The sequence below is a fragment of the Ursus arctos genome, unplaced genomic scaffold (genome assembly GCF_023065955.2).
Source record: "Ursus arctos isolate Adak ecotype North America unplaced genomic scaffold, UrsArc2.0 scaffold_8, whole genome shotgun sequence".
Taxonomy (NCBI): Eukaryota; Metazoa; Chordata; class Mammalia; order Carnivora; family Ursidae; genus Ursus; species Ursus arctos.
In genome coordinates, this window is record NW_026623100.1 from 49,516,080 (window position 1) to 49,588,168 (window position 72,089).

General features: G+C 40.8%; 2 protein-coding genes across 2 annotated transcripts; both read left to right on the plus strand.

The window, feature by feature from the left end:
• The first annotated feature begins 9,811 nt into the window (after nt 1-9,811).
• Nucleotides 9,812-17,026, plus strand: IL1B (interleukin 1 beta). Its single transcript, XM_026480573.4, has 7 exons — nt 9,812-9,872; nt 10,318-10,379; nt 10,935-10,986; nt 12,630-12,834; nt 13,369-13,533; nt 14,753-14,883; nt 15,640-17,026. The coding sequence occupies exons 2-7, from the start codon at nt 10,333-10,335 to the stop codon at nt 15,847-15,849; spliced, it is 810 nt and encodes a 269-aa protein (XP_026336358.2). The 5' UTR covers nt 9,812-9,872; nt 10,318-10,332; the 3' UTR covers nt 15,850-17,026.
• Nucleotides 17,027-57,318: 40,292 nt separating this feature from the next.
• On the plus strand, nt 57,319-66,709 carry IL1A (interleukin 1 alpha). Its single transcript, XM_026516518.3, has 7 exons — nt 57,319-57,405; nt 58,042-58,096; nt 59,072-59,120; nt 59,810-60,020; nt 61,573-61,746; nt 63,067-63,185; nt 65,622-66,709. Exons 2-7 carry the CDS (start codon nt 58,050-58,052, stop codon nt 65,817-65,819), a joined length of 798 nt encoding a protein of 265 aa, XP_026372303.2. The 5' UTR covers nt 57,319-57,405; nt 58,042-58,049; the 3' UTR covers nt 65,820-66,709.
• The last annotated feature ends 5,380 nt before the right edge of the window (nt 66,710-72,089 follow it).

The following is a 72,089-nucleotide window of genomic DNA, read 5'->3' on the forward strand; positions in this document are numbered from 1 at the left end:
GCAGGCATTTGAAAAATTCCTTGAGGACAAGTACCATGTCTTGTACAGTTTTGTTCTCCTTCCTCTGTGTACACAAACACACACACACACACACACACACACGCACACACACACACACACACACACCTTACATGGTGCCTGGTGTGATGTATAGTTTTATTCTCCTTCCTCTGTATACACACGCACAAATGCACACACAAACACACCTTACATTTTGGAATGATGGAAGTCATTCCAAAAGCTACTTATCCTGCCATGTCATCACCTCTGATTTCATCTTTCTGGAACTCCCAAATTCTCAGAGGAATTTGGAAAAGTCCTCAAGAAACACTTCAAAACCGCCTTTTGGGAAAAATGGGAGTGTCTCTCCAGAAATTTACCTCCCAGGCATCTGGTGAAACACAGAGCAGGAGAACACTATCACTTCCTGATAATAGTGATAGCTCCTGTCACCTCCCTGTCCCAGAAGACTTCATAAAGAGCTCAGGATTCCCCAGAAGAGCAGCTGGACACCACTTGACTCAAGCCAGAGCAGCAAGGTGTTCACTGTGCCTTTGTAGCAGGAACTGCACTTCTCCAAGAGGACAACACCCCAAGTCAGGCCCAGAAGTCTCTAGGAGTCTTTGGGGCCTACCTGCTGCCTTCGTTATCAACAAGGCTGCTTACTGAGGAGTTCATTGTGAGCTGGACATTGTGCTTAGGGTGAGTCTCTATTTTTAATCCAAGATACTCTTTTCTAAGGAAACAGAGGAAGGTTGCTCAAGATGGAAGCCATGAGAGTGGCAGCATGATCACGTGTGGCTTTCATTCTTTTGGTCAGCCAGCATTCATGGACCACCATCATGTGCCAGGCATGGAGATAAGAGCTCTAGCCCCAGCCCTGCAACAGGTGTGTTAATAGTAAGGGAGATGAGCAAATGAAGTACAGTGAGGGAGGTTTGCAGAGGGTGTTAGAGGCACATGGCACAGAGGGAGGGCACCCACCATCTAGCTTGGGAAGCGGCATGTCATGGAGGAGGTGAAGTATCAACTGAGTCTTAAAGGATTAAGCAATGGACAAACTACAGGGAGGAGAAGGAGATTCCAGGCAAAAAGAACAGGTTGTACAAAAGCATGGAAGCTAGAAAGAATATGATTGCATTCTAGGGACTGCAAATAGTTTGGGAGGGCTAAAGTGTGCAGTAGGAGAGGAGAGCAGAGGATTCCATGGTGGACCTTGCTTGCCATGCTCGGGAGCTTGGACTCATCCACAGAAGAGATAGGGAGCCAATGATGAGATGTGAGCAAGAGCTTGATGTCACCAGATTTGCTTTGTGGAAACATCCTTGTGGCTAATGTGCTAGGAATGGATGGATGGAGTTTCCATGTCAGCAAGTAAACCAATTAGGAAATTATTTAAATGACTGAGGCAAGAAGGGAGAGGGTTTAAATTACAATGAAGTATGAGGATGGAGAGAAATCTACGGATCCCAGGCAGTCAGGAAGTGCTCAGAGGAAGACCTATTCAAAGAACTGATGGTGGTTAATGAACGAATGGTTGAGTGAGTCCTTGGGTGGCAGTGACTGGGACAATTTCTGGTGAAATGCCTTATCCAGTGAGAGAGGCAGTAGGGTAGAGGGAGTGAAGGACTTTTCCTTTTTACTTTAAATATTTTTGTATTATTTGAAACTCTCAAAATGAGCATGTATATTAACAAAAAGCCTAAGAAGGATATTTTTAAAATCGCTACCAGTTCTAACATATAATGTTCTGCTTGCACATGTCATCAGTTAACTTTGATAGATCACTTCTGCAACTATCATATCAAACATCCTCCCTTGTGAAAACCTACTTCAAAAAATGGGTCATTTGTGGCAGCCTCATAGATTCATTAGTACATATTGGAAGAGTTCCCAACCTCTAATGCCAGGGAGAGAAAGGAATCCCAAGTCAGAGGTTGCTGAACTCTGGAATATCTATCCATTTACCGAAGTGTGGGCAGAATTTGTATAACACCTTTACACAATCAAACTTCCTCATTCCACATTGCTCAGTAATTAGGGGAGATTAACCACCTAGAGTCTGGGTTCTAGACTTGACCATTGCACCCAACAAATCCTGAGTTGCTTTGCTAAGAACTTTGTATTCCCAGAACATAGAAAACTCAGTTCCAGCCAACAAGGAGGAAGTAATTGGAGAAGTGAAATTAACTAAGTCCTGGAAGGAAATGGCCAAATCACCTTCAATTATGTAATAACCAGCAAGTAGAATACATACACCACTGACCGTTTAGGAGAGAAGTATTTCATCATAGATTTTAGGAGCAAAGTATTTTTAAGCATTACTTTTTTTTTAAAGTGTATGATTCCAGGGGCAGTAATCCTAAAGGGCTTTTTTTGACAGTGCTATAACAGTCTTAAAGAATAAGGAAAGGACATAGGAAATAAACAAGAGAGCTACAAGTAGCAGGTGAGAAAATAAAAAGGAATAAGGAAGAAACTCGGAAAAGGGAAGAGAGAGCACTGAATACCCAGTTTGGAAAGTCCCAGTGCTACTCTGAGAGAAGAAGAAAGAAGAGAATTCACACAACATGTCACAGCCAGGTGGGAAAAGGAGGAAGGGCAAGGGAACAAAGTTTACCCTAACCCTAAGAGGTCAGTGTGGAAACATTTATGGGCGGAGTTGCCAAGATAATGAATCTGCCAAACTAATGTCATTTAGAATATGATTGAATCATTGAGAAAGAGGTCTGCAGATGGGCAACTGTGGACAGCACAAGATCGGAGCAAAAAAATGTTTGTAACAATTAAAAGTGACTTTTAAAAAAAGGACCTGGTTTAGGTTCAACTAAACCATGTTTGAGTCATGGTTCCAGCCTTTACTAGTTGTTTGATCTTCGATAAGTTCTGTCAGTCTCAGTTTTCACATGGGTGAAGTGGGTCAATACTATCTACCTTAAAGTTAATTGCAAAGACTAAATAAAACAATGAAAAAAGTGTCTCGTACTCAATAAAGGACAGGTTTTTTTAAGTATTGTTTCTAAATTTATATCCAAGAAATATGGTTTAATACAATGGTGTAAGACAGGGGCCTACATCCTATGACCTGCAGGACAAATCCAGTTAAGCCCATTCCTTTACGTATTATCTATGGGTGCTTTCTCACAACAATGACAGGGTTGAATAGTTGTAACAGAGACCCTATGACCCACAAAGCCTAAAATATTTACTATTTGGTCCTTTATAATGTTTCCAGACTCCTAGTATAAGCAGTACCAGAGCTCTGTGTTTGTGACTGACTATCTTATATCCACTATGTGCAAGAAAAGATATAGAGTAGAAATGCCTGGCATCCCCCTCACCTACCAAAGGGCTTTTGCTGTTGAACCTAAAGGAAGGACAAGCTTTCATCGGCCTCTCAGAGGTGGAATAACGACTCAGCGGTAGGGAGAAGCCTCTGCAGACCATATACCTCACCAAACCCGGAAGCTTGCTCATGTATTTGAGTCCTCCTTGTTTTAGACCAGGGAGGAGAATGGAGCATCCCTGGAATCCGCCTGTCTTCTCTGAGCACCTAGATCCAGGAGGGGGCAGACTCAAAGGAGATGATGCTAGAAGAGGAAGAGCAGAGGTCTCAAAACTAAATATCAGACTCTCCAATCTGAAATAATCCCTGAAACAGAAAGAAAAGGAGAGAGGTATCCATGGAGACAGGCATGGCTACACAGGACATTTTAAATACTTCCAGATACCAGAAAGACCCATAGGAATGATGGAAAGAAATGATAGACTCTTAAGAAGAATATTAGGAAGTCAATGCCAAGGATGAGATGGGACTTGGAACATGGTGGGGACAGTCACGGCTTAATGCTTTTCTGTGCAAGAGAATCAACAAGAACAAAATGGCCCATGGCAGAGAGTAGATATTACTATAACTACACATGATAATATAAGAACTAACCCATGATTATTTGTCTTCTTGCTCAAAATGATTGAAGACCATTTGGGTGAGGCCGATCTTGCTAAGAGAGGCTAAAATCTTAAGATCAGACATAAGATAGTACCAAGGCATTTGCTGCTCTGAATAAATGTCAGTCTCCTGTCTTGGAGAAATGACCTGCTAGTGTAGAGGACAACTTGCAGGTGAAAAGGGCTTGAGTGACTCAAGAAGGAAGAATCCCCCTAAAACTGGAGCTTCCCACTACACCCTGGCATTGCCAACTCCCTACTTCTGCTTCTTTCATTTTCTTGGGTCTGCGTTGCTATTTACATCATCATCATTCTTCCAGGCCCTCCCCCAGTGCAACTATTTCTGTAGTGAGAAGTTTTCTGTTGATTAGGCACTGGAAGGAAGTGCTATGGCCTGAGTAGTCTCCTTGAAGAGACAGGGTTTGATACATGCATTGTGCAATATGCTCGCCTGACACAAGAAGAAGTTTCACTTCCTGAGATGGACAGGATGCTGCCAGGTTTGGGGTCCAGGCTGTGAGGCTGGGATGAGACATGGCAGAACTGTAGAAACTACTACGTCAAGGGGCATTGCCCCATGGTTCCAAAATTTCCCTTGAGCAAAAAGAATGGGAACTTATGCACCCTGGATACTAAAAGATGGAGAAGTAGATTCAAGATTCCTGACCTCAATCTCAAGTCCTTAGAAACAGAATGGATTAACTCAGAAATGACACTTGGGTCTTTTGCATACCTCCCTTTCTGTCACTGGCTTTCACCCTCCTTCACTCAGCTTCTAATCACATCAACAGGCTGAGGGCATCTCTGTGTTCTCTGTCAGGAGAGCCCACAGAGCTATCAGACCTCCAGGTCTTGCTGACCCCAGCATAAAGACTCTAAGGAAGACGGTAGTTCCTTCAATGAAGTTTGGGGACCACTACTTAATTTACAGAGTGAAGCCTGTGGAGGCAAAACAGAAAAGTCGATCAGGCTCCTTAGACAGGGCCTCTAAAGCATCTGCAGAACCAGACACCCGATTTTATGAGGGTTCAGAGCTGGGAACTGACTGTCGCTTACCAAATTCACAAGAAATTGACACATTGAACAGGATGCCCCTTTTATTTTATTTTTAAGATTTTATTTATTTATTTATTTATTTATTTATTTATTTATTTGAGAGAGAGAGAGTGGGTGCGCACAAGCGAGGGGCAGGGGCAGAGGGAGAGGGAGACGCAGGCTCCCTGTTGAGCAGGGAGCCAGACGTGGGGCTCAGTCCCAGGACCCTGGGATCATGACCTGTGCTGAAGCCAGATGCCTAACCGACTGAGCCACCCAGGTGCCCCCAGGATGCAGCTTTTAGATTGCCTGTGGAACATATAACTTACCAAAGATGGCATTCTTGTGTCTGCCTTCCTGATATCAAGTCACTAGGAGCCAAATTAAGAATCAGAAGGCTGTTTGGTGAGCCAGCTTGCTGGGTAATCCCTGCCCCACAGTAGAGTCTATTTCCCTCCTACCTGGAAAAGTCAGGGACTTACAACCATGGACAACACCAAGCAAGCACAGTACCTGGCACATAGTAGGCACATGCTCATTTGAGGGAAAACACTGTCAAATTCCTGCTCGCCCATGCAGGCAAGAAACTTTTACTGCCTCAGTTTGCATGCCAGGCACTATGCCAAACCCAGCTCTAAGAATTCATAGCTTCCTAAGGGAACAAAATAAGCCAGCAAGGTTTCAATTCAGTGCTATAAGTGCTGTAATACAGATGTGCCAGAAGGGATGGGGAAGGCCCCATTCCTAGGCTTCATGCACAATTTATGACCTGGTCATTCAATCATTCTACAAATGTGAAGGCTACCCTGGGGTAGTACTCTGGGCAGGTACTCTGCTGGTCTCTGATTTCAACAAACTCTGGGGTATTCTGATACACTAACAACAAAATATCTATAAGAAAAATAAAAGAATCCCATTTATAATAGTATCAAAAACAATAAAATAAATAGGAATAATTTAACCAAGAAGATGAAAGATCTGTACACTGAAAACTATGAGACATTAATGAAAGAAATTAAAGAAAACACAAATAAATAGAAAGATAGCCCAAATTCGTGGACTGGAATAATTAACACTATTATAATGTCCACTATAGATTCAATGAACAATTACTAAAATTCCAGTGGCATATTTTACAGAAATAGAAAAAAAAAATCCTGGCGCACCTGGGTGGCTCAGTCACTTGAGCATCCGACTCGTGATTTGGTTCATATCATAATCTCAGGGGCCATGAGACTGAGCCCCGAGTCAAGCTCTGCCCTGGGCAGGAAGCCTGCTTGGGCTTCTCTCTCTCCCTCTCCCTCTGCCCCTCCCCCACCCTCTTATGCTCTCTTTCTCTCGAAAGAAAGAAAGAAAGAAAGAAAGAAAGAAAGAAAGAAAGAAAGAGAAAGAAGAGTCCTAAAATTTGTATGGAACCAAAGACCCCGAATAGCCAAAACAATCTTGAGAAAGAAAAACAAAGCTGGAGGCATCACGTTTCCTAATTTCTTTTTTTTTAAAAGATTTTATTTTATTTATTTATTTGACACAGAGAGAGACAGCCAGTGAGAGAGGGAACACAAGCAGGGGGAGTGGGAGAGGAAGAAGCAGGCTCCCAGAAGAGCATGGAGCCCCACGTGGGGCTCGATCCCGAACCCTGGGATCATGTCCTGAGCTGAAGGCAGACGCTTAACGACTGAGCCACCCAGGCACCCCTCACATTTCCTAATTTCAAACTAAACTACAAAGCCATAATAATCAGAACAGTATAGTAATGGCATAAAAACAGACACATAGACCAAAGGAACAGAATTAAGAGCCCAGAAATAAGCCCATGCATATATGGTCAGCTAATATTTAATAAGGAAATCAAGAGTACTCAATGGAGAAAAGATAAGTCTTCCTAATATATGGTGTTGGAAGAACTGGATATTCACATTCAAAAGAATGAAATTGGAGACCCCTACCTTGCACCACTTACAAAAATTAACTCAAAATGTATTAAAGACTTAAAGTAAGACCTGAAACTGTAAAGCTCCTGCAAGAAAATATAGGGCAAAGCTCCCCGACACTAATCTTGGTGATGGTTTTTTGAATATGACACCAAAAGCACAAGCAACAAAAGCAAAAATTAACAAGGAGGACTATGTCACGCTGAGCAGCTTTTGCACAGCAAAAGAAACAATAAAAAAAAAAAGAGCAATATCAGAATAGAAGGTATTTGCAAATCATATTACAGGTAAGGGGTTAATATCCAAAATATATAAGGAACTCTTATAACTCAATAGCAAAAAATAAATAATCCAATTTAAAAATGGGCATGGGCACCTGGGTGGCTCAGTTGGTAAAGTGTCCGCCTTCGGCTCCAGTCATGATCCCGGGGTCCTGGGATCAAGCCCCACATCGAGCTCCCTGCTCAGCGGGGAGTCTGCTTCTCCTTCTCCCTCTCCCCACCTCCCGCTCGTGCTCTCTCTCTCTCTCTCTCTCAAATAAATAAAATCTTTTAAAAAATAAAATAAAAAGGGGCAGAAGACCTCAATAGGCATTTTTTTCAAAAAAGACATTCAAATGGCCAACAGCTACATGAAAAATGCCTAACATCACTAATCACCAGGGAAATTTAAATAGAAAGCACAAGAGATAATTGCTTCACATCTCTTAGAACGGCTATCATCAAAAAGATAGGCGATCACAAGTTTTGGTGAGAATGTAGAGAAAAGGGAAACCTAGAGCATTGTTGGCAGGAATGTAAATTGGTAGAACCTCTATGGAAAACAAACAATATGGAGGTTACTCAGAAAATTAAAGCTAGAAAGACCATATGATCCAGGATTTCTCCTTCTAGGTATATATCCAAAGGAATTGAAATCACTGTCTCAGGCATCTGCACTCTCACATTCATTGCAGCCAAGACAGGGAAACAACCTCAATGTCCATCAACAGATGAATGGGTTAAAAATGTGATATATAAAAGAATATCATTCAGTCATAAAAAAGAAGAAAATCCTGCCAATTGTGACCATATGATGGACCTTGAGGGCATTACGCTAAGTGAAAAAAGTGAGACAGAAAAGAAAAAATGTTTTATTATTTCACCTATATGTGGAATCATTAAAAAAAATAAAAAGGGCAAACTCATAGAAACAGAGAAAGGAATGGGAAGAGTTTGGTCAAACTTCAAGTTATAAGATGAATAAGTTCTGGGAATCTAATATACAACATGGTGACTATTATTAACCACAGCATATCATATACTTGAAAGTGGCTAAGGGGTAGATCTTAAATGTTCTCACCATAAAAAGATAAATATGTATAATTATGTGAGGTGATGGATATGCTGATTAACCTTATTGCGGTAATCTTATTGTAATGTGTATGTATAGCAAACCATTGTGCTGTACACCTTACGCTTACACAACGTTTTTTTTAATTATATCTCAATAGAGCTGGGGAAAAAAACAGTCTAATAACACTTGGAGATATTAAGAGATATAGTCACAGTTGGATATTCTTATAAAAACAATATTCCACTTTTCAAAGTTAAGAGAAAAATTATTTTAGGCAGAAAACATCTTATCTGCATTTTAAAAAAGGGATTGTGATCCTGAAAGCTTGACTTATTTGATGTGGGGAACAAAGGCAGAAGAAAAAATAATAAATTTCCTTACTACCTACAGTCCATTGACAAGTGCTTGAAACAGACAGAGTGACATTCACCTAGGGACTCAACTGCCTTGATGTCAATACTTTGCTAAAGGCAAAAGACAATCCTAGCCTGACACCTCCCCCCCTCCAGGATCCTGTAAGTCTACTTTAACATATAAAAATTCCTTTAAAAATTTCCTTTATCTCTAAACCCCCCAAGATACTTGTTAGCAATCACCCCCCCCCCCCCGCATATGGCCCACTGATATACATGTGAAAGGTTTCATGAGCAAGATTTTGTTAGATGGTAATAAATGACCTTTTTCCCAACAATAGCTAGCCCCCTCAAGGTCCTGGAAAACTTGCTTCCAAATTCCTTAGAGACTTACGCTATCCCTAACCCCAGCCCAACTTGAAAGTATATAAGCCTCGTGACCCCGGTGCAGCTCTTCCTGCCCACTGGTCCCATCCCTGTGCTTTAATAAAACCACCTTTTTGCACCAAAGACATCTCAAGAATTCTTTCTTGGCCGTCAGCTTTGAACCCTAACATTCTTTCCAACATCATTTTTCACAGCCTGGTCTGAAAGGGTTGAATGAGCTTATCTGCAAGGTTCTCCCAGCCCCATCAGGAGCCTGAACACCTGCACAACTATATATTTTCTGCCCCATCCTAGGAGGTCACCTGTCTCCCCAGAGGCTTCTGTAACTAACCCTGAGCTAAAGTAGAGAACAGCACCCTCAGTTCAGACTGAAAAGTTTACTGTCACTTCTTTATACCCCTTAATCTATCTCCAAGTGGGAAGGCTCCCAAATGTAAGTGCAATGCATGAGTGAGGGAGCCTGTTCATGTAGGTATCTGTGTGTCCTCCATTTTGTTCGAGACCCTAAATTAAAATAGTATTCTAACCTAGGAAAATCCTATATTTTAATATTGACATCATTTGTGTAACAGTTATCAGAAAAACTATATGTATTTGCATAATGACACATTTGCAAAAATGTGTCATCATTTGCTACCACTTGCCCTTCCATGCGCTAGACAATTATTTCAGTTTACCCTCCCCCAGAAGTTCCCACTGATCGTCTTTTTTTTTTTTAAACTTGGTTGTGAAATCAGTTAACCAAAGGGGAAATTCTTCAGCTCTCCACTTCTGCTTTTGAAGAATATAAAAGTGGGGTAGCAATTGGCAGATGGCACAGCTTTTCAAGGCACAGTGGTCTACTCCAGGATTCTATTCTCTCCAGCTGGTCTTCACTACTCAGGTACAACTTGAACTAACTCTTCTTTATGACTGGGTTCCAGTCCAGTCTCTCTGTCTCTCTGTCTCTGTCTCTCCCTCCCTCCCTCCCTCTCTCCCTTCCTTTCTGCCTGAGGGCTGGGCTTTTTACAAAAATGCCACATGTATTATGGCTATGATTTGTGAAATATTCTGGGAATGAGTATTGCTTATGTAGCAGCTGACATCTGAGAGATCAGTGTCAAAGCCTCTGCTCCAGATCTAATGAATATACTCCTGGTTTGGGTTTGGTTTAGCAAATGTTTCTTCTGGACCCAAAGGAAGGCTCTCTCATACATTCACTCATTCATTTAAAGATTGTTCCTTTACATGCCTGCCATGTGCCAGGTGCTAAGGGAAACTCACATGTGAAGGCAGCCCTCATGGATACTGGCGTGGCAGGAGTCACTTATTTTCTCCTCTTTACACAGGTTTCTGAAGCAGCCATGGCAAGAGTACCTGAACCCACCAGTGAAATGTCTTACTACTGCAGGTCAGTGGGGAGACTGAGACCAGCAATGGGAGCAGATCCAGAGCTCCTCTTTCAAGAGTGGAGTGTTATCTGTGCTTGGAGACCAGATTTGTCCCCCAAACTGCCTCTTTCAGTGGCAAGCACGGCTCCAAGTTAATCTGGTTTAAAGAATGATTTCCCACCACGAGTCCAGCCTTTGGACCCATAGGCCATCCAGATGTTGCTGCAGCGGCTTCCTGCAGATGGCAAATAGGAAGAAAAGATTCCAAGTGCACAATACAGGAGATCTCTTGGCAAAGTCTGGCTTGACAGAGAGGAAAAGCTCAGATGCGAAGTGGGTGGAAGTTCGGTCTCAGGATCCAACAGGGCATACCCAGGATATCTGTCCTGCCTCCTATGCCATTCCATGCATATTACCACAAAACTTGCCAGCAGCTTTCGGCAACTTTAAGGGACATACTATTTGCAGTTTCCTATTAATAATGAAGACTGTTTGCAGGGAATTTAAAAAAAAAGAAAAGAAAAGAAAACTTGTCTGGGAGATGTACTTGAGCAATCTCTCTGTTTTTATTGCAGTGACAATGAGAATGACCTATTCTTTGAGGCTGATGGCCCCAGAAAGATGAAGGTAAGACCATGGGCTTAGCTCACAAACTCCTGGATAGACTCTGACATGGGAGAGGCTCCAGGAAAAGGGTTCTGGGCCACCTTGTTTCCATGGTATTTTGTGATGGAAGGACTTTTACAACTCTTCTAGTGAGACAGACACAGATGGCACTGCATGCTGATTGGTCACTATACCACTCCCACAGTCACTCACTAAGGCCTGGTGACAATGGCCAGGCTTGTGGAGAGCAAGGAGGAATGGCAGTGGTGATAAAGTTCACTGTGTCTTGTTCGGAAGGCAGCCAAGGCTCCAATGCAAATTTGATTTTCCTTTTAGGAGAGGGTTCTGCCTACATAAAATCACTTAAGTCCTTGGGAATTAACATATGCCTGCCCCCCTTAAAAGGAAGAATAGTTTTTCCTCCCTGGGGTGGAGCTTATGACAATAAGATGTGGATGATGTAAACAAAAAGATGAATTAAGAGTTGAAAGAGATTCATTCACTTGCTGTTTGACCTTAAAGAAGCCATTTCACCCCTTGGGGCTCTGAAAAATAAGGGGAATGAACTAGATGATCTTTGAGCTCCTGGCATCCTATAACGTTCAATTCTGAAATATTGTCAATGATGGCTAAGTTTATCCCTGGAAATCGGTGTTTCTCTGACTCTCAACCTTACTGGGAGCCATTTTAACATTCGAGCTACCCCTTCTCTTCTGTACAAGGCCTGATGGCTTTCCGAGGTGGTATAGCCATCAACCCAGCTAGGTCAGCGGGACACATTAGCAAGCAGCTACTTTTCTCCTTTTTTTTTTCCAATTCTTGGCAGCCTCCCCTAGCCTAATAATCCAGTCCCTACTCGTAAAAAGCACATTTCTTTAAATGTTTTAAAACCAGTCACTGGTTTATTCCAGCCCCGGGTGCGGTGTGGCTTCTCAGTCCAGCCCTAACCCCCACTGCTCCTTCCAGCATCCTGGCTCACTGTCATCCGGAGCCTCAGCTCTGGGCAGGAACTTCTGTCACACCCAGCTTTCCTCTGTGTCGTTAGAGGCCTCTTTAACTGTCCTTTGAGAGTTCAAACCATTATCATGCTGCCAGGGCAACCTCACTTAAGCCTTCATACAGTTATACTGTTTCTCTGAATAACGGGAAGGTGGGAACATATTTCACAAACAGTAACCACTTTTAAAGTATTTGTAGAATGCTTATGAGACAGTGTTTAGAAAAAAAGAAAGAACTTGTATAGAATAATTAAAAAACATGTTGAATGAACATAGATGAATGGAAAATGTTATGATCATCATTGCCATGAAAAATTAAATACATTGTGTTAAAGCATTAGGGATACAAAAAGACACAGAAGGTAAGAAGGTATAAATTTACGGTTAGGTGGAGCAGTGTATAAAAAAGATAAATGAGGCAGACATGGGTTTTATTCTAAAAGAATACCATATAGGGCACCAGAAAGCCCACAGTTCTGGTTTTGGGTCTGCCAATAACTTGCCACGTGCCCTTAGATAAACCACTGAACCTCTCTGGGCTTCGGAGAGAAGAGAGTTGAACATTAGAAGCTCAGTTATCTCCAAGGTGCCTTGGCCTCTCTGATGTAAAAACAGGAGTTCTCTGGTCCAAACGCCTTAACACGCTCTTCCTTGGTCTCTCCACAGTGCTGCTTCCAAGACCTGAACAACAGCTTTCTGGAAGATGAGGGCATCCAGCTGCACATTTCCCACCAGCTCCAGAACAAGAGTCTGAGGCATTTCGTGTCAGTCGTTGTGGCTTTAGAGAAGCTGAAGAAGATCTCTTTACCCTGCTCACAGCTCTTCCAGGATGATGACCTGAAGAATGTCTTTTCCTGCATCTTTGAAGAAGGTATTTACTGAGAACCAAGCATAGACAGGAGATCTCTGGTCATCTGCTTCTCAGAGTCCATAATGCGTCAACTAAACTACCCCGAAGCTGAAGCCTTTTAAAAGTAGAAGGCCTAGTATTGAGAGAAAAACAGAGAAGCCTAGAAACCAAATGAATTATCTCTTTAGTTGAAACTATTCTTAAAGTAAGACCTTGATAACTACTCACATTTGCCAGTCACTCTACCCATCTCAGAGGCTTTCACTTGCATTACCTCCTGCAAGTCTCACGATGTCCTTGTTGGGCTAGTGCTACTGCCATTGCCATTTTATGTGAGTAGCTCTATTGCTAGTCCACAGCAAGCCTGAATCCACATCTTATGGTGCCAGGTCCAGTGTTCTCACACACCCCACCTTCTCCCCACCAAGGTTATAATCAAACTCCAGCTGTGCATGCTCAGATATCCTCCAAAAAAAACCAAATTCTGCTGCCTTCTATCCTCTGGCCTGCCCTTCCAATTTTCTTCCTAAACAGCATATATGCTCCACATTTCAGAACCCATCATCTCTGAAGCGTGTGATGATGATGCCCTTGTGTGTGACGCACCCCTGCAATCGGTGGACTGCAAGTTCCGGGACGTGAACCAAAAATCCCTGGTGCTGTATAACTCGTATGAGTTGCGGGCTCTCCACCTCAATGGGAGTAGTGTGAACCAACAAGGTAAATGGGGACATCTTGATTCCTTTCTTGGCCTCCTGGCTGCTTGCCAATTCTTTTTTTTTAACAAAGTAGAATAATAAGGCAAATTATGAACATAAATGAAAAAACATGTAATAATGAACATCTAAACTTTCTGTTTGGGTCCTAGCAATGACATCAGATTGATTCCCTTAGAGTGTTCATTTTTCAACAAGAGATGAGACTCTGAGAAATTAGAATGCTCAAGAACACCCAGGACCATTGTCCAGCCAAGTCTTTGAATGATAGTGCAATGTCGATGCTTCCATTAGAAAGGGGTCATTTGATGGACATGACCTAACTGCCTGTGGGCTCCTTTTTCCTGTTGTTGAGGTTGAAACTAGAGTGGCAAACAGATAATGGGTCCATCCTCATTCCCAACTCTGCCCCGTTAACCCTAACATCCTTCCCGCCCCATACCAGATGGTTCCTTGTAGGGAAATTTTACTGACAAGCAGGAACTTATCTCTCCCTATTGTAACTAGCAAATGTTTCGAGTCTGTAGAGCCCGTTACTTGTGGAAATCTGCCTGGCGCCTTGCCACTGTGGCTGAACCCCGTATGCAGGAGCACAGCCAAGGGCGCAGCTGAAAGGAGCAGCCTGTTCTCTTCCAAGGCGGCTGACCTTGGAGAGAGGCATCTCAGCCAGGCCAGGACAAACCTGTTTCTTTAGAACTGGGTTGTGAGCATGACCTAACGGCCCCCAAATGAGATGGCTGTGACTAAGGAAGATTAAAATGAGTGTCCCTTTGGAGCCACTTTTCCCAGCTAAGCCTCCCCTCTCCCAAGTTCTTCCCATTTGCTCCATGTTCCTGAGACAGATTTGGGCCTGTTTCCCTTCAGGAGCCCTGATCTACCTCTTTTCTTGCCTTTCCCATGGATCAAATTACCCCGCTCACTTGGATGGCCACACCACCGGCCGGTCACCAAATGGCTTCCTTCCTTCAGTTGTCAAAACTTAGACCCCCTAAGTCTTCATTGCCACTGTAATGAGGCTTTAAGAAACCCCCAGACCTTCTTTGGAGAAAAGAATCAACCAACTGACCCTGCTATTGTCTGTGGGAAGCCAAGTTATCCTACCCGTTAGGCCACAGGAACCTCAGTGTGGGTTCCCACGGAAGATGTTAATTGTGAGTCCCGTGGTTGGGCCAGCTCTGCACTGCTGTGTGTTCCTAACCACAAGGCCCCTTTCTTTTCTCTAGCGGTGTTCCGCATGAGCTTTGTGCAAGGGGATGAAAGTAGTAACAAGATACCTGTGGCCTTGTGCATCAAGGAAAAGAATCTGTACCTGTCCTGTGTGATGAAAGATGGGAAGCCCACCCTGCAGCTGGAGGTGAGTGAGTACCAGGGGCTGAAGGCTTCCCAGGCTTCTCTCAAACACTCTCAGGCCTCACTTACTTCCAAGATATCCACCTTCCCCACCGCCCCCCAGGAAATCTGGGAGCAGAGCTACTTGATAATTTTGCATAAATGTAAATAAATTTAATGTAATTGTTAGATGCATGCAACTTTCACTCCCAACACAGAAAACTAAGTCATTTGCTGATATATTATATCCTGCCATTGTTACCACCCAACAGATGACACAATGTTAGGGTTAGAAGCTTTATAACCTTGTTAGGGTTGCTCCATTTGATAAATGACACTTTGGGAAATTAATCAATTCAAGGGAGCTGCCACTTATCATCTCCTCCACTCCCAAAATCACCCTCTACCCTACCTCACCCCCAACAAGCTTTCCCAGCAAAAGTTTCATTTCTAAGTTGAAGTCATTCTAGCCAAGGCCATAAGGAAAAATACAGCAAAAGTCCCTGGAAACTAGCTACTCCTAGAAGTTTTAATCCAATTTTCACTTTTTAATAAAATCCCCACTTATATTATGCTCCCTACCATTTGATACTAAGTTTCAGAAAAGAGTAGGAGTTTTTCAGGCACTACACAGAAAGTTGGGGTCACAAGGGTAAATCAGGAGTCTGAATCCTGGTCCTATGACTCATCAGTTTCCTCTCTAGCTGAACCAGAGAATAACTTCAGCAGAGTGTCTTTTGTCCCTTCCCTCATAAAAATTCTCATTTCTGTTTTGTTGCAGATGTTAGACCCCAGAGTTTACCCAAAGAAGAAGATGGAAAAGCGATTTGTCTTCAACAAGACACAAATCAAGCACAGGTTGGAATTTGAGTCTTCCCAGTTCCCCAACTGGTACATCAGCACCTCTCAAGCAGAAGAAATGCCTGTCTTCCTGGGAAATACCAAAGGTGGTCAGGATATAACTGACTTCACCATGGAACCCACTTCCTAGAGACCTGGACCCAGAAAGTCCACAAGTGCTGAGTAACACTTAGTGCTAGTGGAAGGGGAATAGAATGCTTTAAACATGGCCTCAAGCCGAACTTCACTATCTCATCGGTGCACACATCACTTCATTATCTAATCAGTGCACAGCTGCCTTCCCTAAATCACTGCTAAGAAAATCTCCTGCCTACCAGCCAGGTGGAATAGCCCCCTTTTGCCAAGGCCAATCCTCAGACCCCCTCTGCTGAGTCAGGTCCCTCTCATCTCTTCTACTTACTCGAAGCCAGCATGGCAGAAGCCATTACACCTTAGGTTCAAAGGAACCCTCTGTCCTTTGTGCCCAGCTTCTGATGAACAACCACAAAACTATTTATTTATTTATTTATTTATTGGTGGGTTATTCTATTTAATTTAAGTCAAGCGGGTCAAGAAGCATCAGTGTCTGTGAAAGAGCCCACTCTTCAATAGCTATGAAATGAATTTAATTTGCACTAATGTGCCATCTTTTCATCAAGTCCTTTCACCAAGACTGAAAAATGTATAAGCTCAGATTGTTTAAATAGGAATATTTATGAATGATTAAGTATGATCACACTGCTTCAATGATTCTGAAATAAATTTCACTGAAAAAAATTTTTTTTCCATGTGGTAATTGCCTTTTCTTGGATCTGACACAGAAGAGTAAAGATAAATGGGGCCATAAGAGTTCTCCTTGGGAAGCTGGAAGCCCACTCCTCATCACTGAGCATGGCAAAATACCTAGGAACATCACTGACCAACAAAGACAAGCCCACCTTCCTCCCCTTCATTTCTGTTTCTCCACAAAAGGATATTTGGTACACAAGTTTCGTCTGAAAAAATAGGATCAGCTGAAGTAAGGGAGGAAGTGTTGGTGGTAACCACTGTCAACAATTTCTCTACTCATTTATTCAACAAACATTTATTAAGTAAATCCTATGTGCCAGGAGCTGGGAGTACAGAAACAAGACAGGTAAGACATTCCTAGTTAGATAGGAGAGGCAGATAGATACAAGCAAAAATAAGGCAATGTGGCAAATAGAGGTAAGATAAAGTATGAAAGGAGCAGCCAGGAGGACAACATCTACTGTGGAGGACAGAGGGTCAAGGAAGATGACATATGAGTCAGACCTAAAAGAATGAGCAGGAGTTCCTCACATAGAAAAGAAGGGAAAGGGTACTCTTAGTAGTGGGACCAGTATGATCAAGAGCATGGAGCAAAAAATGAATAATAAATGATGTAAGGAGTAAACTGTCAGAATTGCAGAAGTCACCAGAAGCAAAGTCAAAACACAAAAACAACCCACGGAAAAAATATTTGTAACTGTACCTCAGGCAAAGGGGTAATTTGTTTACTATATACAGGGTTTCTTCAAAACATTAGAAAAAACCTGAACAGGGAAAAATCCAACAAACAATATATTAACAGGCAGTCCACAGAAAAGGAACTACTATTAGATCTTGGACAGAGTAAAACATGCTCAATACTACTTACGATAAGAAAACTGAAATAACTGTACTTTGATATACCAATGTTCTCCTATCAGATTATCAAAAGTCAAAAGTTTAACAACACACTCTGTTGGGAAGACTGGGGAAACTCCCGCTCTTAACCACTACAGTTGGGAGTATAAATTGGCAGAACTCCTGTAGAGGAACATTTGATAAAACTATGAAAATTACAAATGAACATCCCCTTTGGCCCAGCAATTTCACTTATGAGGATTTATCCTATGTATATCCACCCATGTGAAATGACACATGATCAAAATTATTCATTACACATAACTTGTAAAAGCAAAAGATTGAGAAAAAGAACCCCAAATGTCTATCAATGGGAGCCTGTCTAAATGAATTATGGGACAACCATACAATGGAATGTCATGCAGCTGTAAAAAAGAATCAGAGGGGCACCTGGGTAGTTCAGTCTGTTAAGTGTCTGACTAGATTTCAGCTCAGGTCATGATCTCAGGGTTGTGAGACTGAGCCCATGTTGGGCATGGAGCCTGTTTAAGATATTTCCTCTCTCTCTCTCATTCTCTCTCTCTCCCTCTCTTCTCCCCTCCCTCCCTTTCGCAAAAAATCAGAAAGCATTCGATACCAACACGGAAGCCTGTTCAAGATAAGCTGGTAACTAAAAAAGAGCGAGAGGCAGACAGTGTTTATAGTGCACTGACTTTTAGGTAACAAAGATCGGGGGAAAGATTAGACAATACTTTCCAATGTGTTTGTATTTGATTTCAAAAATTCTGAAAGATATGTATGAAATTTAAAAAGTAGCTGTGAGGGGCTGGGGAATAAAATATAGGGAACAATGGTGGGAGGAAGACATTTCTCTAGATATTTTTTATACAGTTTGATTTTTTAATCGTGTGACTATATTACTACTTAGAAATAAAATGGTAAAATTTTTAAAAGGTATTTGTCAGATATATATATATATATAATATATAATACATATATATTATATATACAATATATATATATATATATAAATTGCTGGGCCAAAGGGGATGTTCATTTATAATTTTCATAGTTATTATCAAGTCATATATATATGACTTAATTGAAATGTCCCAGTTGTCAGCAGCTCGCTCCTAGTACCCTTTCCCCCTCCTCCTTCACAGCTTTCCAAGCTAGGGCACAGGAGCTGGATGGAGGCCCTACAACCTGGCAGAGCCCCCTCTCCCAGCTCTGTCTGCTTCATAACTGCACTGCAAAGGATGGGAAGGTACCCAAGTGGTGCTCATTCCCCAGTACATGATAGAGCTGCTGGGAGGTAGGCAGCTGGCCCAGGGAAGAGAGCAGAAGTACCCCTGGGAGTCCCAGCAAGGATACTGTCCCCTTTCCTTGGTTGATTGATACAATTCCACCCACCTCTCACAGGTCCAAAAGAGAGAACATGAGAAAGAATGACAAACCGTGAAGCCATCTAACCTTATGGGGAAGCCAGATTCCAAATCATCTATGTGAGTGTAAACTGCTACAGCCATTTTAGAGAGAAAATTGGCAGTGTCTCATTTATTTTTAACATGACTTATGACTCAGCAATTCCACTATTTGGTGTCTTCCCTAAAGAAACAATTTCAAGGATGTTTATTTTAGAATTGTTTATAAAAAGTTAAACAAAATAAACTGGAAACAACCTAAATGTCTACGGGTAAGGAAAAGGTTAAATAAACCATGGCGAGTTAAAAATAAAAATAAAAATAAGTAGTGCTGAAATGGAAAAAGATTCAGACAAATCATTGAAAGAAAAGGTCAAACTGCAAAACCTTAAGTACAGGATGATACTGTTCACATAAAAGAAAAAAGTACCACACATCCAAAATGCATGGCCATATGCTTCTAAGAGTAAGTAAGTAAGACAGAGAGCTCTGGAAAGGTATTGACTAGACTGAAAAGAGTGGTTTTGTGGGGTGGGTTGGGGCAGGGGAGGGGATCATCAAGAGGAACTTTAGCTTTATTTATGCTTGAATTTTTTACAAGAAGATGTATTTGTGAATTACTTATATAATTTTTTTAAAAAATCCTCTGCATTAAAATGTTCAAAAGGCCTGAGTTTCAATTCCTGGAACTGAGCCAAAGATTAAAACTGATCCCCCAAAGACTATCATATTCCTGGTTTGGAGTCAAGTTCTTTCCCTGTTAACAGCTCTCCCTTTCTCTGCACTAGGTGTTCTTATCCTGGAAAAGAGAAATAGGCTATTTCTAAATGGAAAAGATCAAATGATTTGAGTGCAGAGAACCAGAACCCTCCCCCAACTCTATCAACCACACGAAATATGACCAGAAGTAGGAAGTCTTTATAATGGGCTGAGAAGTTAATTTTTCTCCACCTCCAGCAGGTAACACACCATATCACCACAGCTCTTACCAGCTTTCAAAGAGATCCCATGTACCTGGAGAGTAGGAGGCAAGTGCTTCTAAATTTGAGTCCATAGGGTTAGGGTGTGTCTTATCCTATATGCTTGGGCTGGAGTAAGCCAGTATCTGTTGGGGGGGGAAGATAAATGATGCAATGGTATGAGCACATCTAGTCTGAAAGGCAGGTTGAGGGTGGGTGGCTGCTACAATGTCATGGTCAATGACGGAAGCATTATTCAGCGTGTCTTCTGTACAGATCTCCTCCCTGTCCCATCCCTCATCCCCCTGTACAGCCTTGCTGAATTATCCACAAACATCTGATTCAACTGGAAGCCAGGGTGAGAATGACCTAGAGAACTGGTGTGATGCCCACCCAGGTGTGTAAGACCATAGTCAGAGCCTCCTCCCAGTTCTATGACATCTTACCCACATCTTGGCTCCTAAATTGGCACTTTGGACACAAGCCGAGTGATTAGATTTTCCCCCCTGGGAAGTTCAGAAGCAATGTTTTTCTTATTTGTATGATTGTCTGTTTACACAAATAATCATGAAAATTAAATTCCCTCTTGGAAAGCAAGTCATAAAACCATGAAATGAAGTATGTGGACCAGGAAAGGTAAGTCTGGGAGGAGCAAGGAGGGTGCCAGGGGCCTAGGCAGCTCTCTCAAATCAGGGACCTCCCTGTGTCTGAGAACATCTCACCTTCTGGCAAATAGGGCAGCTGGAGATAGAGGGGTCCAGGTAAAACCTATCCTAGGGCAAGTGGGGCCCTCTGGGGACTAAGGAGTAAGTTGTTAATGGTATTCAGCCACTCCCTTTCTTGACCTGAGCTTCTACATAGGCTGTTTGAAAGAATCAATGCTTCGCTTTCTCTCCAGCCCCTCCTTGCACCCAAACCCATCAGCTCTCAGAGCCAAAAAAAGGTATGATGTCCTTCATCTGCCAGGGATCAGAAGTGTGAGTCAAGGGAGTCCTCCCAGACACCACCTGAGCATCCTGATACTGCAAGTCAACCTGAAGAAGTACCTAGCCAGAAGGGTCCACATGGTTTGCTTGTGAAGGCTGGGTTTGGATGAGTCCTTGGAGCAGAGGGATATGTGGAATCCAGATACATACAGGAGTATCTACACACACATGATTTGGCTTTAAAATATAACATACCAGGAACACCTAGAAAAGATGTCAAATGTGGGAGCTGAGCCTCAGTTCCCTCCTAGCCATAGGGATAAGAACTTTGTCCCAAGTATGTAATGTCCTCTTGATGCACCATCCATCATGGACCTCGCTTCTAGAGCATCAAGTCCAATTCTCTCCCTGAAAGGCCCTTCCAGGGCCCTAATCTTTGTAGAATGTTGGTCTTCCAATATCTTAGCTTATAAACCACCTATGAGAGTTTTGAAAAACTATGACCTCACCCCTTTGCCAACATACATGTTTTAGGTTAAAACCTAAAATTTTTTATAATTTTTTAAATTTTTTATTTTTTTTATTTTAATGTTTTTTTATTATATTATGTTAGTCACCATACAGTACATCCCTGGTTTCCGATGTAAAGCTCGATGCTTCATTAGTTGCGTATAACACCCAGTGCACCATGCAACACGTGCCCTCCTCACTACCCATCACCAGTCTATCCCATTCCCCCACCCCCCTCCCCTCTGAAGCCCTCAGTTTGTTTCTCAGAGTCCATAGTCTCTCATGTTTCATTCCCCCTTCTGATTACCCCCCCTTTCTTTATCCCTTTCTTCCCCTACCGATCTTCCTAGTTCTTATGTTCCATAGATGAGAGAAATCATATGATATTTGTCTTTCTCTGCTTGACTTACTTCACTTAGCATTATCTCCTCCAGTGCCATCCATGTTGCAGCAAATGTTGAGGACTCGTTCTTTCTGACAGCTGAGTAATATTCCATTGTATATATGGACCACAACTTCTTAATCCAGTCATCTGTTGAAGGGCATCTCAGTTCCTTCCACGATTTGGCTATTGTGGACAATGCTGCTATGAACATTGGGGTGCATATGGCCCTTCTCTTCACTACGTCTGTATCTTTGGGGTAAATACCCAGTAGTGCAATGGCTGGGTCATAGGGTAGCTCAATTTTTAACTTTTTAAGGGACCTCCACACTGTTTTCCAGAGTGGCTGTGCCAACTTGCATTCCCACCAACAATGTAGGAGGGATCCCCTTTCTCCACATCCTCTCCAGCAATTGTTGTTTCTTGCCTTGTCAATTTTTGCCATTCTAACTGGCGAAAGGTGGTATCTCAGTGTGATTTGGATTTGAATTTCTCGGATGGCTAATGATTTTGAACATTTTTTCATGTGTCTGTTAGCCATTTGTATATCATCATTGGAAGAGTGTCTGTTCATATCTTCTGCCCATTTTATGATTTGTTTATTTGTTTCTCGCGTATTGAGTTAGAGAAGTTCTTTGTAGATCTTGGATGCCAGTTTTTTATCTGTAGCATCATTTGCAAATATCTTCTCCCATTTGGTGGGCTGCCTCTTAGTTTTTTTGACTGTTTCCTTGGCTGTGCAGAAGCTTTTTATCTTGATGAAGTCCCACAAGTTCATTTTATCTTTTGTTTCTCTTATAATTTTAAAAAGTTAAAAATAGAGCTACCCTATGATCCAGCCACTGCACTACTGGGTATTTACCCCAAAGATACAGATGTAGTGAAGAGAAGGGCCGTATGCACCCCAATGTTCATAGCAGTATTGTCCACAATAGCTAAATTGTGGAAGGAGCCGAGATGCCCTTCAACAGATGACTGGATTAAGAAGTTGTGGTCCAGGGGCGCCTGGGTGGCACAGCGGTTAAGTGTCTGCCTTCGGCTCAGGGCGTGATCCTGGCGTTCTGGGATCGAGCCCCACATCAGGCTCTTCCGCTATGAGCCTGCTTCTTCCTCTCCCACTCCCCCTGCTTGTGTTTCCCCTCTCACTGGTTGTCTCTCACTGTCAAATAAATAAATAAAATCTTTAAAAAAAAAAAAAAAAGAAGTTGTGGTCCATATATACAATGGAATATTACTCAGCTATCAAAAAGAACGATTTCTCAACATTTGCTGCAACATGGACGGCACTGAAGGAGATAATGCTAAGTGAAATAAGTCAAGCAGACAAAGACAATTATCATATGGTTTCTCTCATCTATGGAACATAAGAACTAGGAAGATCGGTAGGAGAAGAAATGGATAAAGAAAGGGGGGGTAATCAGAAAGGGGAATGAAGCATGAGAGACTATGGACTCTGAGAAACAAACTGAGGGCTTCAGAGGGGAGGGGGGTGGGGGAATGGGATGGACTGGTGATGGGTAGTAAGGAGGGCACGTATTGCATGGTGCACTGGGTGTTATACGCAACTAGTGAATCATCGAACTTTACATAAAAAACCAGGGGTGTACTGTATGGTGAATAACATAATACAATAAAAATATTATTATGAAGAAAAAAATAGTTAATTGCAAATGTATCATTCTGGAATATTGTAAATTTGACATTTAAAAAAAGCCTGTTATGTCACTTGTTAACATATCCAGCAAAATCCTAATACCATAGTAACTATTTCTTATTGTCATCCATCTAAAAATTATAGAACAAATTCCTCTTCAACAGGTGAAAATTAACAACATTCCTTTTTTTCTTGAACTGATATTTCCATTCATTTCCCCCATGAAATTTTATCACAATGTAATACATGTTATGCTTAAAAGCATTTTACTGATCATTCTATGATGCTTTTTTACAACAATAAAAATGTGTTCAATCATAACTTAATTTTTTTAAAAGCTTATTTTTTATGTAATTACAGGATGTTAAATTTTTTTAAAATTCTTCTAGATTGAGTCATCATTATAGTCATTGTTAGTACACAATTGATCAAAATAACATAAATATATAAACATAATATATTATGAATGTTGATTATTAGCAATATATCTTGATGAGACCAAGCTTTTTGGAGGGGTAGGTGGAGAGGGAGAGGGAGAGAAAGAAACTTAACCAGTCTCCACACCCAGTGCTACACCTGATGCAGGGCTCCATCTCATAACCCTGAGATTATGATTGAGCCAAAATCAAGAGTCAGACATTTGACTGACTAAGCCACCCAGGCACCCCAATGAGACTAAGCTTTTAAAAAAGTTATTTCATATATTTATATATTACTCATAATTAGAATGATACTGTTCGACATTGATCCTATTCTTATTTTGTTTTTTTTTAATGTAAGTAGTGGGAAAACATGTACATATAAGTAATACACAGATAGGAATGAAAGGAATTTTATTGTATCAATGTCACACAATTCTTTGAAATCCTTCTAAGTTACTTGCTAAAATCACATAGTCATCTATCATCAAAAATTAGGTTTAATGACTTATTAATCAACAACTTATTTAGGTTCTTTTTCAGTTTTGTTGGAAGATAGAAATGGAAATCACAGGGCGCCTGGGTGGCTCAGGTGGTTGGGTGTCTGCCTTTGGCTCAGATCATGGTCCCAGAGTCCTGGGATCGAGTCCCACATTGGGCTCCTTGCTCAGCGGGGAGTCTGCTTTTCCCTCTGCCTGCTGCTCCCCCTGCTTGTTCTCTCTCTCTTTCTGATAAATAAATAAATAAAATCTTAAAAAAAAAGTAATAAAAAAAAATGGAAATCACCCGAGCTGCAAAAGTCTTTAGAGTCCTTCACTGGACACTGAGATATCCCTTTGTTTGTGCCCCAGGAGCTCTGATACCGTAGGGCAAGGTAACTTCCTAAGGTTAGGAATGTGTGGGAAGACTGATGTTCTCATCTTTCTTGAAGAGTAGGTGAAGGGCAAATGTACGATGGGAAGTGAAGGTCAGTCTGGCCTCCTTTCTGCTACTCATGTGGCTGTCTGCCCTGGTGCTGTTTACTGGACTGGATGAATGCCAAGCATGACCACAGCTGATGTCAGGATGTCAGGTGACTACAGTGACAGCACCTAATGGAGCTCCGCTGCACTGTGAGGGGGAGAAGATTGGAGTGGGAGGCCTGGGCCCACTCTTACCTCTGAACCTTTTTTCTTCCTCTGTAATAATGCAGGGTAGGGGCAAGGTCAGATAATCAGCTCCAGCATATGTGGTTCAGCTCACCATCAGTGATAGGAAAATAACTAAACACAGCAATAAGATAGAGAACAACTGGGTGGGTGCAATGAAAGGTGCTATTTTAGGTAAGGTGGTCAGGGAAGATCCCTCTGAGAAAGTGCATTAAGGAGACACCTGAATATAGATAAGGAACCAAACTTGCAAAGATCTGGGGGAACAGTGTGCCAAGAAGAGGGAACTTCTAGATGTAAAGGCCCCAAGATCAGAAGTGGACTTGACATGAATAAGGCACAGTAAGAAGGCCAACGTGGCTGAAGCAGAGTTAGCACAAGAGAGAGGGGCTACAGAGGAGGATAGGGAGGCAGGCAAGGGCCACGTCTCTATGAGTTGGGACTTAGTGTGTCATACAAAACCACTGGAGGTTCTTAAACGCGAAAGGGATGATTTCCTGATACTTTTTATCGCTCTTGCTGTTGTGTGAAGAATGGACCCTGGAGACAAGAAAAGAGGATGACAAAAGTGGACGTAGACAGACAGGTTAGGAGGCTGTGGCAATGGACTACACAGGAAATAGTAGTATCTTGGACAAGGGTAATAAGTGGTGGTGGATATATTCTGGGCATAGAGACAACAGAACTGGCTGATAGAGTAAATGTAGGAGATGAGGGAAAGACAGAATTCAAGGGGGACTTACAGGTTTGAGAGCTGATTAAGTGGGTAAACAGGGGTATATAAAGAAATAGGGAAGCCCTGGGAAGCAGCAGGTATCCTGTTTGTGGGGGAAGGGGTGAACCAAAAGTTCTGTTTTAGCCAAGTTATATTTGAGATACCTATTAGCCATGAGAATATAAAATCCAAATCTCCCTGGAGATTCAGATTCAGGAGTAACTGGCATGTAGAAGGCATACGATACCATGGGTCACCTGACACTACCTAACAAGAGTTTGTTGCTAAAAAAGAGAATGGCCAAAGACTGAGCCCTTGGTACAACAATATAGAGAGGTGGAAAGGAAGAAACAGAGCCATTGAAGGAGACTGAGGAGTAACCAGCGAGGTGAGAGAAAAACCAGGAGAGGGGAGAAGATGACGGGAGGAAGAGGGTAAAGGAGAAGGAGATCCACCAGGTCCAACAATACCGAGAGGTCAAGTACATGAGGGCGTGGCCTTTGGATTCGGTGATAAAGGTTGTGGGTGGCCATAACAAAAGTGAGGATAGAGCTTGAGGGCTAAACCGTTCTCAGAACTGATTCAGGAGAGAATGAAAGGCAAGCAAGTGGAACCAATGAGTAGGCAAGTCTCCTTTGACTAGTTTTGCTGTAAAAGAAAAGGGGTAGCAAGAGGGACAGAGAAATGCAGTGATAGATGGAGGGGGCCGTGGGATCAAAAGAGGATTTTTATGTTTAAGATGGGAGTTGTTGTAGTACATTGGTAGGTTCATATAATCAATCAGTAGGAAGGACAGAGAAATATGCAGGAGAGAAAAAGACGGATTTACAGGAGCCAAAGCCTGGAGTAGCCTATAAGGGAGGTGACATACATGAATATAGACGCAAATCGGTCAATAATGTCTGGGGTAGAAATACGAGGCAACTCTTTCCTAACCGCACTTGTCTTCTGAATAAGACAGCACAGAGTGTGCTCAGTCATGCTAGCTACTCAGGGCCTTGTGGCTGTTATTCCTGAACAGATTGGGTTCTCTTCTTCTGGCTCCCTAAGCAGGACCATTTTCACTGCCCAGCTCTTACTCTCAGACCAAACAGGATGAGCTGCCCTGGCCACTGGCACATTCTCTTGGAGTCATCCTCTAACAAACTCCAAATGTTGTGCTTTACCTTTAACCCTGTTAAGGTCCTACTGGATTCTAGAAGAGTCTGAAAGACATCTCTCTCCTACTCATTATCACATTGCAGCTGTGAGCAGTGGCTATCACAGGTATTAAATGCATAAGAATTTATGCCATCACAGGCAATAAGTGCATAAGAATGCTGAGATTTTAAAACACTCGTTAATCATTATAATGAGTACAGAATTGTAGTCATCAGCAAACATTGGGGGAAAAATCAGGTACTAAAGAAATTAGAAATTAGCCAATAAAGCAAGAAAATGTATTAACTAGGATCCAGATCAGGGTGAAGATTTCATCTATCTATATCAGGTGGGGCAAGTTGAAAGCAGTTAAGATAAAAATTGGGCAGGGGGCATTTGAAAGATGTCCACGGAGATTAGCTCTGAAACCAATTCCCACTGACTTATCAGTCTGGCCCCAACGTTAAGAATTGACTCTAAGAATTGACTATGGTTTGCATCAAGTTACCCAAGAAGAGACAAATGACAGTGTCTCACGTTCTCAAGGCAATAGCTCACACAAGTTCCTGAATCTTTGACCCGGGAACCTCAGGGTTAGAATCTTTGGCATAGGAACCATCTCAGATGATTAATCTGTGATCTGTGTCCCTGTATTAAGTGGCTTTACAACTCCAGGAAAATATTTAAGGGGAAAAAAAAAAGCATAGAGCTGATGATGTAAATGAACCCACAGCTTTAACACTTTTGTGTTTAGAAATAAGTTTTAAGACTGTCCTGGTAATCTGTCTTCATTATTTAATGAGTTTGAAACGATTAAAGAAACTGAAACATTAAAGAATCTGAAATATTATCTTTGTAATTTCAATTTGAAATGTATAATTGATATTAGACTTCTGATTTTAATTTGAAGGGTAGAAAACAATTTGCTTATGTTTGTTAAAATTGTTTCAATTTTTATAGCCTGATTTACTACATTTTTTTTTTCATCTGCTCTTTTTGGAGTTACAGGAAATTACTTAGGTGCTTGGAAAGATTTTGCTTATTAGATTTTTAAATCTGCCTTGGCAGACATTTGAAATGTTTGAAAGAATTATATGTTAAATTTGCAGATACATTAAATTTGTAATTTAAAATATTTACGGGAACTCGATTAACTGTGGTAGAAAAGAGAGTTAAATACTTAGGGAGACTTAATATGTTAAGTGATAAAATAATTGAGCATGAACTTAAAAATTAAAAGTGGTTTTTCTCATTGTTAAACCCAAAACTGGCCTTATAAATACAACAGCAAGATTTGTAAGTTGAACTTAAAATGTTAAGAAAGTTTTGGTTTTTTGAAATTTATAATTGTAGTAAAATTAATCATGTAAATGTAGGGCTCCAATAACTATAAATGTCTTTCCCATGCACACAAGCAACTCTTAAACAACCCCTCCCAAAAAAATTAATTAACTTAATTAAGGAAGTCAGCCTGCCATGGAGGCTGACTCAGAAGACTATGAAGCGAGGTCCCTCCCCAAGTAGTCTTTATGAAGCTGTGCCTTCCTTACTGCTTTCCAATATATTAACAGTCCCTTTGAATCCCTGATGATGGGCAACTGTGCTGCTGAGTCTCAGGACCTGAGTCTCAGTCTGAGGAGTGGACCATCCACAGCCCATCCTCATGCGTACACACACACACACACACACACACACACACACACTTTGGCGACAGAAACGCAATTTAAAAATGATTCAGATTCTCTGCTTATCCCCATGAACCCCATGAAAAGTACACACAGCCCACGTACCACATTTCTTGGTTTTTTTTTCTCTCATCCAGTGCCCGCACCCGCATAGCTGTCTCCACTGTCTCCACCACATTGTTAAAATCCCTACCCCATGTCCTAGACTCTCTGATCTTTACAGATTTGGCATCACTAAAGTCTAAACAACGAGATTGGCTGAGATAGAATTGCCCCCTTGGAGGTTAGAAATAAGAGGAAAAAGGCTAAAACACTGTATGAAGAAAAGTTATCTAAAATGTGGGGGAAAAGGCAAAAAGCCTATTCATGACTTTTCACTAACTAGCATCCATTGCTCTAGGGTAGGAGTTCACAAAACATTTTCTATAAGAGGCCAAATAGTAAATCTTTTAGGCCTGAGGGCCGTAAGGTCTCTGGCACAACTATTCAACACTGCTGTTCTATCTCAAAAGCAGCCATTGACAATCTGTAACAAATGGGTATGCCTGTGTTCCAACACATTTTTATTATAAAAACAGACAGAAGGCCAGATTGAGCCCACAAGCCAGTTTGCTGACCCCTTCTCTAGAGGAAAGTATCTTTTTGTTTGACTTACTATTTACTGTTGATCAAGGCCCAGGCACAATAGAGCTAGATGTTAACTTGCAGAAGATGGATGAGTTGTGAGTCATTTTTGTCCAGTAAAACAGTAAAATTGCAAATTATTTCTGTCCAGGAAAACGTTAACCCAGCTGTTATGATATTATTGCCCTGGTTTATATCTAACTACTATTTTATTCCAACATTCTTTATCCCACTGATTATAGATAGATAGATAGATAGATAGATCTAGTATCTATCTACCTACTATAGATAGATAGACAGATATATATATATCTAGATGACATATATATATGTAGATATATATATCTAGATGACAGATATATATAGATATCTATATCTAGTATCTATCTACCTACTATAAATAGATAGATAGATAGATAGATAGATAGATAGATAGATAGATAGATAAACTCCAGGTGTATATCTATCCCTATCTCCTCCTTTAACCAGCTTTGCCATATTTGGTTGCCCTAATATGGAGTTAAATAAATTTTTGACACATTTACTATATACTTGTAAGACAGTTATATTTTTAATAATTTAAAACTTATACTTTGACAACGTCTATGTCAATAATTTTTTTTCCTGTCCCCTTAGAACCAGTATCACTTGGGTTAACCCAAACCAGACAGCCTCACCATTCCCCAGGTATTAGAGGCTTTGCAGTCCCTCCTCCAGCCCTGACCCACCCTCAGTGCTTGAGCTCCTGGAGTTAAAAGAGACTTGGACATTAAGACTGGGCTGGGTAGATTTAAAGGAAGTGCAGGAAGCAGGATCTACCAGGGCAAGCTCCACCTGTCCTGACTCTCTGACCTCACCCAAGGAGGTCTGTGGGGACAGGGAGGGGACCACTGTCTCCACCTCCTCCTCTGCTCCCCAAACCATGAGTCACACTGAATGCAATAAACCTTTTATAGAATACTGCAAAGGCAATAAGTATCTGAAATCTTCAAAATGTCTCCCCTTTGGCCCAGAAATTCCACTTATAAGAAAAAAGGAGGGATGTACAACAAATTTTATGTATTTTTATAGATGTTTACTAGCATTATCCTAAATAGCTTTTAAAAAGTTGGAAATAACTTGATCACCCAACAATTGGAAACCAGTTAAATAATTTTTGGGATGTCCACATAATGGAATGTTGTGCAGCCGTTGAAGATCACATTTAACTAGACTATCTTATGGCAGGGATAAATGTTCATTATATAGTGTTAGATGGAAATAAAAGTAAATTACAAAATAAACAATTTTATTCCAAATTTAACCAGCATATATATCTACACAGAACTGTAACATGTTGTACATATATGTTATATACACATACTTATATAATATATAGTACATGTGTTACATGTAATTTATATTATATATAGTACAACATAATATACATTATATGCATATACTATATATTAATATCTGTTCTAGAGAGCATAAAGACTGGACAAAGATGATGTGAGGATGGGCTATATCTATCCTCCTGCTTAGCCTAGGGTTTTGAGCCCTCAGGAGAGGGAGAGGTTAGGACCAGAGAGCAAGGTGACTGTTGAGGGTCTGTGTCTCCTGCTCTTTTTTGGGAGACAAATGACAGCATCACTGCTGAAGACCCCTCTTCACTCATTCTATAGACCATGGAGCAGCCTTGGGACCCCCAGAACTTAAGGAAGTCATCTGTAGAAGAGAGGAAGTGAAAATGTGTGGACTTTCCCCCGAGCTGTACCATGACTGTGGAAAATTCCTGAAACAGTGGGGAGACTTGGGGAGAAGGAAGAGGCCCTGCATCAGCAAGTCCAGGAGGGAGCCCACACACCATAGTTGTTTATCTCTCTGGCTGATGAGGTCTCAGAACATTTGGTTGCAACATTTGGTACCCTAGAGATATACAGATCCAGTCCTTTGACCACAAAAGGAAATAAGCATAGACTCTGGCTGGGAGTGGGGAGTTGGGGGTGGGGGCAGGGAGGAGAACAGGGATGAGGTTCAAGAAAGTTTTCCTAAAAGAGGTGGAATTTAAGCTAGACCCCGAAAAATAAGAATTTCTATTAATGGACATGGGGCAGGTGAAGCAGAAGCAAAGAAGATAGAGGGGGAACAGTGCAGGGGACAGAGTCAGATGTGACCAGAGGGAGGGTGGGCCATGGCTAATGTAGAAGGAGGTAAGACTGGTGTTTGGAAGAAACATAATGCCACAGTACAGTTTGGATTTAATTCTGTGGGCAGGAAAGCCAACTGGTCATCTCCCAACCCTGTGACCTGGCTCCAAGATAACAGGAGTTTGTGGAATGTCTGCCACCATTCTCTCCCTCTTAAGAAAAAGAAGACTGAGGCACAGAGAAGGGCAGTGATTTGTTCCAATAGCACCATGATTTGGCACGAAACAAGGACCACACCTCATACCCAAGTATGCTGACTTACTCCCTTCATTGCTAACACATCTACTTTAGCCACTGTGGACTGTTCTTGAGGATAATATTGTTCACCATTATCAGAGCTTCAGCTTCCAAAAAAAAAAAAAAAAAAGGCCAGTGTTAACCATTAGGCACAGAGGTAAGAGTGCTAGGCTGGGATTCCCAGCTTTTAATCAAACTTGTAATCGCCCACTTAACTTCTCCACTCTATCTTCCCACTTATAAAATGGACTCCTTTGAACCTAATGGTATCTGAGGTCCTTTCCAGTTATAAAAACAAATGGTACTGGGATACCTGGGTGGTTCAGTCGGTTAAGTGTCTGCCTTCAGCTTGGTTCATGATCCTGGGGTCCTGGGATAGAGTCCTGCATCCGGCCCTGCTCAGCGGGGAGCCTGCTTCTCCCTCTGCCTGCTGCCTCCCCTGCTTGTGCTTTCTCTCTATATCTCTCTGTGACAAATAAATAAATAAAATCTTTTAAAAAATAAAATAAAAACAAATGGTACTAATGCCCTATTTTTGTGACTAATTTTGCTATTTTATTAAAAGTAAATTCATCTTTGCCAATTCCCTTCTTATCTCTGCTTCCTCCAGGCCCTTTTCCTAGAAGGAACCAGTACTAATCTTTATTCCTCTCTTAAGTGCTTTATCTCCTTAGTTATTGAGATGATATTTGTCCAGATGGCGGTCCTGGAATGGCCTGGAGGCAACGAAAAAACAAGTGAAATAGGCCAGTTATAATGAGAATAAAAATACCAACCAACAGTGTAAATTCCTTTTTTACACCAAAAAAGATATTTTCAGTGACGAGAAAGTAAAGAGTAAATCCCCTATAATGCCCACACAGTCACTGAATAACCATATTTGTATAGCATTTTACTATTATTTTTACAAACTTCACATTTTATTCTGCAGAACAATCATGGGGGTGAGTCCAATATCTGGCACAGTGCCCAGGACAAGAGCTTAATAAATGTTCAATTAAAAAAAAGGTCCCAATTTTTGTGTCTGTGCCCCTTTTTTCTGGCTTTACTAAGACAGAATTGACATATAATATTGTGTAAGTTTAAGGTGTACAATGTGATGACTTGATAACTGCATATATTGTGAAATGTTGACTATAATAAGGTTAGTCAACACATCCTTCATCTCACATAACTGCCATTTTGTTGTTGTTGTTATGGTAAGAACATTAAAGCTCTATTCTCATAGCAACTTTCAAGCATACAATACAGTATTTTTAACTATGGTCACCATGCTGTGACTTAGATCCCTGAAACTTACTCATCTTAGAAATGAGTGTTTGTACCCTCTGACCAACATCTCCCCCTTCCCCCCATCCCCAGCCCCGGTAGTCACCATTCTACTCTCTTTCTATGAGTTCAATGTTTTTTATTTTTTATTTTTTTTTAATTTATTTTTTTAGAGAGAAAGAGTGAGAGAGAGCACAAGTGGGGTGAGGGGCAGAGAGGGAGAGAGAATCTCAAGCAGCTCCATGTCCAGCATGGAGCCTAAGGTAGGGCTCGATCTCATGACCCTGAGATCATGACCTGAGTCAGATGCTTAACCGACTGAGCAACCCAGGTGACCCTTTTTTTTTCTTTTGTTGTTTTGTTGTTTTGTTTTTAGATTCCACATGTAAGTGAGATCATATGGCATTTGTCTTTCTCTGACTTATTCACTTAGCATAATGCCCTCAAGGTCCATCTGTGTTATCGTAAATGACAGGATTTTCTTCTTATTTATGGTTGAATAATATTCCACTATATATGTATGTGTACATATATATGCATTATATATAATATATAACATATATATAACATATAATATATATCACATACATAACATATAATACATCATATATAATATATAACATATATATCACATATATAACATATAATATATCATATATATAACATATATATGTTTTCTTTATCCATTCATCCATAGGTGCACCCACATTGTTTCCATGTCTTGGCTATTGTGAATAAAGTTGCAATGTATATGGGAGTACATATATCTCTTTGAGATCGTGATTTAATTTCCTTTGGATATATAACTAGAAGTGGAATTGCTGGATCATATGGTAGTTCTATTTTCAATTTTTTTTAAGGAACCTCCGTACTGTTTTCCATAATGGCTGCACCAATTTACATTCTTAAAATAGTGCACCAGGGTTCCCTTTCCTCCAAATCCTTGTCGGCATTTTATTATCTCTTGTCTTTTTGATACTAGCCATTCTAACAGGTATGAAACGATAACTCTGATGGTTTTCATCTGTATTTTCCCTGATGTTGAGCACCTTTTCATGTATTTGTTGACCACTTGTATGTCTTCTTTGGAGAAATCTCTATTCAAGTCCTTTGCCCATTTTTAAATTGAATCTTTTTTTTTTCTTTTTGCTATTGAGATATATGAGTTCTCTCTATATTTTGGATATTAACCCCTTACCATATAAATGACTTACAAATATTTTCTCCATTCCATAGATGGCCTTTTCATTTAAGTGCAGGGACATACAGATGCCTGTGTAGCGGCAGGCGCCAATTGCAGACATTCATGTAGTAGTAGCAGCCAGAACCAGCAGCAATGGCCTGGGCCAACTGCAAGTGTACTGGCAGCTGCAGGGCCCTGGCTCTAGACATGCACTCCTGTGGCTGCAGGGTCTCTCCACAGGGTGCATGGCAGTGGATACCAGTGCAGGGAGCTGGGCCAGGGCGTGCAAGTGCAGAGCTGGAGGAGCCAGCTGCAGGTGAGCCCAGTAGTGCAGGTCCAAGCCTACAAGCAGCTATTAGGACCTTGGCTGTCGGCATGCACTTCCATAGCTATAGGATCTCACCATGGGTGCACACACAGCAGTAGAGGCTAGTGGTGAGAATCAGGCCAGTGGTGTGCAAGTACACAGCTAGAGGGGCTAGCCACAAGCAGGCACAAATGGCAGTGGAGGTCAGCTTCTAAGGTCTATGCTGGTATCTCGCACTCACACAGCCACGGAGGCCTGGGTTGGCTGCTGGTTGCCGGTCCCAGGTTCTGGTGGAAGAATGGGGGATGAAGCAGGGAGCGTTTCAGGCAGCTGGAGGCTGGGAATGGGAATGCCTGTGGGGCAAAAAAAAAAAAAAAAGTGCAATCTGCAGAAGGTTCATGGCAGCTATGCTGGCTGTCGGTTTCTTTAGTGGTGAAAGCTGCCGGGGTCCTCTGCAGAGCAGGTCACTGGGAACCATGGGCACTCCAGTGCCCAAGACTGATACTTGGTAGCTCCTGCTCTTCTTCCTTATTCCTAGCCATCTCTATACATCTAGCTTTGCTGGCCTCTGGGTGGGGTAAAACTGAAGAGGATCCTTCATGCGATGCCCCAGAAGGCTGGGAAGCTGGTTGCTGACCCCGCTCTCCCCTTCACAGGGAGCAGAACTCTATCTAGTCAGTGAGTTCCCTCTTGGTGCTGAGCCACGTTGGTTCAGGGGGATGGGATAATGCAAGGGAAATGAGGCTGTTCTCTTCCTTCCCTTTTTGTGCAGTTATTCTCAGTACTTTTGTTCCACTACATTGCTGAAGTTTCTAGTGTACTCCAGAGATCTCCCAGAGCTGTTTTTCTTCATGGATAGCTGTCAATTGTTGATCTCTATAGGGAGACAGAGGCTGGAGTTTCATATTTTACCATCTTGGTGACATCACTTCAATGATCCCATTTTTAGATGAGGAAATTGAGACCCAGAAATTATAAACAATATTAACAAAGTTCATTTGTTCATTCAATAACATTTAGAGAGCACCAATCATGTAGTAGCCCCTCTATCCCTAGGTGCTAGAAACACAGGAGGGAATGTTTTAATATGTGGAGACAGACAATAAACAAGTACAAAAATAATTTACTTCAGTTAGAGGTAAATGCCATGATGGCAATAACACAGAGTGATGTGATAGAATTGAAAATGGGGTTCTTGAATAAGTTCATCAAGGAAATGACTCTGAACTAAGATCCAAATAGTAAGAGGGCCCCAATAAGGGAAAGGAAGAACAATCCAGACAGAGAGGACTATAAGTATGAAGGTCCTGAGACAGTAACCAGCTGGATGAGTTCAGGAAAAAACTCAAAGGCCAGTGAGGCTGGAGCATAATAAGAAAGGGGAAAATCAATGCTAGGAAGTGGCCTTCTGAGAAATAAAACAGTCTTGGTTTGTAGCATTTACCAGCTGCAAGGTGTAAATACTTCCACCTACCAAGCTACCAAGGTGATGTCACTAAATACAAAATTGGAAAGAGATGCACACAGCCAGCTCTCATGAGCAGCCACCACTGAGAGTGAGACGAAATTGAGAGACAAATAAAGGCCATCACCACTCGAGTTTTTGTAAGCCATACTGAGGAATCTGGATCAAGATCACTGGAAAAACATGGAAGATTTTAAGCAAAATGTAACATTACCAGATTCATGTTTTCAAAACATTATTCTAGGGGCGCCTGGGAGGCTCAGCTGGTTAAGCAACTGGTTTCGGCTCAGGTCATGATCCTGGAGTCCCAGGATCGAGTCCCGCATGGGGCTCCCTGCTCAGCAAGGAGTCTTCTTCTCCCTCTGACCCTTCCCCCTCATGCTCTCTCTCTCTCAAATAAATAAAATCTTAGAAAAAACAAAAAACATTATTCTAACTGCAGTGTGAAGAATGGACTGTCTGCACAGGATAAAAACTAGGAGACTATTGCACCATCCAAGGGATGATGGTGGCTTAGACTGTCATGTGTCCAAGCTTCAATAATGGAAGATGAAGAAAGAATAAAGAGATATTGGATTCTAATTTAGAGGTAGAAGTAATGATCTTCCAAGGGCAATGGATGTGGGAAAGAGGAAAATAAATAAATCAAAGGTAACTTCTTACATTTTTCATAAGAGTAACTGGGTAAATCTTGATACCATTTACTAAGGAGGAACAGGAGAGGAACAGGTTTAAAGTAGGTGGTGAGTCAAGGGTTCTGTTTTGGACATGTTTAGTTTGAGACACCAATTATGTATCAAGAGAAGGTGTCAAGGAGTCAGCTAGATATACAAGTCTGAAGCTCAGAGAAAACACACAGGCTGGAGATACACACTTAGGATTGGACAACAGAGAAATGGACAACAAATGAAGCCATGGGACTAAATTAGACTCCTAAGAAGAAGGCAGACCCACAGCTGAGCCTGGGACATGCCAACATTGAGAGGTATGAGAAGAGGACCCAGAAAAGGTGATTGAAAAGGACAGCTAGGGCAAAGGAAAACCAGGGGAGGGAGTGTCACAGAAACCAAGGCAAGGAAGCATTTCAAAAAGGAGGGTGTGGTTACTCTGTGTCCTAGGCTGCTGACAGAGGAAGATGAGGACAGAGAAGTGGCCACTAGATGGAGATCAGTCCTGGCTTTGGCATATGAGTCTTAGAGGAACGAAGGACACAGACGACCCATCAGGATAGAAGGAAGAAAGAATTGGGTGATGTAGGCACAGAGACAGCAAATAAAAGTACAACTCTCTGGGAAGAAACACAAAGAAGTGGGGTGGTGGCTGTAGAGGGATATGGGGTCAAGGAAGGATTTCTTCACAAGGGCAGACCCTTGGGCATGTTCATAGCTAATGGCAACAACCTGAGAGAGGGAGGAGTTGATGGTGCTGGTGAGAGAAAAGTCCTGAGCAGGCAGTGGGACATAAACTCCAGAGCTCAAGACAAGGGTTGTCCTCGGGGACACCTCTCCTGTCTTGAGAGAAGGGAGGGTGAGTGGATTCAGTATTGTGGTGGGAAGATAAAGAGCTCCTGCCCAATTGCCTTCGTTGTTTCTATAAAGAACAAGGTGATTATCTTCGGCATGGGAGTTGGGCAAAGGCAAAAACACTTCCTCCTCCTGGTCAGCCTTCTCCCTTCTCCCCACTAAACGTTGTTATACTCAATGCCCAGAACTTCTCCCCCCTCTTTTTTGGGCTGGTTCTTCTGATCCTGCTCTGACTGACAATGCCATCTCTCTTAAGTAAGATGTCTACTTTTTTAAAACAAAGTATCTGAGAATAACACATTAGTCCCCCCCCAAAAAAAAGCCTCTCTCTAACAGAAGCATCTCAGATTGGTATGGGAATTTTGTTCCTCCAGAGATGGTAGGAAGACCCTAACCTCAGACCTGATACCACAGCTATTCACATGAACAAAAGATGAATGATATATGAGAAGACTCTGGCATGTAACTCTCTGGAGTTCCAGTACTGTTGCATTACTCATGTTTGACCACCAACCCTCCAATCATGGAAAGTGAGCTTTGGATTATCTGCCCCAAAGAGGGGCAGGACAGCCCAAAACCATTTACATTCCTTGCCAACTCATCGGAAGTGGCAGGATGAGGTTGAGTACAGTCTGTGGAGTATCCATACACTTGACATTCATCTCTGTCTACTGTTGTAAGAGGGTGGAACTCAAGGGTAGATAACCACACATTTCCCTCTCCCAACAACATCAGGGACATTTGCATCTGCCACCTAAGAGAAAAGTACAATAGGCCTCTAATCAAACAATGGGTGGAGGCCTATCTGAAAAATGAATTCTTTCACCCACAGCTATTTTCTTTTCTGTCAGTAGAAATACTTAGAGATTGAGTTGGCAAATAAGAGCCTGAGACACGTGAGGGGAAATTCTGGTCCCTGCTGCTGCTACTGCTGCTACCACTGAGTAATCACTCTGAATCCACTGTCTCCATAAGAGCTCTGCCTCCCCTCCTTGGGAATTCCCCCAGAACCGGGAGTATGCAGTCATCTTGATGTACTGCTATTTCTAAGGCTGGAAATGGAATATTTGTGGAACTTATTTTGCAAGAGGAAATGGTGACCTCTAAACTTTCATCAAAAGAGAAGGAAGTGAATGCTAATAATAAGGTTCCCTCAGTTAATACCACCCATCAAGGCTGAGAATCTCGTATCTTCACGGTGACCTCAGAAGAGTCCCTGAGAGACAGCTAAGCAGTGACTCCACGGCTCTCCCCAACATAAGCCCCAGTTACCCTTCCTCCTACCATCCACCCTCCATTCTCAGGGGGCCTTGGATTCCATTCCCTAAGATTAGGGATGAAAAAGACTCATCAATAAGAACTTTGCAGTCCCTATCTGAGCCTATTTCCCAAACCTGTCCCAGGGATGTCTCTGCACGGCCCCCCTCACTCATCTGCCAATGTGGCCTCCCCGTGTGAAGAAGGAACTTCCTACCTGGTCACAGAAAAAAGTCCTCCTTTGGACGTCAGGCTGCTCATCAGGCTCAGGCCTCCTAATAGTCTCTTCCTGACTGAAGACCCTGAAATCCCTATCCTTAGGTTCATCCTAAGGTTCATCCTTAGGGTTCATCCTTAACTTTCTTCCCATTCCCCCTCACCTCTTCCCTGGCAGAAGTCCCTTCCCTAACTAGCTGACTCTTGAGATATCATCAATGGCCTTCACTCTCCTAAATTGAGCTGCAGCATCTCTTTTACCCTTGCAAGATGTCTCCCTTACCTGTGGGCTGGCACATTCTCTTCCTCAGAAGTTTCCCCAAAGCAGCTGCTGAAGTAGAAGGAGGAAAGGAGAGAAGAAGGGAGAGGAGGGAGGGAAGGAAGGAAGGACGACTGGAGGGGAGGAGGAAAAACTACTTTTTACCGAATACCAAATATAACCAATATGTTGGGCAGTCTGAACTTAGTGAATTACAAACAAGAAATGACCTTGTTTTCTTCCAGCAACTGCTTCACACATGCTCTGACATCTCCGGCCAGTGCAGAACTTCCTAGTGAACAACCTTCATATAGGAACAGTCTCAGCCTCCAGGTAAAGATGGCAGATATGAACTCTTTCACCTAATTCTGTTTCTTTCCCAAAACCCCATTAAAATAATAGTAAAGTGATCTTTAAAGGCACAAACCCACGAGCACGGAGAAAACGACGCGGCAACAATGGTGGGGATAGGCACCGTTTTGATCAATCAGGCAATTCCTGGGCATGCACTTCACTGACTTCACATTCACAACAAAAACTCAAGAGTTCCCAGTCTCGTGCAGGAGTTTTTTAGGGGGGAAAATTGCAAGCTGGAAAGCAGTTGCACAAGTGGAAGCTGATCCTAAATGAGCAGTGGAAAAACCGAAACCAGCCAACATCTAGTGCCTCCGAAATTGGAGCAGAGGGTAAAATAAGGAAGACTGGAAGCTAGTTTATTTTTTAATTATTTTTTTTAAAGATTTTATTTATTTATTCGACAGAGATAGGGACAGCCAGCGAGAGAGGGAACACAAGCAGGGGGAGTGGGAGAGGAAGAAGCAGGCTCATAGCGGAGGAGCCTGATGTGGGGCTCGATCCCATAACGCCGGGATCACGCCCTGAGCCGAAGGCAGACGCTTAACCGCTGTGCCACCCAGGCGCCCCTGGAAGCTAGTTTAAACAGTGGTTACAAATCAAAGAAAAAGTATATTTGTAAGTACATATTGTATGATTCCATCTGTATAAAAGTCTAGAAAATGTAAACTATCTATAGTGACAGAAAATAGGTCAGTGTTCACTCAGGAATGGAGAAGAGGAGAAGAAGGAATTGCAAAGAGGCCTGAGGAAACAGGTAATAAATATGTTTCCTATCTAGACTGCAGTGATGGTTTCAAGGGGTATGTCAAATCATAAATCGCACAGTTTAAATATGTGCCGTTTATTATATGTCAGCTTTACCTCAATAACACTGTCTTTTAAAAGTACTGGCAGAGCTGTGAGGAAATTCTCATTTGTTGCTGACTGTTCAGTCTTTTTAAAGAATGGCATGATAATAATTTAACTAATAGTTGTATCCACAGATCACCTTTCCCATACTAGTAGAAGACAGCAAGTTTATTCTGTAGAAAATGCAAAATAAAGGGGGAATGTGGGACACCAGGCACATTTGAAGGTGGGAGAAAAATACTGAAAACAGGATGATTAATGGAAGCATGTAGCATGATGTTGAGAATCCCAGACTTTCTTCCCCACACCACTTGCAGAAGAATAGTTGCCAGGCTTTTATCCTTTAGGCAGGAGACTAAAAGAGACTTCCCTGGGGAATAAAGTCAATACTAATATTAGGGTTTCTCCAAAGCAATGGCCCTGCCAAGTCATCAAATGGCAGCACTTATAGTCAACAGACCTCACATACACTCAGAACTTCCAATCTATTTTCAAATTACCTAATCTTGAATATAAGCAGAAAAGCTGCTAAACATCTGCAGAAAGTTTTTAGTAAGATGTATATCAAAATAAACCAACCAAACTCTGAAAACTATAAAACACTGATGAAAGAAATTGAAGATGACACAAATGGAAAGATAGTCCATGCTCATGGACTGGGAGAACACTGTTAAATTATCAATACTATCCGAAACAATCTACAAATTTAATGCAATCCCTATTAAAATACCAACAGCATTTTTCACAGAGCTAGAACAAACATCCTAAAATTTGTATGGGACCACAAAAGACCTTAAATAGCCAAAGAAATCTTGGAAAAGAAGAACGAAACTGGAGGTATCACAATCCCAGACTTCAAGATATACTACAAAGTTGTAGTAATCAAAACAGTATGGTCCTGGCACAAAAAATAGACACATAGATCAATAGAACAGAATGAATAACCCAGAAATAAACCCAGATTATATGGTCAGTTAATCTTTGACAAAAGAGGCAAGAATATATGATGGGAAGAAGAGAGTCTCTTCAACAAACGGCGTTGGGTACACTGGACAGCTACACACAAAAGAATGAAACTAGACCACTTCCTTACACCATACACAAAAATAAGCTAAAATGGATTAAAGACCTGAAGGTGAGAGATGAAACCATAAAAATCATAGAAAAGAACACAGGCAGTAATTTCTGACATTGACCATAGCAACATTTTTCTAGACACGTCTCCTGAGGCAAGAAAAATAAAAGCAAAAATAAACTATTGGGATTACATCAAAATAAAAAGCTTCTGCACAGCAAAGGAAGCAATCAACAAAACTAAATGACAACCTACTAAATGGGAGAATATATTTGCAAACGACATATCTGATAAAGGGTTAGTATCCAAAATATATAAAGAACTTACACAACTCAACACTAAAACCCAAATAATCCAGTTAAAAAAATTGGATTTCTCCAAAGAAGACACACAAATGGCTAACAGACACATGAAAAGATGCTCAATATCACTCATCATCAGGGAAACGCAAATCAAAACTACAATGAGATATTACCTCATACTTTCAGAATGGCTACAATCAAAAACACAAAAAGGAACAAGTGTTGGCAAGGATAAGGAGAAACAGGAACCCTCTTGTACTGTTAGTGAGAATGCAAACTGGTGCAGCCACTGTGGAAAACAGCATGGAGGTTCCTCAAAAAATTAAAAACAGAATTACCATATGATTCAGTAATTCCACTACTGGGTATTTACTCAAAGAATATGAAAACACTAATTTGAAAAGATACATGCACCCTTATGTTTACTGCAGCATTATTTACAATAGCCCAATTATGGAAGCCACCTAAATGTCCATCAATATGAATGGACAAAGAAGATGTGAGATACACACACACACACACACCACACACAGAATAGAATATTATTCAGCCATAAAAAAGAATGAGATCTTGACATTTCCAACAGCACAGATGGATCTAGAGGATATAATGCTAAGTGAAATACATCAGTCAGAGAAAGACAAATACCATATGGTTTCACTCATACGTGGAATTTAAGAAACAAAACAAATGAACAAAGCAAAAAAGAGAGAGACAAACCAAAAAAGACTCTTAACTACAGAGAAAAAAGCAGTGGTTACCAGAAGAAAAGTTGGTGTAAGGATGGGTGAAATAGGTGAAGGGAATTAAAAGTACACTTATCGTGATGAGCACTGAGAAATGTATAGAATTGTTGAATCACTATATTGTATACCTGAAAGTAATATAATATGGTATGTTAATAACACTGGAATTTTTTTTTAAAAGCAGGGGGAAGAAAGAAACTATGCAAAGAGAAGAAACCTGAAAAAAGTATTATGAATATCCTCAGCGTAATAAGATAATAGAACCAGGAAACAAGAACAAAATACTATGTGGGAGAGGGAAGGGAGAATATTCAAAGAACAAGAAAATATGAGAAGAGAAATGAAAACTTAATTAAAGAATTGGAGATAATGTTAAGCAAGTCTCTCAGAAAGTAACACAAAACGATAAAGACAGAATAGAATCAATAAGAATATCAGAGGACAGGAAACTCAGAAGGTGAAAATAGAGATTCCAGAGAAAAGGAAAGATAGAAAAAAACTGAGAGAAAAGGTACTTAATCAAATAATTAATAAAGTTTTCAGAACTTGAAAAACAAGTTTCCAGATTGTAATGTTCCCACTGAGTATCCAGCATAATGAATGAAAAAAGACCCACCCCATGAGCTTTCAGACACTGGGGATAAAGATATAATCCTACAATATTCCAGATAGAAAACAACAGTCACATGGAAATAATTGAGCATTTGAATGGCATCAGACTTCTCAGCAGCAATACTGGAAATGAGAAGAAAATGGAGCAATACCTTCAAAATCCTAAAGGAAAACTAATTTCAGCCTAAAATTCTTTAACCAACTAAACATTAGCCTGCCTCTGTGTGGGTTTGTATGAACACACATGCGCACACATGCACACACATATGAAGCAAATATGACAAAACACTGAGGACTCTTGGTTTAGGAAGATGAGTATGCAGATGTTCATTGTGCCATTCTTTAGACCTATCTGTGTGTTTGAAAATTTTCACGGCAAGAATGGATGAGGAGGGGACAGAAGGAAGAAGAACGCAGCTTCACACCTAATTCAAAGTTTCTCGCCTTCCCCTGCTCAGCCTGATCTACAGCTCTGGGAAGGGAGAAATGTCTATTTCTTCACTCTTTCCTCCTTCCCCTCATCTGCCCAAGTCAGGGGAGGACTTGGAACCTAGGAAGAGGCAGTGGGAAATAGGGGAAGTCTTCCATACCTGGGGTTTGCCAGAGAAACCAAACCTCCCCAGGGAGCGGGAGTCCTAGGTGGTACTGCTGAGGCCTAGGTGGTATTGGTGCTTGGATACAACTTGTCCAAGCAGGTCAGATGAGGGGGTGGGGCGAGCAGCACGAAGTCATTCACTGGCATGAGCTGATCTGTATGCAGGTTTGGGAGAACCTGCAGAGGAACCAGCCATGAGAAAACAGCACGGTGTCCCTCTTTGGTCAATGCCTTTGCTCAGGCACAGGAAATCATGGAGAAAGGGGCTTGTAGGAGTTATTTCACCAGAGACTCTGTGAGCCATGGATGTAAAAGTACCCAGGACACAGAGGGAGGCAGTGAATGTGTTCTTTCTTCTTCAGCACAAACATGAATAGCCTCGGTACCTGTACACATACACAGCCCCTCTGGGAGAAACAGGCCTCTGGTGTGGGCACCAGCCTTCTCTGTTGGTCCCAGCAGCAAGGCCAGTGCTGTGCCCTCTCAAAGCATCACAGGCTACTCTCAACAACAGCAGGGGTGGTACCATGTGGGAACTGTAGCTGCCAGACTGATTTACATGTGAGATAGCCTCAGAGGACTCTAAGATAAGCCAGGTAAGATTTGCAGGGTGAGGCTCCGAGTTCCTGGTCAGAATGGAACAGGAGCCAAGGAAGCTGGAATGAATTGTTACTACAATTCCTTTACACCCACATAGTTGTGAGGCCAGAGAGTCTTTGTTTGTTTTTCTATGAACAGTCTTTTAACAAAAAACTGCACAAATTTATACAATTTGATCATTGTGACATAGCCATACACCAGTGAAACTATCATCACACTCACAATAATGAACATAAACATTACCCCCAAATGTTTCCTCAAAAAAATTTTTTTCATACCCTTGTATAACCTTCCCTCCCCCTCCCTGCACGCCAACACCAGACAACTACTGATGCTTTCTGTCCAATATATGAGTTTGCATTTTCTAGAATTTTATATAAATGAAATCATATAATATGTACTCTTCCATGCCTGGCTTCTTTCAGCATAATTATTTTGAGATTCATCCATATTGTTGCATGTATCATTAGTCCATTCCTTTTTATTGCTGAACAATATTCCATGTATGAATGTACCATAGCTTGTTTATTCATTCACTTGTTGAGGACATTGCGTTGTTTCCATTTTTAGTAATGACAAAGAATGTTGCTATGAATATTCCTGTAGGGGTATTTGTAAAAACCCATGCTTTTATTCCTTGTGGGTAAATAAAAACCTAGCAGTTGAAGGGCTAGGTCATATGGTAACTACATGTTTAACTTTTTAAGAAACTGTCAAATTGTTTCCCAAGTGTTTGCATCATTTTGCATTCCCACCAGCAGTGTATAAAAATCCTAGTTCTCCTCCATCATCATCAACAATTGGTATGGTCGGTCCTTTTCATTTTACACATTCTTATAGGTGATAATGAAGCCCAAAGAGTCTAGGGTTACATTGGTATCTTCTTCAGCACCCAGAACAATGCCAGTCATAAAGAAAATACTTCTTGCTTGATTGATCGGTCTTTTTGCAGTAAATAGAATTAGTTATAAGCCAGTCTGGCCTGGTCGTGCCTCTGGAGACAAAGTTGCTGAGGATTTAAAAAAAGAAAAATCTGTTTCACCACTGCTCCACTGGAGATCGACTAAAACTCAATCCATGAGAAGCAGAAAGGCCAACCCACACTGGCCTTTACACCCTGAGTATTTAGAGTCCACCATATTTCAGGAGGGCCATGGGTACACTGACCCTGCACTGCTCAGAGTAACTAGCTCAATGAGGGTTCTAAGAAGGAAGCAATGTGAGGAGCAGTTAGAGAAGACTTACGGGAGCATATAACAGATGTCATCACATTCCTGAGAGGCTCTCCTGCAGTATCAGAACTTCTATGCATCTTTGAGAGCATACCTTGGATAAACAGATGGAACTCACAGAGTAGCTCATAGCTTTTGGTCCACCAGAGGAAGAACATTCTAATGACAGAGCTTTCCAGGTATAGAGTGGGCTGCTTCACAAAGACACAGGTGTCCCATTTCTCAGATCACCCTCATCTTTGCAGGAATGCAACAGAAGATATCACTCTTACCCTGAGGAAGAAGAAGGACTAGGAAAACAGCACTCAAATTATAAAAGGTAGAAGGTCAAGCACATACTAGGAGTTTTCTAAAGTCTTCGTTTAATGAAACTGAGTAAGGACAGAAAATGCTAAATTAGACTCAACAGAGAATGCATTAAAGCAATCCAAGTGGATGGTGATCAAGTAATGAGTTCTAGATCCTGGCTCAATTAGGATGGTGAGAGTTGGGTTGGAAGATTACCCAGAATATTAAGTAACACTGAGCATGAGGCCAGCTCAGCTGGGGAGAGAGAAGCTGGAAGAACTTTATACAGGGGTCTACTACCCAAAAAACCACCAAGGTATCCAATAAAAAGAGAAGATCACCTTCCAACCTGCCAACTTCAGAAGCCCAGAAGAGAATATTCCTAAGAACTGAAGGCCAGAGGAAGATCTCTTTATAAAATTTTTTTTTTTTTAAGATTTTATTTATTTATTTGTCAGAGAGAGAGCAAGCACAAGCAGGGGGAGCAGCAAGCAAAGGGAGAAGCAGGCTCCCCGCTACGCAGGGAGCCCAATGCGGGGCTCGATCCCAGAACCCCAGGATCATGACCTGAGCCGAAGGCAGACACTTAACCAACTGAGCCACTCAGGCATCCCTCTTTATAAAATTTTCATAGAAAATTGGGAAAGACATTTTTTAATGTTTAAAATGTTTTGCAACATGTTTTAAATGTTTACCCCTACCCTGAGGAAGAGGTGGAACTGGAAAAACAGCACCCAAATTCTAAAAGGTCTAAGGTCAGGCACATACTAGGAGTTTTCTAAAGTCTTCGTTTAGTGAAACTGATGAGTGAGGACAGAAAATGCTAAATTAGACTTTAACAGAGAATGACAAAAGTAATAAGTGTTTGTTGTAGAAATTTTTTAAAATAAAGAAAATCACAAATAAGAAAATTAAAAACATCTGTGACCCCACTACCAAAATATTTCTATCGTTGACATACTGGTAGATAGAGAGTCAGTCTTATTTGTTTTTATAAAATGGAATCATAATACAGATACTGCTCAGTAACTGAAATGTAGACCAAAATGGAAAAATACATATTTATTTCATTTGTGTCGACTGGTTTACATTATTATTTTATGAAGAGCTCTTAAAAGCTTACAATAAAAGTTGACCTCTTTCAATAAAAAAGGTAAAAGTCATTAACAGGAAATTTATGAAATATTTTTAAAGCAAAAATAACCAGCACTGATAGAAGTGTGGGAAAGTGGGCGCTTTCATACAAGGCTGGTATCAGTGTAAAGGGACACAACCTTCCTGGAGGGCAATTTGGCAATAGAGTGCCATAAACTTTGGACCCTGAATTCCACTTTTAGAAATTCATCCTAAGGAAATTTCTCTCCAGGATTAGATAAATTTGCCTTTATTTTCTTCTGTTAATTTTATGATGTCACTTTTTTTATGTTTAAGCCTTTTATTTGGAATTTAATTTGGTATGAAGAAAAGAATGTAACTTATTAATTTTTTATTTTTCTGAATGGCTTATTGGTTCCCAAACACTGTTTATTAATCAATCCACACTTTCCCCTTCTGATTTTAAATAGTGGAGTTGACTTCAAAATGTAATCTGCTGCCTTTCGGGCAACATTTGAGGAAATCCTGTTTCCTCGCTCAAATCTGTGAGACGATGAATATGTCACTTCCCCTCTTTACACTTTGTTTCTACGAATTCTTTCTTTCCAAACTCTGCAAGGCCACTAGTTTGGTTCTATAGAAATTTCCAGGGCCCAAGGACAAAGCAGAACTAACTACTATGAGGAAATCTAGGAAATGCTTACCTATTCAGTTCGGTCTATCCTATATGGTGACTCAAACTGTCTACAGCCTAAATCATCATTTTCCTCCCCAAACCATTTCCTCCTCAAGATTCCTTTATTTCTATCATCTTGATGTCATCCTAGAGTCCTCCTTCTACTCTCCTGCACACCCAAGACACATTGCATCAGTTCTTCCTTCCCTGCATGGGCCTCTCAGGTCCATTGCCGCTGTGATGTCCCATGTCTGCTTCCCTCAGCCCAGGCTCTCCCGCCTTTCACCAGGAGGAGCAGACCAATCTCCTGATTTCACTCACTTCCTGGACTAATCCGTTAAACTCACCACTGCGAGACTTCTGCAGCACATCACTGCTCTGCTCAAAACACTCCAAGTGTTCCTCATTGCTCATAAATGAAAGGCCCATTGCAATTTGGTCCTACAACACCTACCTCTCCAATCTGTTCTCCTTATTCCGACACAGTACTCTATCTCTTAAACATTTTGTCAAATGTTTCTTTCCTCTTCTATCTCTAGTCTGAACTGGATTTAAGGATGTTTATTCAAGGGACACCAGGGTAGCACAGTCAGGTAAGTATCCGACTCTTGGTTTCAGCTCAAGTCATGATCTCAGGGTCATGGGATTGAGCCTCCTGACAGGCTCTGCACTCAGCACAGAGTCTGCTTAAGACTCTCTCTCCCTCTCCCTCTGCATCTCCCCCCCCAAAATAAATTTAAAAAATTTTTTTAAAAGGATGTTTATTCAAGTATTGAATAAAGTGTTATACCGCCCAGTCTTAATTTTTTAAAATTTTAAATATCATTGCACCTTAATGCCTGTGTATTTACTTTTCTCAGTGGGTCAGTAGCCCTCGCAAAAGCAAAATTCCCAGGCCCAAAGTAAACCCATGCTTTTTCCAAGCTCTTCTTTTAAAAGACATAAATATGTCTGCAAGTTGCACCATATTAGGTCTTGGAAATTTTACATCAAATATTTTATCAGACCACTTTCCTCCAAGTCAAGAAAGATCTGGGAACAGAATAGGATACTGGTGACTGAAAAGAAAGTGCTGAAACAAGGTCAGAAGAAGCTGGAAGGAGCAATGAGGCATGCCAAATGAGAGCCCACCATGATTCGGCTGCACTGGGAAGGGTGTGACACACCAACTGTATCTCCATGCGGATGGACCAGGAAGTCAGCTCTCTTGACTCCCAGGATACCACATCCCACATTTCCTCCTGACATGCTGGGCTTCTGCTTCCCAGTTGCCCTGATTGCTATTCCTGGATGCACACACTCTGACTGGTGGGTATGCTCACCTCCACACCCTCCCCTGGGCCTCGTGCCTACTTCCAAGACTCCATGCCTTAGCCTGTTGCCTCTTCCAAGCTTCAAATCCATGCATGCAATTCTCGTGGGATTTGCTTCATGGGATCCTCACAGTCTACTCCATTTTCTCCAATTTTGCCAGCATTTCTCTCAGGATACGGTACTTCAGTAGTCCTCACTACTGCTTCCAGAATATGTATTACTCAAATATCTAATCTGTCTAAGGGGGTACACTTTTCTTTGAGTTGTCTATCTTCCTCATGCCCCACCTCTAACCAACCACCAAATTGTGATGATTTGACCCTTCTAATAATTCAAATGCACCCACTTCTCTCCATCTCCAAGGCCACCACACAAGTCCAAAGCCATCCTCACTTCTCACCCAGACAATTCATTAGCCTTCTGCCCACATTTGCTCTGTCCTCTTTAGAATCCAGACAGATCTTTTAAAAACACAAAACCAATTTTGCCACTCCGCTGCTTAAAACACTTCTAAACTGCCTTCAGGATATATCCAACGTCCTTAACCTGTTTGCAGGGTTGCCCATGACCTGGCCATGCCTACCTCTTCAGCCATATTACCTGCCACTTTGCCCCTCAGTCTCTGGGCTTCTGCCACCCTGGCCCTTTTCAGTTTCTCTAATACACCAAAGTCCTTCTAGCTTTGGGGCCTATGCACACACTGCTCCCATTGTCTGAGACATTAATCTCTTTTCCTACATCTACCTGCACCTTCATCTGGCTAAATCTTACCCTTCCCATCCATGATGCTGCTTTCTCAGGAAGACTTTCCATGACCTTTCAGACTAGATAGGTTTCCCTCCCTCCCCCCTTCCACTCCCCCTGCATATATCTCCACAGCATCCCACACTACCCCTTTCTTAAAAACTACAACTATGATCATGTGTGTTTCTCCACTAGCAGAGATATTCTATGAGGTTCAGAACCCTGTTTGTCTTAATTCACTCAGTCCCCTCCTCCAAGCATGTTCCTGGATCAAAGATCCCCATCTTCTATGAATGATGGCATGTACTGATAATCTTTATAATTATTCCAATCTACCATTACCACTATGGACAAATTTGCATTCTACTTAGAATTCCTTTAACTATAACCTGATTTTTGGTTAGCCACATTGGAAATTCACTGCAACAAATATATGTTTTCCATTCTGTGTCAAGAAGGGCCTGGACTAGCAGAGTAAAGAAAGGTCTAATTCCATAGATATGGAGCGGGGGATAAATCCCAAACAGGGCACAGCCTGAGGAAAGGTATAGAATCAGGAGAATGTCGGACATTTGGGGAGAAAGGAAAGGAAACTAACACTGAACTAACCACTCTTACAAACACAATCTCATTTAATCCTTCCAAAGCCCTGTGAAGTAAGAATCATTAGCCCAGTTTTATAGATGAGGAAACCGAAGCTCTAAAACTTAAGTAACTTGCCCAAGGCCACACAATAGGGGACATTGACATGAAATACTATGCCTTATGCCTTTACTCACCCTATTTCCTCAGCCTGGAATATCCATTCTCCACTATCCAAACCTACCACTTCAAGTCACAGCTAAAATGCAGCCTCCATGAAATCTTCCTTAATTCTCCATGTTAGCTTCAGCCATTCCCTTCCCATCTGCCTGCTGTGCTCTCTTACAGGACATCTTTTATTCTGCTTGCACTGTGGTCATCTGCACAGGTCTTCCCCACAAGTTAAAAGCTTATTAAGGGCAAGTGGAGTTCTTTGCCACCTCTTTCCCCATGGCCTCTGACACAATACCTCACTATGAAACAGACTGCCAAGTTGGCTTCAGGAAGGTTTCACGCAACTCTGCTCTGTGGGAACTCCTGCTCTCCTCTGACCCCAGGTCCTCGTCCTGAGTCTAGTCTCTCTCAGTCTGCTCTTCCTCTCCCAGGGGAGCTCCAGTGCCTTTGAGCAACCCTGAAGGGAATATAATGACCTACCGGGGACTGCACTGAGATCCCATGGAGAGAAGAGTGCAGAAAAGAGAAAGTAAAATCACATTTCTTCCTTGGATGGCCGTTTTTTTAAATCAAAATACTGTAAAACTTGTCTAGACTTTCTGACTCAGAAACTTAAACTCCCTTTTCTTAAGGGTAATCAAGGCCGCAAATGATCCTTCATCTGTATCAAGCCTGAGTCATCATCAATGGAGTAAAATTGTCATTTCCTTCTAATTTATCAGCAACTGTTATATATTTCTGTACTAGAAATGGAACTTGTTTCTATTTATACCCAGAGTGACAAATCAAATTGTCCAATGAAGTAATGAAAAAGCATGTATCTATTTGTAAAGCAACTATACATGTGACAGAGAAAGATTCTACAAAAGAATAGTAAGGAATGAATCCAGGATGGGCCTTATGCAACCAAACAACACTTCAAGAGTGTAGAGGTACCATGAAGCTGACGTGGTTATGTTCAGGGTAGTCATAACGTGTGGAATGAACAGTCATGGCTGCAAAAATCCCAGTAGACACCCAGTGCAACCTCTTCCCTTTGTAGATAAGGAAAGTTCTGAGATGTGTAGAAATGTTGTAGGTCACACAACAACTGGGTCAAACAACTAGGGTCAAAGCCAAATCCAAGTCTCTTGCCTTTCCAACCACACTGTGTGCCACACCTGCCATTCCCTGCCCTGTGCCACAGTTGCTCTAATCAGGAGTCCATCCTCTCCAACAGCCGGGAATTCATACCAAAAGGAGGGAGAAGAGAACCATGCACTGGGCATAGGACCTTTGCTATTAACTATTTGCATGCATAATAAGTCAGCTTCACATCATAGTGGATGCTTATATTGATATTTATTTTTAAAACGCCTTGAAAAACTATAAAGTACCATATAAATGTTAGATGTGTAATGTAATTATTACATGATTTCTATCTGGGATGTTAACCCAACAGTTTATTACTGGCCTTTTTATTTTCACAGCTAATATATCTTTATATCTGGAATCAGAATTTGGCCAAAATGAAAGCATCTGATTAAGTTCTTGATTCACCTCATTTGAAAATTCATCTCCCAGAGAGTAGAGAATGTGATAAGAAGAATACTAATCTAGACACAATTCTGTCCAAAAAGGAATCGATTATGTGAAAGAGGAATTTTGAGATAAAGTGCATGTCACCTTGGAGTTTGTGATGGAGAAAGGAAAGATAGTTATACATAGTGGTAGTCAGAATAGGTTAGGTTATACCACAGTAACAAATTCTGAAATCTCAGTGACTTCACACAATTAAAGATTTGTTTCTCACTCATGCAAAGTCAAATGCAGGTTGTTCTACTCTCATGCACTTGCAAGCACACCTCATCCATTTGTAGCCACACATCTGGAATACATGACTTCCAAAGTTGCTGCATCAGAGGAAGTTGGAGATGACGGAAGCACACACTGGCCCTCAATTGCATAAGCCTAGAAGTATAACACATCACGTCTCACTTCCTGCTCACAGTGCTTTGGCCAGAAAAAACCATGTGTCCCTAAGCCAACTCTGCAAGGGAGACTAGGAAATGAAGACAGACATTCATCAAGTAATCCCACAAATGGATATTTGGTAAGGAGAGTCTAGCACATATACATTCCCCAGATTTCAGAAAAGCAAATATCGAAATCCTCAGAGTATCCCATTTGTATAAAAATAAATCTATATACGCCTTGACAAAGGAAAGAATGAAAGAAAATACACCAAAATAGTAATAGTGAATACCTCTAGTTATTTAATTGTTTGTGGGTTTTATTTTCTTTTTATTTTTTTTATATTTCCCTAGCAATATTTAATAATCGTGTTTTAAAATCCAGAAAAGTAATCCAGGTTTTTTTTTTTAATTGTGAAACAAGTTCAGACCAGAGACAACTATGACTCCGTGAAGAAAATGACTCAAAAGAAAAGGGAATTTCTTTAAAATGCACTTCTGATTGGGCAATCACAATTAGCCAGCAAGAAGAAAGGTGAGAGACGGGCACAGACATGACTGCGGTCACACAGAAGCTCTCTGATGAACTCTGACTTTTAAGTGCATCTGTGAAAGACAGAAAGACAGTGTGCCAAGGGAGAAGGCAACAAGAGGGCACGGCCCCATGAACTACCATCCCAAAAGAAGAGAGAAAGGGAACTTAGAAACAAAACAAGCACATAAATTAGGGAACAAATAAGCTAAGGCAAAGAAAAGAGAGGGAATCACAGCTAACTGGGGATTTGGTGGCTCAACATGAAGCTGTCCCTTCCCACTACAGGCTTCTGCCAACTTGAATTTCTCTATCTACTCCAAGCCACAGCCATCCCTCGGCTGAGTTCCCAGAGCACTTGCCCAGAGTTTACCTGAAGTTGAGCGGGTAAAGACCTTAGTGAGCTCTACACAGGACCCTGATTGTTTAGCTCTTGCCTCCCTTACCATCCTCATCTTACCACTCCATTGGCCCTGCCTTTCTGAGCTCCAGCCTCAATGCCCTACTTTCACTTATTTGACCCCCACAGCCTTTGCTCAGCCTGGAATGTTCCCTCCTCCCTGCCCATTGAACTACCCACTCCCAGTCTAATACTAGCTTCTTTGTTCAAGCCTTTACTAAACTTAGTTTGTTTATCTGCTTATTTAGGTGATTATTGTTGAATGTCTTCACTGTCAGCTTCCAGGAAAGCAAGAACCATAGCTGGTTGTGCTCACTGAATGGGGTTTCATTCTTTTTAGCCCCTTTTTTACTTATAGGTGAGAAGTCATGGGAGACATTTTTTTCTCCCCTCTTTCCTGAGGAGCCAGTATCACTGGGTAGTATCGTATTTTGAACTAGAAATCGATGAAATGGAGTTTTCATTTTTGCTCCCACTCTCACACAAACTCTCCATGTGACCTTGCAACCCTGACACTTCCCCTCTCCGAAACTGCTTCCTCTTTTAAGAGATGAAACCTAGATAGTGTCTGAGGTGCATCCTTCAATATATCATTTTAGATCCTTCAATAGACTAACAAGACAAAGCAGAAAAACTTAGAAATTAAAAAGAGCAAAGAAAAGGAAGAGGTCACACTAAGAAAAAGAGACAGCCCGGTAGTTGCTTGAGCCTAAGCTCTGGTATCTGAATCCCGTTTCAGCAATTTGGTAAACACGAAATCTTGGACAGATTGGTTAATCTCTCCAGACTTTTACTTCCTCCTCTATGAAATGTGACAAGAACACCTACCTCACAGGTTTAATGCGAAGACTAAATGAGATAATGCATTAGAATGCCGGGAAGACTGTGTTAGGTCCTTTCCTCCTGCCCATCGCACTGTCACAGAATTTAAAAGGTTATAATTAAATAGGGCATGAATTGAGACAAAAGACTCAATTGTCTCGGTATGTAATAATGGTTTACGCACACCTCATGCCTCTGAAGAGGCTTTCTACAACCTAAAAACAAATAACTGCATCCCCTGGAAAATTCACAGAGAAGAGCTGTGTTTACTTTTTCATTCAAGCAATGCTGTCAGATCCAATTACATGCAATGATTTTAAAGTTGCTTCCATAGATGTTTATGGATATTTCTTGTCTTCATGGTACAATGGCAAGAGCATGGCTAAATTCCATACCCAGACTCCGCCACTGACCATGCACTCAACTATGTTGATCCCCTTCACCCTTTTCCTGTATGTCACAGAATAAAATCAGCTTCCATTGGAGGAGGAGGAGAGAAGGAGGGGGGATATTTCAAACCATTTCTTTTTTCATCTTTTTTTTAAACAAAAAAATCCTAGAATCAATAAATGACAGGGTGTTTGAGGCTGAAAAGACCTTTAAGAATGATCTCTTTCAGCCCCATCACTTGGCATTTGGTGGAGGTAAGAGACTTGAGCACCTAAATGCAGTGGAAAGAGAAGATTGGACTTGGAACAGAAACCTGAGGTTAGGGGCACCTGGGTGGCGCAGTCATTAAACGTCTGCCTTTGGCTCAGGGCGTGATCCCAGATTCCTGGGATTGAGTCCCACATCAGGCTCCTCCGCTGGGAGCCTGCTTCTTCCTCTCCCACTCCCCCTGCTTGTGTTCCCTCTCTCGCTGGCTGTCTCTCCCTCTCAAATAAATAAATAAAATCTTTTAAAAAAAATAAATAAAAACAAAAATAAATAAATAAATAAACAAACAAATAAATAAATAAATAAAAAGAAACCTGAGGTTAGAGTGCTGGCTCTGCCAGCTTTGTAACCATAGGTTGGCCACTTAACATCTTCAAGGGCCCTCTGCTGCGAAAAGAGATAGTGATCACTATCTCTGTGGGTTAAGTGTGGAGCCAGTGAGACAATGCAAGTGAGAGCTCTTTGTAAAGTAGTAAGCGGTTTTCAAATGAAAAGCACCACCATGATTCTTTGGACCCACAACATCCAGGCTTATAGGGTGTATCCACTCACCTACCAAAATATATCATCTCATCTTGCATATCTAATTTTGTGAATCCTGAAAGAAAAATACTTATGTCTAACAAAAACTCTGGCACAGAATAAGTATACAATAAATTTTTTTTTCTGTATGATATAGGTGGGAAATGACTAAAGTTTTTGAAGCCTCCTCAGAGTCAAGAGGTGGGTGTTTGAAGCTCCCAAAGTTCCTGTCACAGGACAGCCCCCAAAGCTGTCACAGGACAGCTCCAGTAGAGCTCTACCTAGTGTGTTTCTCTCTCCATTCCCCAGGGGGAGGTGGTCTGATGATGAGGCTTGTTTCCAAGTCAGTCTTGGTATACACACACAGAAAAATACATTCCCCAAAACAAAGTGAGGACTTCCCACTCTCTAAACCTCACCCATGTTGTTCTTCCTTTAAAAGCCAGTTTCCAAAAAGGTCATATGAAGGAAAGAATTAAGTGAAACCTCAACCTGAGTTGGCTGTCTCAAAAAAATTCCAACTGTCCTTGAGAAATTCAATAACCACATTCAGGGAATTCTAATTCTCTACAACAGAGGAGGGACAAAGACTGGGACGGTGTTAACACTAATGGTAGAAACAAGGATGTTTTCCCGGATTACCAAACAGATGCTATACATTCCTCCCAGAAACTAAATACCTTCAGGGTTTCAAGAGAGGCCTTTACCTGAAAATGTCCTCCTTGCTGAAGTTTTCAAACCAATATTGTCATAAAAACTATATTTTCTTCGGTGAACTAAGGCATTACAATAATGACTATACAGGTTCCCAAGTGACAGAAGCCATTATTAGCACTGTTATTATTTTTGCTTAGTTGCATCTCCATAGCAGCCCACATTCACCATGTGCTTCGCAACTGTTTCTTGGTAATAGTCCTCACAAGATCTCCAGGAGGCAGAAGGAATAACCAGGATTAACATCTGCGTTGCCTGAAGGAGAACCACAGACATAGAGAACTGGCTACCATCACCACTCAAACAAGGATCCATCCAGAGACACACAAGATCTGCCCCAATCTGGTCCTAAATTTACACTGTCTCCATCAAGGATACATTATTTCTGTGGCTCTTGTTTATAACAATTGTGATCAGGTCTATGACCAGGAGGATCTGGACCGCCAACAGAATCAGAATCAGAGATTTTACACTTAGGATAGACCTTAATAATCATCTAACCAGACCCATTACTTACCATTAAACAAGACTAGAGAAAATACTTTACCCAACTCACACAAGCCTCACTTGACTCCCTGTTCTAAATGGTCTTGCCTTTTTAAACCATGTTACATGCATGTTACATATTTATACCATGTTACATTGCAGTGCCTCTCTTTTCTCTCTTTACCTTTTTGTTCCCCTCCTCTACCCTCTTTTTCCATCTGTTTTCTTCATTTAAAATTTACATGGCTTAAACTCCAGGAAACCTTCAACATTTATCTGCCAAGAGTCTGATGTTCTACCACCTGAACAGAGCCAGCCTCAGGATGTCGAAAAAGTCTTTGATAATAACAGCCAGGCAACACTGATGTAGTGTTGTATATAAGAGTCCCTTCCCTTCCCTCAACCTCTATTCTCAAATCCAGCTACCAGCTTTTGGCCAGGGCCTTGCCCATATTTTGCTGAGTCTGCAGCTATCCTCACACACCTTAGTTTTATTCTAGAAAAGACCAGACTTCCCTTTGGGCCCTGATAGGGGGCCACTTTGCTATAATATGGCCAGAGCAGAGAGTTCTCTCCTAAAGTCCTGTCACTTCTGTAGGAAATGGGTTAACAGTATTCAGAGGAGTAAGAGGATTAAGACTTTCGTGGTTATCACCTCTCTCTCTCCTACCGGGCCCTAACCAGGAGGTTGTCTCCCCATACTCAGAGTGATTTATGCCTATTCAACAAATGTCCCTCTTCAGAAAAGATGGATCATCTTCCCTCGCAGCCAACCCTTATCTGCCAGGGGCTGCCAAACATTCCATCAATTCATACTCAGCCCTGGGGTACAAAAAACAAATTAAGCTAAAACACAAACTACAATTCCTAAGCTCCTCTCCAACTCCAGCCATCTAGAACTCTGATTTTAGGAGTTCTCCCTTCCTTCCCACCACATGTTTTTAGAAACTTACATTTCCTGCCCTTCTTCCCTTTTTCTAAGACTGCATGTTTATAATTGTTTAGAGCAAAGCCATAAATAAATGAGCCAAGTTAGAAACTCTTGGAATCTCTGCAAACAACACTATTATCAAGTATGTAATCTGTCATTATTTGGCCAGTTTCCGGTTAAAGGAACATAAAAAAATACAATTCTTCCCCGTAAATTCCCCGTGACGCACACAGACCACGCCTACTCCAAGAAGACAAAAGGCGAAGTAGCCTGTCTAGGGCTAAGTCTCCAGACAGAGAGGGAGTCATTTCATTGGCGCCTGAGTCAGCAAAGGTATTGTCCTTATCATATCGTCAACTTTTAAAATATATTTTGCTTTTCTCCCTGGCTGTTGTCTCTCAAACTGCCTTCTCTGAAGTACAAGCCTCTTCCTTCCTTTCTTGTCTGTCCCTGGTTTGGTGTGTGAGTTAGAATCATGGTCAGATTTCAGAAAATAATTCTTTCTACTGATGGGGAACTGAGGGACAGAAGAACTGGTTTCATATGAGGGCATTGGTGGGTGCAGTCAAGCCTTCCCTTGGAGAGTGTCTCTACTACTAAAACTATTAGGAGAAAACTAGAAATTTCCAAATCTGTCTCTCTCTTGCATCTATCTAAGGCAAATACCTCCTTCTTGTGGGTTTTTTTCTTTAATTTATCCAAGCTTTCATTGAATGCCCACTGTGTACAACACATTGGGTTGGGTACATGAAGAATACCAAAGTTCTAAAAGAAGTTTACAATCTAGGAGACGAGGCAGATACATATGCAAATAACTCACAGGAGTGAAAAGAAGAATGGGGACAATGCTGAGTGTGGGCTAAGTCATTCATTAAGCTTCTCAAGAAGCACAAAGCAGAGTGATTCCCCTTGCAGGCATTTGGTTCAGTGGCTGGCTAGGCTGACAGCCACCCGTGTTCTCTGTTGCAGAAGTCAAGATGGCCAAAGTTCCTGACCTTTTTGAAGACCTGAAGAACTGTTACAGGTAGGAAATCAATTCTATCTCTTGTGATTTAATGAAGGGATCAAGGTACATTAGAATCCATCTAGGAGTTAACAGTAACTAGCATGGAGCCAGATTGGTAGAGGTATAGAGATGTGTCCTACCTCTGAAGTCAGGGCAGGTTCAGCAAAGATCCAGAAAACGTAAGCATCTAGCATGTTACATTGAGATAACACTGACAGGGAGACAGCCATTTTAGAAAAATTATTTTTACAGTCTCTTGAACCCTAGTGAATTTCAACATCTACTTAGACACAATCTCAGTCAAGTTCACGTGCTCTAATACCATAATGGGTTTTAACGGACTGTCAGAGAGAGAAACCATTCTCAGGAAAACTTCTGGATCGAATCTGAAAGAGGTAATGGCTCCACAGCAATTTGAGCATGTGAATGCACATACATAGTCAAACCTCATTCAGACATAAGAGAAGGGTAAATGAATAAAATTAAAAATTATAGAATACTTTAAACAAACCTGGCATTCCCATTACCTATCAATATATACTAACACAAACTAGGCTATCAAAATGTTGCTGGATAGTTCCCAAGTATAAATTATTAAATCTGTTTTAGTGAATACATGAAAGCAACGTACAACACATGACTTATTTGGTTAAAATTAAAATGAGGGTGCTTCAAAAGCATTTCTCTCTTGAGGAGGTTAACATTTTTCCCTGAAATTCAACTACAACGCTTCAATTTGTTAGCCAAGCCCCATTTTTAGAGATAAAGCACAGGTGAAGTTCAAGACCTGTCCTGATGATTACTAATTCCAAATTAGTGAGGCACAAATTACTGCATATATGTATGTATATGTATAGAAGTCCTTAATTTCCAAAGATGACAGTAATGACTGTATGTGTGTTACCCAAAGCTAATGTGGTCATTAAAATATGTTGCCCAGTGACTGCAGTGATATAATAAACAGAATTACATTCTCATTATCTTGTTTAACAGTGAAAATGAAGAATACAGTTCTGAAATTGACCATCTTTCTCTGAATCAGGTAAACAAATGACTGTAATTCTTATGGGATTGCTATTCTTTTCTTTTTTATTATTAACATATAATGTATTATTTGTTTCAGGGGTACAGTTCTGTGATTCATCAGTCTTATATAACCCAGTGCTCATTACAACACATACCCTCCCCAATGTCCATCACCCAGCTACCCCATCCCTCCCACTCCCCTCCCCTCCAGCAACCCTCAGTTTGTTTCCTAAGATTAAAGAGTCTCTTATGGTTTGTCTCCCTCTCTGGTTTCGTCCTGTTTCGTTTTTACCTCTCTTCTCCTATGATCCTCTGCCTTGTTCCTTAAATTCCACATATAGGATTGCTATTCTTATGCAGTATTTTCTCTACCAGGAGAAAACAGCAATAGCTTGAATCCTAGAAGCTTCTGTTTCACCCTCATTAGAGGTTCAGACCCATATATTTCTTCATTATAAGTGAGACCAACTACCCCTCTACACTAATAGTTGATGATATTCTCCACATTTAACAGATTTTCCAAGGGAAAGATGGGAGGGAGGGAGGGCAAGACAGGGGGTGGGGGGAGAAGAGAGGGAATGGGGAGGAGAAGACTGATGAAATAGAGATCCTTCTCACTAAATCTATTGGATAAAACTTCTACTGAAAGGGATCTCCTTCTATGACCATATGTAGCCCCTCAGTTTCCATTTTCCTTCCTCATAGAAATCTTTCTATGATGTGAGCTATGACCCACTTCATGAGGACTGCATGTCTCTGAGTACCTCTGAAACCTCAAAGACATCTCAGCTTACTTTCAAGGAGAATGTGGTGGTGGTGGCAACCAATGGGAAGATTCTAAAGAAGAGACGGTTGAGTTTAAATCAATTCATCACAGATGATGACCTGGAAGCCATTACCAATGATGCAGAAGAAGGTAAGAAGTCAAGTGCAAATAATATCTTTGTTTTCCATTTTTAAGCAAATAGAGACAACAGAGCACAGGAGAAAATAAAACCTAGAATCAGAGTAAGTAGAGGGCAACCAGCCATCAATCTGATAACTATAAGGAAGGAAAATTAGTTTTTATCCTTCTCCAGTGGGGAGAGAGGAGCAGTGACCTGAGTCTACAGAATATTTCCTCATGGGCTCATTTTGTGGCCATATTGTAAAGGTCATGTGACTTCTATCCTTATGGCAGAAAGCAGTGATGTACTATTAGTGGGTGACTATTTACAAGCTATATTCCTCCAGATAATAACTATGCCCCTTTGGTTAAGTTACTTAACCTTTCCATGCTTCAGTTTCCTCTACTGTAAAATGGAGATAATCAGAGTCCCCTGTTGTGAAGATTAAATGAGTCAATACTTGTAAGCTCCTGGACTAGAATAATGCCTAGTATATAAATACCCAATAAATGTTAGGTATTGCCATTACTCCTCCTACTACTACTAGTACTACTACTACCAACACTGCTAATTTACTAATGACGGCACTATCTCTACACTTCACAACAATCTTACATTCTCATTTTACATAGGAGGAAACTAAGCTCAGATAAGTACCATAATGTGTAAGTGGGAGAGCTTTAAACCAAATTCAGTTCTGATTTTAACAGTCAGGATTATTCTCCCATGCTTCTACTGTATAAGCCTCTACATGAAACATAAACCACATATTTTTTAAATAATAGCTTTTTAAGGTAACAGGCAAACACTAATACACATTCACCTAGAAAATAGGAAGATAAAAGAAAATATAAAAAAGAAAATAAAAATCATTCATACTAACACTAAGAGTTTGCCACTGCCAAGACTAGAGAAAATACAGTATTTGATTAAGGGTCCATCAGGAACTTAAAATCTTTTTCATGTACATATACATTATAAACAAACATTATTAGGATTATATTATATACAATTTTATATTTACTTTTTTCACTTAGCAACATATCAAGAGCATTCTAAGGTACCAGCTTTTCAACATTCTAAGTAATATAACAGTGAATATCCATATCAATAACATCCATATCACATTACTCAGAACCATGAGGAATTGTGAAGCTGTTGATATATACCACTGTCAGAAAGGGGAGTAGACATTTAGACCTGCATTTTCAGCGACATATATGTTTAAATATATTCATTTTTTTTCTCAGTGTATTCATTTGAAAAATGTAGATAGTGGATGCTAGCAGTCTTCCTATTTCCTTAGAAACCTCCAAACGAACAAAATGAGAATATTTAACAAATAATCTCTTTTTTAAAAATTACTGCCAGAGGAACTGAAGTTTAAAAAGAAATAAGTAACCATGAGGATAATCCTAGAAACCACTTCTACTGACCGGGTGACTTCTCCCCAGTTTCTTCACCTGGATTGAAATATTCCTAATGTCCCTTCCATAGGTACTTCTGATGCTTATATTAGAGCAGATATATCATCTGTGTTTATACTTAGACATTAATCTGAGCTTGTGATAATGGTTTTAGAAATCATGAAGCCCAGATCAGCAGCATACAACTTCCGCAGCAACGAAAAATACAACTATATGAGGATCATCAAATCCCAATTCATCCTGAATGACAACCTCAATCAAAGTATAATTCAACAAACAGGAGGAAATTACCTCATGGCTGCTGCATTACAGAATCTGGATGATGCAGGTAAGTGGGTAGCTCCGTCATCCTCCCCCCTCCTCTTATTTCTGTATTTCTTTCAAACTTCCTGCTTTCAAAATAAAAACCTCTCTAGATTCCTAGTTTTGCACAATGCTTCTAGAATTGGATGAAGCACAACACCGCCAGTAAAATCCCGGGCAAGGACAGGGGCTTCAGCCAAATCAGGAAGCAAAGTTTCCTATCTTTGAGAGCACTAAGTGTAAACCTTTCTGATGAAGTATCTCCTTTGGTTCTCTCAGATATTCTTATCCTTGGTTTTAAAGATGAGGAAACTGACTCTCAGAAGTATTAAATGACTTATCCAAATTTACCCAGAAGCCAATAAGGAGCAATTACACTCTCCGTTAGAGCTCAAACTTACAAATAACACCAAACTAGAAAGAATCATCATCTTTGATAACATAGTTGTGAAGCAAAACATCCAATAAGCTGAGAATATGTTCTGGAGGATGAAATTTAGTGCCCAAGAAATTTTGTCACACAAATCCAATTTCCATGGTGTACATATTTTAGCTTCAGAATATGTCCTCAGTATACAAAATTAGTTTCAGAACACCAAAGAGGTTACTTTGCAATAAACAAACAGGGCTCTTTCTGTTTGGACATACTTCAGATAACATGCTTTCCACTCCATGACATTTACAAATTATTTTGTGCTATTTTCCTACTTAATATTATTTCACATCATTTCCCCACATATTGAAATAGCGTATATATTTGCCATGTTTAATGGCACAAGAATATTCAATCATGTTGCTATGCTGGTCCCTTGGGATTGCTCTAAGTAACTCTATTGCAAATATCTTTGTATATATAATTTTTTCCCTATGAGGTTATTTCTTTGGATCATACCCCAAAAATGGAACTCCTGGGTTCCTAGGGATAAATAATTATACAGCTCTTATTAAGCATTGTTCTCTAAAGAAAACAGCTACTTTTCACTATCACTAGCAACGTGAGTGTATCAGCTTCCCTAAACCCCTCCATTTTAGGTTATTATGAACTCGTGAGCTCACAAGTTGAAGGGTCTTATCCCATTAATGTAAGTACAAGAGATTCAACAAATAGCCCCCAAGCATTCATTCAACGTAGAAAATTCTAAAGACATTATATAAGTATTTACCTAGTAATGTGGCAGTAAATGTGGCAGACATTGTGAAGGATACAATGATGTATGAAATTCCTTTCTGGTGTTTACACCATAATTGGAGACTTAACTACAAACACATACACACAATCTACGTAACACTTGATTTCATTCAAATACAATGGATTTACTTTCTTTTTGGCTTTTCTCTTTGCCAGTGAAATTTGACATGGGAGCTTACACATCAGAAGATTCTAAACTTCCTGTGACTCTAAGAATCTCAAAAACCCGACTGTTTGTGAGTGCCCAAAATGAAGATGAGCCTGTATTGCTAAAGGTCAGTCATTCTCAGTCTCCAAGTTACCTTCATTTATATCCCATATGTTTGTTAATGAGCAGGGTAGCACAATCCTCTCCTCTTCCTACCACAGTTTCCACCTGCCCACCTGCCCCCACATGCTACTTCTCACCTCACGTCTAGGCAGGATCTATGAGAAAGTAAAATGGAGGTGGCAAGAGTGAATAAAAGTTAAATTGCCTTCTTCCTTCTTTTTCCTTACCCTGCCTGACCCTAGCCATCTCCCATCCCAGGGCATCCGTTTACTCCATCCATCCTGAACCTTACTAACATCTACCATCTGACCTATGTGATGGTAAGCATTAAGACAAGGTGCCTGATTCCAAGAAACTCAAATAAGCCAACTAGGAGCAGAGACTGTTAATCACCTGCCAATGGATGCAAAACAAAAACGAGCCAAGACTCAAACCCTGGCCTTTTTACGTCATTGCCTCTCTCTGTTCTTTGGTGCCAGCATTATCCTTCATCCCAGCCCCATCTCCACTACCATCTTCCCCTCAAACATACAGACACACACCTGCACATTATAGCCTTAGACGTTTACTCCACTCATAAGTAGGTGACTCTTATTTAGTAAACATATAATGCAAACCCCCAACTCCAACCAGGATTTTTGCAGGTACATGTATTTCTCTACCTGGATCAAGTGAGGTAAAAGTGATGTCTGCAGACTAGGGCAGTAGCTTCATTCATGAATTCATTCAACAGGCATTATTTATTGAGAGCCTTCTATCTTTCAAACATAGTGCCAACAGCTGTGTAGACCATGGTGAGCCAAAGTCCCTAGCCTCACAGAACTTGGTCTTCTTGGGGACACAGACAGTAGACAAGCCAAACAACCAGCAAAAAAGTACAAGATGCTGTAAGGCAAATAAACAGAGTACTGAGAGAGAAAAATGGGAGAGTGCTCTTTACATAGAGTGGCAAGAGCAGAGCTCCCTGTGAAATGGGATCTGCTGAGAGGAAGGAGCATGACGCAAGGGGGCGGGTGAGGGTAAGCATTCCCAACAGAGGGATCTGAGCGCATCTAGAACCTAGAGCTTCAAGAGTTTAAAGGCCAGCTTCAGAAATCAAAAGGAAGGGGCACCTGGGTAGTGCAGTCATTAAGTGTCTGCCTTCGGCTCAGGGCGTGGTCCCGGCGTTCCGGGATCAAGTCCCACATAGAGTCCCACATCGAGTCCCACATCGAGTCCCACATCGAGTCCCACATCGAGCTCCTCTGCTGGGAGCCTGCTTCTTCCTCTCCCACTCCCCTGCTGTGTTCCCTCTCTCGCTGGCTGTCTCTCTGTCACATAAATAAATAAAATCTTTAAAAAAAAAAATCAAAAGGAACACTCTAGAACATGGGCACTGTAAGAAGGAGGAAAGACAAGCAGAGGCTAGTGTTTGTACAGCCTTGCATTTGGGTTTCATTTGAGGTACAATGAAAAGCCATTAAAGGGTTTCAAACAGGGAAGTGTTCTAACTTCACTTATATTTTCTAAAATGGAGAAAAGATCAGCAGGAAGACAATGGAGAAAGCACAGAGTCTAATTAGGGGATGATAATAATAATAGTCATGGGAGTGGGGATAGTGAGGCAGATAGAAATAAGTAGACAGAACTGATTATATCTCAGAGATAGAACCAACAGGAGGGAGGGGAGAAAAAACATTTACTGAGATGGGAAAAAACTAGGAGAGGAATGGGTTTGGGAAATAAATTCCTTGTTGACATTGAAAACCCCAAGGAAACCTCAAAAGAATAATTAGTTGCTTTAGATTAAAAAGAACACAGAAGCATCATCTCAAGTTGAAATGTGAATTTCACTTTTCCATGAAAGTATTATTATTCTATTCATACACGCAAGTATAGTACAGCCTAAAGAGATCACAATTGTCAAAAATTGTATTGGAAGGAGTCAGCTGCTGATATACCTGGAAGTGTGGAGGGGGAGGGGGTTTAAACTTTTAATTATTCGCTTAAATATGGAGACAAACATTTCTAATGATAAATTATTTTCCCAAAGATATGATCTGCACACTTAGCGGTCAAAATGTTTAGAAGTCTCAGTTGTTAGTGTCATATTTTATGCAAAATGCCTTATGCATATGTTGAAGGCAGGACAAGAACAATGTTTTTACTCTACCTGCCATGATATAATGAGACACTACTGTCATTGGCAACCCATGACTAATTTGGAATTCTCTCCAGTTAAGTAAGGAAATTAACTATTATGTGTAGACTGGACCATACATCTAATAGGCATGTAATAAATGCTTGCTGAATGAACAAATGAATGAAGAATCTGTATCATCATATTACAGAGTCAGAGTCCTAAAGTGCTATATTTCTCACAAAGGCCAAATGTCAAGGGATTGTACTTCAGTTGTCTAGAATCTTGTTCTCTAACATATCTCTGTTCTCCTTATCATAGGAGATGCCTGAGACACCCAAAACCATCAGAGATGAGACCAACCTTCTCTTCTTCTGGGAACGTCATGGCAGTAAGAACTACTTCACATCAGTTGCCCAGCCAAAGTTGTTCATTGCCACACAGGAACGAAAACTGGTACACATGGCAAGAGGGCAACCCTCTATCACTGACTTTCAGATACTGGAAACCCAGCCTTGACTCTGGAGTCTACTTACTTGTGAAGTGTTGACAGTCCATATGTACTATGTACATGGAGGAGTCAAATCCTTTACTCCTAGTCACTTGCTGAGCATGTGCTGAGCCTTTGAGATTCCAAATGAATGTTTACTCTCTTTGTAAGAGAGTGAGCAAGGTGCAATGGAACCAACACTAATATATAATGTTGTTTGTTATTTAAAGAACACCCTATACTTTGCAAACTACCAATCAGTTTAATTATTATTCTTCATAACAATCTTGGGAGGACTGGAGCTACTGACTATGGCTACCAAAAAGATTCTACCCATATTACAGATGGGTTAAGTAACTGAGGCATTAGAAAACTAAATGCCCACAGCAGCAGTTGGAATAAAAAGCCATAGGCCCAGGATTTCATTCCAACTGCTTGCTCTTAAGTTATTGATGGACTCTTAATCAAATTCTGTAAGTTTCTGGGACCTCAGTTTGATCATCTTCAAAACGGAGGGGATTATACTTATATCCTTCCTGCCTCAACAGTATTTTATGCTAATCAATGACATCAGTTGAATAAAATAATTCTTGAATGAAAATGCTGAGCCTCAAGAGAGCAAAGCATAAATATTTATTATTATTTATGTGTACATATATATTTATAAATATTTTTTAAGATAATTATATTTATGGCAATTCCTTGCATTCTTTGAGTGTGACCAGTCATCCTTAATAATAAGAAAGAGTGTTTTTTAGGCTAAATGAGTTTGATTTAGTTATACTAAGGCATTTTGATCAAGTCCTGCTTTTTATAGTACCTGGGAGCCCTATAATTGTGATAATAAATTTATATTACTACTTTGTGCTGATAATTAACCAATCTTTCACTTCTTTACTTTTAAACTTGCTGTAGCATTCCTTTATCATTCCATTTCACCTGCTATTGAGTCTTACTAGCTAAAATGGGATAAACTTAACTTTGGTAACCCTGAGACAACTGTAAATCTAAACTTTCTTTTCTGGAATGTAAGCAACATTCCTTCTAGGTACTAAAAGTTGTGATCAAACTACAGTATTATATTACTATCAACAATAAGGACTGATACATTATTATTATAAGTTATAACTGAATAAAATTTACAAAAAAAGTAAATCTGACACACATTTATTGTCTTAATCATTATTTTAATGCATGGTAATTAGGAATAAAAGATAAAACTTCACATAAATAACTGTAATTAGTGTTACTTTACAAAACCAAACCAAGGTTTTATGGTTTTTCTCTCCCCTTTGTTAGCTTGCCAGTATGCACAAATGGTATTAAGAATGAGGGACGCCTGGGTGCCTCGGTCGGTTTAGCATCTGACTCTTGATTTCGGCTCAGGTCATGATCTCAGGGTCGTGAGTTCAGGCCCCACAACTGGTTCCCTGCTCAGCGGAGTCTGCTTTGAGATTTTCTTTCTACCTCTCCCGCTGCCTCTTACCCAACCTCTCTCTCTCTCTCTCTAAAATAAGAATAAATAACTCTTTATTTAAAAAAAAAGAATGATAATATTCCCAGGTTCATGTAAAGCTTACATTACACATGTACAACAGTTGTGTTTATAGCCATACAAACTCACACATACAGAACCACATTAAAAACTAATGGACCCATACACCAACAGAAGAAAGAGAAATTCAGGAGTCGATCTCATTTACAATTGCACCAAAAACCTAAGATACCTAGGAATAAAACTAACCAAAGAGGCAAAGAATCTGTATTCAGAAAACTATAGAATACTCATGAAAGAAATTGAGGGAGACACAAAGAAACAAAAAAACGTTCCATGCTCATGGATTAAAAGAACAAATATAGTTAAAATGTCAATGCTACCTAGAGCAATCTACACATTTAATGCAATACCTATCAAAATACCATCAACTTTTTTCAAAGAAATAGAACGAATAATCCTAAAATTTGTATGGAGCCAGATAAGACGCTGAAAAGCCAGAGGAAAGTTGAAAAAGAAAAACAAGGGGCACCTGGGTGGCACAGCGGTTAAGCGCCTGCCTTCGGCTCAGGGCGTGATCCCGGCGTTCCGGGATCGAGCCCCACATCAGGCTCCTCTGCTATGAGCCTGCTTCTTCCTCTCCCACTCCCCCTGCTTGTGTTCCCTCTCTCGCTGGCTGTCTCTATCTCTGTCATATAAATAAATAAAATCTTAAAAAAAAAAAAAAAAGAAAAACAAAGCTGGTGGCACCATAATTCCAGACTTCAAGCTCTATTACAAGGTTGTAACCATCAAGACAGTATGGTATTGGCACAAAAAAACAGACATATAGATCAATGGAACAGAATAGAGAACTCAGAAATGGACACTCAACCCTATGGTCCACTAATCTTCCACAAAACAGGAAAGAATATCCAATGCAAACAGGACAGTCTCTTCAACAAATGGTGTTGGGAAAATTGGATGGCCACATGCAGAAACATGAAACTGGACCATTCCCTTACACCATACACAAAAATAGACTCAAAATGGATTAAAGACCTAGATGTGAAACAGGAATCCATCAAAATCCTTAAGGAGAACACAGGCAGCAACATCTTCGACCTCAGCCATAGCAACTTTTTTTTTATAATAATATTTTTTTATTATATTATGTTAGTCGCCATACACTACATCCCTGGTTTTTGAGGTAAAGTTCCATGATTCATTAGTTGCGTATAACACCCAGTGCACCATGCAATATGTGCCCTCCTTACTACCCATCACCAGCCTATCCCATTCCCCCACCCCCCTCCCCTCTGAAGCCCTCCGTTTGTTTCTCAGAGTCCATAGTCTCTCATGCTTCATTCCCCCTTCTGATTACCCCCCCCTTTCTTTATCCTTTTCTTCTCCTACCAATCTTCCTAGTTCTTATGTTCCATAGATGAGAGAAACCATATAATTGTCTTTCTCTGCTTGACTTACTTCACTTAGCATTATCTCCTCCAGTGCCGCCCATGTTGCAGGAAATGTTGAGAAATTGTTCTTTTTTTTTTTTTTAAAGATTTTATTTATTTATTCGACAGAGATAGAGACAGCCAGCGAGAGAGGGAACACAGGCAGGGGGAGTGGGAGAGGAAGAAGCAGGCTCATAGCGGAAGAGCCTGATGTGGGGCTCGATCCCATAACGCCGGGATCACGCCCTGAGCCGAAGGCAGACGCTCAACTGCTGTGCCACCCAGGCGCCCCGAGAAATTGTTCTTTTTGATAGCTGAGTAATATTCCATTGTATATATGTACCACATCTTCTTAATCCAGTCATCTGTTGAAGGGCATCTCAGCTCCTTCCACGATTTAGCTATTGTGGACAATGCTGCTATGAACATTGGGGTGCATATGGCCCTTCTCTTCACTACGTCTGTATCTTTGGGGTAAATACCCAGTAGTGCAATGGCTGTGGTCATAGGGTAGCTCAATTTTTAACTTTTTAAGGGACCTCCACACTGTTTTCCAGAGTGGCTGTACCAACTTGCATTCCCACCAACAACGTAGGAGGGATCCCCTTTCTCCACATCCTCTCCAGCAATTGTTGTTTCTTGCCTTGTCAATTTTTGCCATTCTAACTGGCATAAGGTGGTATCTCAGTGTGATTTTGATTTGAATTTCCCTGGTGGCTAATGATTTTGAACATTTTTTCATGTGTCTGTTAGCCATTTGTATGTCTTCATTGGAAAAGTGTCTATTCATATCTTCTGCACATTTTATGACTTGTTTCTTGTGTATTGAGTTTGAGAAGTTCTTTGTAGATTTTGGATACCAGTCTTTTATCTGTAGTGTCATTTGCAAGTATCTTCTCCCATTCGGTGGGCTGCCTCTTAGTTTTGTTTTGTTTTTGTTTTTTTTTTTTTTTTGACTGTTTCCTTGGCTGTGCAGAAGCTTTTTATCTTGATGAAGTGCCACAAGTTCATTTTTTCTTTTGTTTCTCTTGCCTTTGGAGATGTGTCATGAAAAAGGTTGCTGTGGCCGATGTCGTAGAGGTTGCTGCCTATGCTCTCCTCTAGGATTTTGATGGATTCCTGTCTCACATCAAGGTCTTTCATCCATTTGGAGTTTATCTTTGTGTATGGTGTGAGAGAGTGGTCAAGTTTCATTCTTTTGCATGTAGCTGTCCAATTTTCCCAGCACCATTTATTGAAGAGACTATCTTTTTTCTACTGGATGTTTTTTCCTGCTTTATCAAAAATTAGTTGCCCAAAGAGCCGAGGGTCCATTTCTCGGTTCTCTATTCTGTTCCATCGGTCTATGTGTCTGTTTTTGTGCCAGTACCATGCTGTCTTTGTGATCACAGCTTTGTAGTATAACTTGAAATCTGGCATTGTGATGTCCCCAGCTTTGTTTTTTCTTGTTTCCGTGGCGATTCGTGGCCTTTTCTGGTTCCACACAAATTTAAGGACTGTTTGTACCAGTTCTTTGAAAAATGTCATTGGTATTTTGATCGGGATAGCGTTGAAAGTGTAGATTGCTCTGGGTAGCATGGACATTTTAACTATGTTAATTCTTCCGATCCATGAGCATGGAATATTTTTCCATCTTTTTGTGTCTTCTTCAATGTCTTTCAAGAGTGATTTGTAGTTTCTAGAATATAGGTCCTTTACGTCTCTGGTTAAGTTAATTCCAAGATAACGTATGATCTTTGGTGCTATTGTAAATGGGATGGATTCCCTAATTTCTCTTTCTTCAGTCTCATTGTTCATGTATAGAAATGCAACTGATTTCTGAGCATTGATTTTGTATCCCGCCACATTACTGAATTGCTCTATAACTTCCAGTAATTTGGGTGTGGATTCTTTTGGGTTTTCCATATAGAGTATGTCATCTGTGAAGAGAGACATTTTGACTTCTTCTTTGCCGATTTGGATACCTTTTATCCCTTTTTGTTGTCTGATTGCTGTTGCAAGGACTTCTAGTACTATGTTGAATAATAATGGCGAGAGTGGGCATCCTTATCGTGTTCCTGATCTTAAGGGAAAGGCTTCCAGTTTTTCCCCATTGAGAATGATATTTGCTGTAGGCTTTTCATAGATGGTTTTTATGAGATTGAGGAATGTACCCTCTATCCCTACACTCTGAAGGGTTTTAATCAGGAAAGGATGCTGTATTTTGTCAAATGCTTTTTCTGCATCTATTGAGAGGATCATATGATTTTTGGCTTTTTTCTTGTTGATATAATCTATCGCACTGATAGATTTGTGAATGTTGAACAACGCTTGCATCCCAAGGATGAACCCCCCTAGTCTTGATGGATAATCCTTTTAATGTACTGTTGGATCCTATTAGCTAGGATCTTGTTGAGAATTTTGGCATCCATATTTATCAGGGAAATCGGTCTGTAATTCTCCTTTTTGATGGGGTCTTTGCCTGGTTTGGGAATCAAGGTAATATTGGCCTCATAGAATTAGTTTGGTAGTTTTCCTTCTGTTTCTATTTTTTGAAATAGCTTTAGGAGAATAGGTATTATTTCTTCTTTGAATGTTTGGTAGAATTACCCAGGGAATCCATCAGGCCCTGGAGTTTTGTTTTTTGGAAGGTTTTTAATCACTGTTTCAATCTCTTCATAATTAATTGGTCTGTTTAAAAAATCAATTTCTTCCTGTTTCAGTCTTAGTAGTTTATAGGTTTCCAGGAAGGCCTCCATCTCTCCCAGGTTGCTTAATTTATTGGCATAAAGCTGTTGATAAAAGTTTCTAATAATCCTTCCAATTTCATTGGTGTTGGTTGTGACCTCTCCCTTTTCATTCATAATTTTATTAATTTGGGTCCTTTCTCTATTCTTTTGGATAAGTCTTGCCAGTGGCTTCTCTATTTTATTTATTCTTTCAAAGAACCAGCTTCTAGTTCTGTTGATCCACTCTACTGTGCTCCTGGTTTCTAATTCATTGATCTCTGCTCTAATCTTGATTAACTGCTTTCTCATGCGTGGATTAGGCCTGTTCTTCTGTTGCTGTTCCAGCTTCTTGAGGTGAGAATATAAAACCTGCATTTTAGATTTTTCTATTCTTTTGAGTGAGACTTGGATGGCTATGTATTTTCCCCTTAGGACTGACTTTGCAGTGTCCCATAGATTTTGGACCATTGTGTTTTCATTCTCGTTGGTCTCCATAAATTATTTAAATTGATTTTTGATTTCCTGGTTTATCGAATCATTCTTGAGCAGGATGGTTCTTAGTCTCCAAGTGTTTGAGCTTTTTCCAAATTTTTCCTTGTGATTGAGTCCCAATTTTAAAGCATTGTGGTCTGAGAATATGCAGGGAATAATTTCAGTCTT

Coding starts and splice junctions, on each gene's coding strand:
- IL1B (XM_026480573.4), top strand. CDS start 10,333: ATGGCAAGAGTACCTGAACCCACCAGTGAAATGTCTTACTACTGCAG. Junction 10,987..12,629: donor ATGGCCCCAGAAAGATGAAG/GTAAGACCATGG, acceptor GTCTCTCCACAG/TGCTGCTTCCAAGACCTGAA. Junction 14,884..15,639: donor AGCCCACCCTGCAGCTGGAG/GTGAGTGAGTAC, acceptor GTTTTGTTGCAG/ATGTTAGACCCCAGAGTTTA.
- IL1A (XM_026516518.3), top strand. CDS start 58,050: ATGGCCAAAGTTCCTGACCTTTTTGAAGACCTGAAGAACTGTTACAG. Junction 59,121..59,809: donor ACCATCTTTCTCTGAATCAG/GTAAACAAATGA, acceptor CCTTCCTCATAG/AAATCTTTCTATGATGTGAG. Junction 61,747..63,066: donor ACAGAATCTGGATGATGCAG/GTAAGTGGGTAG, acceptor TCTCTTTGCCAG/TGAAATTTGACATGGGAGCT.